Source organism: Durio zibethinus, chromosome 13 (genome assembly GCF_047325235.1).
Source record: "Durio zibethinus cultivar Kanyao isolate XHJ-2024 chromosome 13, ASM4732523v1, whole genome shotgun sequence".
NCBI lineage: Eukaryota > Viridiplantae > Streptophyta > Magnoliopsida > Malvales > Malvaceae > Durio > Durio zibethinus.
This window is the reverse complement of record NC_143174.1, coordinates 18,962,501-19,034,589: the sequence shown is the minus strand read 5'-3', so window position 1 is coordinate 19,034,589 and position 72,089 is coordinate 18,962,501. Positions and strand designations below refer to the sequence as shown.

General features: G+C 28.4%; 1 protein-coding gene, 1 long non-coding RNA gene and 1 pseudogene across 3 annotated transcripts; all 3 read right to left on the bottom strand.

The window, feature by feature from the left end:
• Window positions 1–7,850: 7,850 nt before the first annotated feature.
• On the bottom strand, window positions 7,851–11,719 carry LOC149515383 (uncharacterized). Its single transcript, XR_016326874.1, has 4 exons — window positions 11,419–11,719; window positions 10,599–10,729; window positions 8,469–10,453; window positions 7,851–8,157 (listed from the first exon to the last, which is right to left on the bottom strand). It is a non-coding gene; the product is annotated as an uncharacterized LOC149515383 (long non-coding RNA).
• Window positions 11,720–36,272: 24,553 nt separating this feature from the next.
• Window positions 36,273–40,273, bottom strand: LOC111302906 (uncharacterized). Its single transcript, XM_022898791.2, has 7 exons — window positions 39,013–40,273; window positions 38,503–38,631; window positions 38,215–38,390; window positions 37,595–37,805; window positions 37,212–37,449; window positions 36,978–37,128; window positions 36,273–36,740 (listed from the first exon to the last, which is right to left on the bottom strand). Exons 1-7 carry the CDS (start codon window positions 40,127–40,129, stop codon window positions 36,432–36,434), a joined length of 2,331 nt encoding a protein of 776 aa, XP_022754526.1. The 5' UTR covers window positions 40,130–40,273; the 3' UTR covers window positions 36,273–36,431.
• A 5,270-nt stretch (window positions 40,274–45,543) lies between these two features.
• LOC111302905 (ubiquitin carboxyl-terminal hydrolase 10-like) lies at window positions 45,544–48,785 on the bottom strand (annotated as a pseudogene). Its single transcript, XR_016326828.1, has 8 exons — window positions 48,758–48,785; window positions 48,291–48,358; window positions 48,016–48,057; window positions 47,857–47,934; window positions 47,107–47,205; window positions 46,877–47,008; window positions 45,832–46,351; window positions 45,544–45,719 (listed from the first exon to the last, which is right to left on the bottom strand). The product of XR_016326828.1 is annotated as a ubiquitin carboxyl-terminal hydrolase 10-like (transcript).
• Window positions 48,786–72,089: the final 23,304 nt, after the last annotated feature.

Sequence of the window (72,089 nt, the reverse complement as noted above, 5' to 3'; positions counted from 1 at the left end):
AGAACATACTAGTTAAGCATATTACCTAAAACTCACACTCAAGACCAAGCTCAGCACCTACGATCACATGCCAAGTTGACACTCACTAAAGCGGTCAAGACTACACTCAACAACCTAAAATCAATCATAAATCTCTCTTACGTGGCCCTCACCTCTGCCTTAAGAACATTCAACCTTGGTAATGTGAGGTTAAGCCCAAGGCATAAATTTTCAAAACCCACACTAAAAAAACTCAAGGTCAAACTAGCAAACAAGCACTTTATAAGGGCTTAATTAGACACCTACCAATTTGATACCAAAACTATTTGGTGGAGGGACAGAATATTAAGGGTATTTCAGGTCTAGACGGCAAATTGGTCTTTTCCCTCATTAAAGAATGTCAACTGATAGTTAGGGGTATTTTGACTTTTGAGTTGACCTGACATATATAGTGCCATGTCAACTTAGCTACGTTACTATCCTATCCTACAAACCCTTTATCTTTTTCCTATAATTAGAGTCATCCAGGTATTATCTATAAAGGCTAACTTTTCCTTACTTTCATATTTTCCTCTCTTTCTAATCTCTCTTGTTCTAACCTCTAGCTTGAGTATCAAAGTGCAAACTTAGCAAACTTCTACTGCTTTTGCTCTTAACCGTTCTCTTTCTCTCTTGTGATTTTAAAGCCCTAACCCTTAGCTCGAAGCTTGGCTCGAACAGAGTTGTTTCATTGTTTGAATGTTGTTGAAATTTTAGAATCTCTAGCAGGTAAGCAAAATGCACGTAGACTAGAAAATATGATTCTTCTAATGCAGTATCGAAGAATGCCGCAAATTCCCCAACCATGATTGAATCTGCCTGGCCATTACGATTTCATGTCTAGCTCATATTATATATTAGAGATGAAGATACTTTTCGAAAACTCATTTTCAGGTTATGTATAAGAAGTTAGCCTAATAGTATTACCTTGAAGAGAGGTCCATCTCCATCCTTCCCCCAGCTTATTCTCACTTGAAAATTTATTTATGGCTGCTTTAATATTAGTGAAACTGAAAACTTGGAGATTAGGAACACTATTGTTATGCTCTCTCTCAACTAATGTTTTGGTTCGTATCCAAGATACTGATATTTTCACAGTACCTAAAAGCCCTACAGCCAAAACCTTGTGGAATTAATGTATGATTATCATCTCTAATCATTGTAAATCCTCACTTGAATATTTTTGTTTGCAGGTAACAAATGATAGTCCCCATCAGCAGCAATTGTAAACAGAATCCATAAGCTGTGAACATTATTCATTATATTAATTGTAGTACAATGTTTTATGAGGATCTCCAAACTTTAGAAACTAAGTTCTGTTCTTTTTGAATCTTGAGCATGCTAACATGACATGATAAATTGATAATGACAAGACAGCCTTATTGTTTACTAGGAAAGTAAAGTGCCGCACCATGCTCAACTACCTGAAAAGCCCTAAAGTCAGTAGGTTTTTTCTGTGTGGAAATAAAAAATTGAAAGTTTACCACATGAGAAAGCCCCAAAAGTCAGAATATACCAATAGAGGCAAAAAATGATGTTGGTTGACAGATTTCTTCAAGTAAATGTTTGAAAATTCGGTATTGTCAAGGAATTGAATAAACAAGAAAGAAAAATAAAATAGGATGATGATAGATTTCCTCATCTTAATTTATTAATTTGGTGGTAGTTGTATGATTCTAACGTGGAATTATAGTTTCCTCAGTTGGAATTTGAGTAAAAGTAACCAGATTTGGTCCATATTTGTGAGCTCCAGCATTGCAGTTTAAACATAAGAAACACGAGGAGGAGGATGGATTTCGAAGCCATTGAAAAAAGCAATCTCTTGCCTGGATATTGCAAAGTACACGCGAAAGTTTTATCAAGATGTACACGTCTATAGACTACATGTAGATTACGTAAGAAAAATGGGTCATGTACTATTTATCTTTTATATAAAATGTAATCTTTTATCAATTTGGTACCTAAAAAATAAAGATCATAATAAATAATAAATAAATAGATATTCATTATTATTCGATCTTTTTATGTTAGATTCAAATAGTTATAAATAGATAATTAATGAAATCGAATAAGAAATTTTTTATCTATAACAGATTCGGATAGGATATAGATAATATTCTTAAATATCCAATATTCAAATTTGTTTAAATTTTAATGAATAATAATGAATATCCAAATCCAATACCCATGAATATATGTAAAATACATAAAATTTTATACTTGTAGAAGGTTTCAAACCTTAACAAATAACCTTTATTTGTTATTAATTAAGAATGAACTTGAATTTTAAATTAAAATTTTATTTATTTTATTTTTTATAAAAAATTTTAAATAAATGAATATTTGAATAGATTCAAATATTTAAACATATTTGGATTTAGATAATAATAATAAAATTAAATGAATATTTAAACGAATTTGAACAGGGGTGAAGTCAAATATTTTATTTTAGAGGGATCAATATAAAAATAAGGTGAATTGATAAACATTTAATAAAAAAATTAATGTTAAATAAAATAAAAAGAGTATAAATTTCTTTTTACGATTAAAAGAAATTTTTTGGATATTTAAAGAACAATTAAAATCTAACTAATAATTTTTTGAAAAAAAATAAAGAATAAGAGTAATACATTAAAAGGTTGAGTTTTAGAAATGAAAATTTTGATAAAAAAAATATTAATAATGTACAACTAAAATTGTAATTTTATGTGCACAATATATATAAGTAGTTGAGTTTTTTCAATAGTATTTTTTTTATATAAAAAAATATTTTGACATAATAATTAATGTCAACATGCTTGTTTAATTAATTGACTAAAAAATTTTCATTTTAAGAAACTAAAAAATTTAATGAAATAATAATGATTACATTAAAAATGAGAAAGTTTTTATTGGAAATGGAAAGAAAATCAAATTATTTATTGCATATACGAGTAAAATTTTTAGCAATTTATGAAATTTACCATATTAATACAATTGTTCCCAAACGAAAGGCCAAATTACTCATTTTGGGGGGGCTAAATATGATTTTACTCATTTTTGGATGAAAATATACTTATAAAGTGATTTTGAGGAAACAAGGGGGTCAAGGCCCTTGCTAGCCCCCTTTAGATTCGCCTTTGGATCGAATATTATGAATATTAAATGATTTTGGATAAAAATACCTCAAAAATAGTGGATATCTATTTTATTGCCATCCCTATTAAAGAAATAAAATTCTCATTTTGATATTTCAACTTTCATTTTATCAAGCATTTTAGTACCTTGTACTGTTATTGTCAATTAAGTGACTGATTTTACATGAATACCTAATAAAATCATATTATATATCATAAATGTTCAATTATCATCACAATCAGCTATTAACACATTAGCAAAAACTTTAAAATATATATAATATAATTTTTTAAAAAATAAAAATATGATGTGAAAAATAAATGATGTGGCAATAATTGGATATTTATATCACGTGTCATTTTTTTATTGTATATTAATATAACCTAAGCAACTTGATTAATGATATTAGTTTGAAATATCAAAATGTTTAACAAAATGAAAATTTAGATAGTAAAGTGAGAATTTTATTGTTTTAAATACCAAATTAATAAAAAAAAAAGGAACATGAGCTATTTTATATTTAACTCAAGAATCAAATTATTTTTTACTGTTCTTAGCTGATAATATATGTTTTGTTAAGGGGTATTTAGTTGTCAAAAGGGTATTGTGATCTTTTCCTCGTAATAGATGTTGCCAACAAATAACCAAAGGCATGTCGGATATTTAAACTGACCTAACATGTTCAGTACCACATCAATTCGGTCATGTTACTGTTGTCCCTACAAGGTCTCTCACTTCCTATTTATAAATATGAACATTTAGGTATTATTATTTTAACTTCCATCTTGTTATAATTCATTACTTTTTTTTCCTTCATATCTCTATTATCTTGATCTCTAACTTGCGCATCAGAATGTAAATGCATAAAATACTTTCTGCCTTTACATCTAATCATTTTCTTCATTTTCTTATTTTTCCAAAAAAACTCCCAAAATTGAAACTAGACACAAAAAAATTTTGTAAAAAAGTTACTTTATGGTAATTTCATGGAAGAACACATCTATTTAACATTGAAAAATGAAATTCTTTCGATGCTTTTCACTTTCAGATAGAGTTAAGCCAAAGGAGTATTGACAATTAGATTAGTGTATTTGTGATTGTATATTTTTCATGTAAAAAATAAAAATGATTATATATTAATTTATGTTTACACATTAAATATAAATATAATTTTTAATTTTTTAAAATTTATATATAATTTTGGTTAAAATTTTAAATTAAATTATTTTCATATTTTAATATTTTATATTATATTATATCGTTTTCAAAATTATTAGATAAAGAACTATATACGTACCCAAAAGAAATGTACTTACTAATAAGCCTCGGGTTGGCCGTAACGAAGTTGAATTTTAGGAAACAGAGAGCTTTTCACACAGAAAAAAAAAAAAAAAAAAACAAAAAAAAACAGACTTCAAATAGGGACAGCTATCTATTGCATTGGACAAGTGCCCTCTCCTCTAGCCCTTAAATCAGTTCTAAATCAAAACTAAAATTCATCACAAAAACCTTCGTTGAAATTTGTTGCTATGAAAAATTGTTCCTATTTTCTCTCTTCCATTCAATAACTGGTCCTTGCAGCATGTGGAAACTCAATCAAATTAAAAGGCTTGAAACCTCTGCAAAACCCTTTGATGGAGTAGCCATTTGCCCAACCCTTTTAATGCGACGTGAGAGAAAAAGAGAGAAGGGGTGATTTGAAGTTAAGACGAAAGCTCCATTTGCTATATATCCTTTCTCTTTCACGGACCAATGCCAATGGATGAAATGGAAAATATAGCTCCATTCCATTTTCAAGGCTTACCAATATTTCCGAATTGACTACTGGCTTATGAGGCTTTCCATTCCAAGTCAACACGGAGAATCATGACGTGGTTTTCGAGCCCAGACCCGCTATTTTCTGACCATTTGTTTTGCGAACAACGGTCAACAATGGTTGTGTAGATGGGATTTGTTCGCTTTTATGTTCTCATCAGACTTCAAATATTGGAAATGGCGATTTCTTACCCTGCTTTGTCTTTGAGGATGTTAATTTTATACATATTTGAAGAATTTAATTTTTTATTTTAATATAATAATGGGTCTTGATATCAAATTTCAAATATAAAAATGAAGATGGATATGATTTTAAAATATTCATTGTATATAACGATAAAAATAAATAATATAATACTTATTGAGAATATCAATTTTATTTATATTCAATAAAAAATTTGATTTTTTACTTAAAAAGGTATGACAATTGCTATTGCACTATGATGATGAAAATATATATAATTTTAAATTTTTATAAAATATGAGAATGAATACGAGTAATATAATATCTGTCTCGTATTTTTATTCATATTTTACATATATATTTATATATATTTAATAATTAAAATTTTTATTAAATAATATAAATTATTATTTTAGATTAATTAAAACTAATATATTTCTATTTAAAATATATATTAAAATATAATTATAAAAAATTATATAAATATACAAAATAAAAAATAAAAATAAAAAATAAATGATGGCTTTTATTTTTATTTTTTTTAAGTTAAGGGATTAATTATATTCATTAAATGTAAATTGGTATAAATTTAAAATATCTGTGAGTATTGGTGCAAGGATAAGTATAATATAAAAATACAAGAATGAAGATTGATAATATTCTACCAATCCCATTCCTTACAATTAACATCTCTAGCACCCGCTTTCTATCCATGCACAATATATAGTTAATATATATTTAATAAATAGATATAAATATAAAATTGTTATATTATGTTAATAAATATATAAGTTTTTATTTATTTTAAATTATCATTGTATAAACATATTTTAATGTGTGAATTATTTGTAAGTTTTTATTTATTTTAATAAATATTAAATGTTTTAATATTTATTTGAAATTTTTTTAAAGAAAACTGGTTACAATATTTTTGTGTCCCATTAAATCCCCATAATGATAGAATATATATATATATATATATATATATTTTATTCAAAAATACGTAAGTAAAACAAATGGAATTTGATACCTTTTTAAATTCTGATCAAACTTCAAAAATTGGAAATAATGAATTCTTACCTTGCTTTGTCTTTAAGAATGTTAATTTTATCTATATTCGAGGAATTCAACTTTTTATTCTAATATAAAAATAGATATGACCATCAAATTTTAAAGACGAGAACAATAATGAATATAATTTTAAAACATTCTTCATACATAGAAATGAAAATAGATAATACAGTATAATATATAATTATATATTTAATAAATATATATATATAAATATAAAATATATTAGTTATATATTATGTTAATAAATATATAAGGTTTTATTTATTTTAAATTATCATTGTATAAACATATTTTAATGTGTGAATTATTTGTAAGTTTTTATTTATTTTAATAAATATTAAATTGCGGTAATTCCTTGCCATCTTTTGTTTACTTTTGTTTTTTTCTTTTTAAAATTATAAAAATAATAATATCAAATAAAATATACAACATATCAAAATTATAGTATCTATTATAATTTTTTTAAGTAAATATATAATCTATTTAAACAAACATATAAGCATATAAATTTATCACATAAAAATAAAATAATTACTTTTTAGAAGAAAATAGAAATCTTTAGAATTAATTAACATTTACTTTATAATTAATTAACGGAGAGGGATCAATTTACATACTATAAACCTAAAAAGCTTTACACATTTTCCTAATTATTAATTTTAATAGATGCAAGAGATGAAAAAAAGGTAAAAATAAGAAAAAAATGTTATTTATTATCATGAAATTAATAGTTGATTGATATACTCTTTATTTAAGAATCTATATAGATTTTATCAAAAAATTAAGCTTCTCAAGTATATTATTTAATCATGCATTTATTTTATATAATTAGATGTATAATTTTATATCACGTCTATTTTATTTTTGTCATTTTCTTTTTTTTTCTAAAAAAAAGATTTTGGGAGGGTGTATAGTCGACAAATGGCAACCAATTAGGCCGCAGAGTGTCAATCAATGGTTCTCCTAAAATCTTACTTTTACTTTTGTTAGAACTAAATTTCAAGCCCGCGCTTCACTTGTAGGGGTAAATTACAATTATATATTAATTTAAATATTAAAAAATATATAATAAAAAAGAGTTGTTATCCTACAACTCCCAACGAAGCAATGAAATAATGTTTCTTTGAGTTAACTTTGTTTTTGCAACTCTTAATTACTACCTTTCAACCTTCCAGACAAAAAAAGTTGCACAAGCTCTTTGAGATGAATTATCAACTTAAAAAGTAACTAATATGACCTTTAAGCCAAAGAGATGAGTAGAAAAAGTAACTCAAAGAAACAGTGAAATCATGACAGTCCGTGTTTATCCTGTAGAAACAAAGTTAGGTTGAATATTTTTAATGTCAAATTAAAAAAAAGTAGAGGATATAATGAAAGTGGGAATGCATTGATGTTTAAGGCTGATGGATTATCTAAAGTCAAATGTGAAAAAGCTAGATATGGTGTTATGCTTAAATGGTGGTAGATTGAAACAATTGTTTGTTTCTTGAGTGAACTGTGGAGGTGTAGATACTTTTTAGATGCTCGAGTATTCTTTTGCATTCTTCTGGTGTTTATGTATGGTGTTGATGCTTCTTTTTGGATCCTAATCTATTAAATAGCATCTTTGACTAAGAAGAAAAAAGATATAATGAAACGCATATGATAGTATAAATCTATCAAGGACAATCATAACATATCTTATTCTACTACATGCTAAAAATCACCATTAGATTTCAACTTTAATAACCCTTCAGCTTTTGTCATAAGCTACCAAGGATTATCACAAATCAAAATCCTAACTATACGGTTTTGTTGAGTTGTAGCATACTGATATTTAACATATGATAAAAAATCAACATAATCTAAAAGGAAGACTGTAAAAGAAAAGCACCTCTTCATGTTTCCTTTACGAGAGAAGTTCATTCAATGCCTAAGGTTAAAAAAATTCTCCAATAGGATGTGAGCACCTAGAATCACATAGCAAAAAAAAAAAAAAAGAGAATAATAGAGTCAGTAAACCAAGATTTAACATACACTTCATAATTCAAACTGGATTATTTGGGTATGGTGGTGGAAAATATTAGTGCAATTTTAGCTAAACCAAATGATCCAAGTGTTGATATTGCTTTCTACCATTTGCTTTTATCATATAACAACTTCTTACAATGAAAATAGTAAATAGCAATCAAAATGGAGCTTTTTGATTTAGTTTTCATTGCAAATAGGGCAAAAACAACAAAAAGGTATTCAAAAATAGAGGAAAGAAAGCCAAAAATACCTAAACAAAAAGCAAAGAATAGGGACAATGAGGCCAACGAGCTTTTGCCAATTAGCAAGAGACTTGGAAGTAAGAAGACTGGTGAGCGACCGTTTTATAGCATCCTTCAAGAGGCAAGCTGGTTTGAGATCGATCTTAGTATCGATGACATGATCAAGGCTCCGGTTCTTCACCCATTTTTGCCTCACCTTTACTATGCCTCTCAATTGTTGATGCTCAATTTGGGGATGTGAAAGCAGCTTTTTTCTTAACAAAACAAAGTGTTTTGCTTCAAATATTATTTGTAGTTGGAAAAATCTCTAATTAAGGCAAAAATTATAAGCTTTGGCGATTTTTTCTTCCTCTGTTTTTATTTTTCCTATCGAGGGAAGAATTAAACCAAAGTAAATTGTTTTTAAGCCTAAACCCAAATAGTTTTGCTTTCTGTTTTCATGTTGGGTTCACTATTAGCCCAAACCCAAATTTTTTAAAGATATAAACTAATTATAACGAAAACAACAAAGCAATACCAAAAACACAAATTAATTTACAATTTAAGACGGTGAAGATAAACATTGCGAAGTTACATTAAACTCTATACAGTGTTCAAGGCTATAAGAGAAAGATAATTTAAGATAAGAACCAATGATTCATCACTATAATGTTAGTAAACAACCTTTGTTTGTGTATTTGTGGTGCTAGAGTGGTTTGCAAACAATCAGCAAATAGTTTTATCAAAAACGCGTAGAGTAAATTTAGACAAATCCATCGCAAACTCTCTTTTACATAAATCTTAACTTAAGTTTCACATATTCCCTCCCTTCCTTTGTCATTTCAACACCTTAATAGAAAACCCCAAAGAAATGAATAGGCAAAGAGAATGATTATGATTCAGAGTTTGTATCAGAAATTAAAGCATAGGTCATGCTATAGGATACATTTATTAGCAAGAGGAGAGACAAAAAGTTTAGAATAGTATGTTAAGAAACAAAAATACAAGCAACATTTGGGGTCTGATTCAAGTTATATTTGGGGCTTCTAGACCTTCTTACACAGGTCTGTGGTACCATGGTTATGTTCGTATAAAGATAAATGACAACAAATTGTAAACTTTGCATATGTATGGACAACCATAGAATGTGTAAGCCTCCCTAAAGTAAACTTTTTTTACTTTCATTCAGAAAAAAAAAAAAAAAAAAAAAAAAAACAATTTCCTTAAAGAGAAGATTAGATAGAAAAAGAGTAATTGTCAAATAACCTGGCATGTTTAAGACAAAGCCACCTCTGTTCTCAATGCTTCCTCGCTTTGTGTTGGGCTCATGATCAATACTCATCTGTATTGCTTACCCTTTTTTTGAGAGAACAACACATGAATCTCCAATATTGGCTACCCATAATTTCTGTAAATCTATCAAAATTGCAATGACAGCAGTGGATCCCTCTCATCCTAAGTCAGAATTGTGTGAAAGAATTGCTTGGTCTATCTTCTCATAAGCTTTTGAGATGGACTTAATGGGATCAATCCAAAACCCTTCCTGCAGTTTATTATAACACAAGGTAATATATATTCTAACAACCAACAAATGTAGCCCAAGAGTTGTAATCATAACGATCATTTCAAGGCCAATTTAAATTTCTTCCTTTGCCTTTGATTTTAGTTCATTATCATTGGAATTGGAAAAGGTAAGTTTTCTCTACCCAACATTCCCACTTTCCAATCACCTGAGCTAACCTTAAGCGACTATCACCATTGGATTGCTAGATCAACAAAGACACCCTTTTTAAGTGCAGTATCAAACAACTATAACTGTAAGGCCAAGAACTATGGTTGGAGCCAAGGAAGGTCCTTCATCTAGCATCAGACTCTTCACAATGTTTGAATTAGATTTGTTGCCGAAGACCCAATATCCAGAGATTGTAGTAGAATAGAATGTAAAGAAGGCTATAGTGTAACACATTAGCAGTCCTTTTACCGTCTTTCTTGTAAGAGGTGGAGCCAGAGTTACCTGTAAGAATGAGAATATTCAGATGAAAAAAAAAGAAAGGTTTGAAGCATCTTAGTAAAAAATCTCATAATCTTCCATCTCACAAAAGGTTTAGAACTACAAATCAAAAGATACTGTATGACTTCATATAAGAGCTGAACATTACTTGTATTTCAGGAAGTATCCCATTCCCAAAAATTGCGGCAATCATGGAGATAGAATTGAAGGCACTAAACGCCCTTGCTGAACTTGAAAATTCTAAGGAATAGTCCCTAGGAGGGCCATTTTTGGATAGACCTACAATAAAAATTAAGATTATTCAAATATGGGAATGAAGCTATGGTGATATGTCTATATTGATAATGAATGAAGAGAATTTTGCTCACAAAGAATGGTGGAAATTATTAAAATCTTTAACACAAAGGACAATAATTAACAATAACTCCGAATAGCAATTTGTCAGTTTAATTTTATAATCGTGTTAAATTCCACTAGTATCAATAATTTGATAATCGTGTAGCCAATAGCTAAAAAAATGAGATTCATAAATCAAAACTGTGAACTGATAGATCATATATTGGTAGGTTTCATGGATCAACCTATTTGCATGTTGAAACTAAAAGAACTCTATACAAAATGAATAATAATTTCCAAGCTGGAACCAACATCTAGAACAAGCTTGTTGTATTCTTTTGGATTAAGAATTCTGTAATACCAAACTTCTTAGCTGACAGTAGGAATGAGAAGAAACATGATCAATTAGTAATTTTACTCTATAACCATGGAATCTAACAACAAATCAACTAAACTGTTGCAATCTTCTTCGAATATTTTGAGGTTCAAATCAACAGCAATAATCCGAGAAGCCCTAGAAACCCTTCACCTTCAGCAGCCTAAATTTAAAAAATGCATGGAATGATAGAAGTCAATATAACACATTTTCAAGTTACTTAGAGACAACCATAACAGAAATAAGAATAACTCACAGCAAGACCACGAAGCACCCAGTGCAAAAATTGCAACAGTTTGGCCCTTTTGGGTTTAGTAACATTCACAGGACCCTAAAACCTAGAAAAGCAGAGCCTGATGAAGAAGAGTCAAGGAAATGCCAACATTGGCAAATGGTTGCCATGACAGTGGAAGAGGCGATTGCAACACCGCTCACAGAGGAAGAAAAGAATATGACAGTTATTGAGGAGAGGAAAGAAAAAAATATATAACTGAGCTGAAGGCCTTAAAACAAACAATTGCAGATCATAAATACAAACAACTGTAAAGCAATCTTTTATCCCCAAATGTAACCTTCAATTATTTTTTAAGACATTCAAGTAGTAAAATTGAGGTAATTGATTGTTTTAATGGTTAATATAGATATAACATGTGTTATGCTATGAGTAATTAAAAAATATATATTTTTAATGTGAATGTAGATGAAAATTGAAATGAGAGAAAGCTTACAAATCTAGAGAGAGTGAAGAGGTGTTTGCTGAAGAGAAAGAGTGAATGCAAATTAATAGATATGGAGAGAGTTACACAACAAAATCAAAATTAATAAAATATATTATGAAGTTACCATTTAAAGTTAGAATCAAAAACTAAAATGAGGACATTTTAACAATGAAAAGAGATAGTTTTAATTTATAGGCAATGACTAAGATAAATTTTTTGCTTTCACTTTGATATTTTAAGAAGTTAAACTCAAATTTTTAATTAAAAATTAAACAGCAATAGAGAACTACAACAAACAGCTAAACCAACTACATAGCAATATCACAATCTAATAAAGAACTTATTTAAAACAAATAACGTTACTACAATAAAAAATAAAAAATAAAAAACTAGAATTTCTTAAACAATCCATGCAACAAAAACAAAAAAAATTCTCAAAACCTATTTAACAACTCAAGCACAGAAAAAAAAAAAAGGATTTCTGCTTTAAAAGTCTAATGACTTTCTATGTATCATCCGAACATCCTATTTATTATAGCCAGGTTTGTTCTCTCCATGACTTAGTTACCAAATCAACCTAAGCCTTTAACTTTTAAAAGTGAAAGATCAATAAACAGTGAGTAAATGTACAAAATCCTTTCATAACTTCCCGTTACTCTTTTTTAAGGTAATGTAAAATAAGATAGTAAAATAATAAAAATTGATCTAATAGAAAATGAGATAGTTCATGTATTATGTGTTCTTATAAAGACCTATTAGAAGACGAACAACAATTATAGATTAATGTTTTTATTTTAAGGCACATGTAAAATGATTATAGCAATTAAATTTCATGAGAAACACACCAAATTGTAAAGAAAGAAACTTACCTTTATTTGACCTTTTTAGACTGGTTGATATTACTTTTAAATAGATCTTTAGCTAACAAATTCTTAACTAATTGCTCATCTTAAAAGCAGCAAAAAGAAATTTTAGCTCATTCTAAGAAGGAAAACCACAAATCAAACTGTTGATTCTAGTTTCAAGAACTATTACAACAATGTTGATGAACATGCAACTATTCTTATTTTTAAAAAATATAAGCAGAAGATTCAAAGGTTAATTAACAGTAACAACAACATAAAATACATATGATATGCAACTAACCAGATTAGAATATGATATGTAACCAACCAGATTAACTTAGATATAAACTGAAAAAAATAGTACAAGTTAAAATTAGAATAACATAGTGCAGGCAAACATCTTAGATATAAAAACTCGTACTCATGGCATTACTTAAATGGGCATTACTCAATCGAAAGTTTATTAAAAGAGCTTTGGATTTATTTAGTTTCACTATCATTCATTAGTTTAATTTTAAAGGTTTAAAATATGACCATTGGTTGTGTGTATTGGTTTTGTGTTAAGCATCAGCTTAAAGTCAAGAGTGAAAACTAAAATTTAAGACATAAATTTATTTGAGAAAGAAAAGAAAAAAGCAAAAAAATGAAAATTAAGAAAATATTAAAAGAATGAGCTTAACTTGATTTACACTTGAAATAAAGTGAAACAAAAATATTCTGCCAATGTTGAGAAATTGAAATTTTAGAATTGATTTGAAACAAAATCACATGGAAAAATTTTGAAATGAAAAAGAGTAAAAACTAAAATTTAAAAAAAAAAAAAAAAGAAAAATAATCATATCTTAAGCATGGTTTCTTATTGATTATCAGAGTTAATACAAAAGCCAAACCCAAAAAATCATAAAGCAAAATAGAATGATTGAATAACAAAAGAAATATTTCTAAGGTAAGAAAAATAAAGACCAGAAAAAAAAAAAAAAAAAAAGAGAAAGAATAGGAGTGTGCGAAAAGGTAAAAAAGAAATGGATTTGTCTATAGTAAGGTCACAATTTATTAACGTTATTCTAAGGTCATCAGATATAATTATATCTCATGAGAAAATGAAAATATTATGAAAATTTAAAAAAAAAAAAAAAAAAATGAAAATGGTAGAACAAGTTAACAAGTCAACTAAAAAAATATAAAAATAATTTTATTTGTTTTATTTATTTGACAAATAAAAAAATTACAAATTACATGCTTTATACTTGTTTTCATCTACTTTTACAAACAATAACATTAAAATAAAAATTCAACTATAATTATTTCATTTATATTATTTTAATAAATAATATTTTTTTATTTCTTCATTATTGACAAATAACAATATTGCAATAATAATTAATACAAATTTTAGTATTCATATTAATAATTTTTTATTTGTTTAGTTTTAAAATATCAATTATTTTGTGGTCTTTTTTAATCTTAAATTATTTTTTTAGTTATTTGTGTTATATATTTTACTATTTATTTGTATGATTTTTCTTTTTAGTCTTAGAAATTTATTAACATAAATCATAAAAATGAAAGCTACTACTATACCATTTTATTTGTATGATTTTTTTCATAAATACTTTGATTGTAAATTTTGGTGTCTTTTTATTAAAAAGAATTTAGCATATTTGAAACGCCCATTAATTAAACATTTTTTATAACTACATAAATATTTTTACTATACAGTAAAAATAAAATTACTGTACAATAATTTCACCATCTAGGAAGAAACTCATAATTAGTCTCTGGATAACTCTTTTATCATTCTCGGTTGTTTGGTCTAGGTATTGCTGATTCTTAATGTACTACAAGATATCATAATACCACGGTTTCTCATCTTTCTCCTTTTCTACATTTGAACAATGAACTGGCATATGCTTAATATCTAACTTGATGGGCTGAATGTCATTGTTATCATTAATTCAGGTCATTGCTACCATAATAGCCAAGACATCAGCAATTAGATTCTTCTCCTAAGGCAAATGATCAAACTAAATATCTTCAAATTGCTTGATCAATTCTAAAATATACTTATGATATGAAATGAGTTTTGAATCTTTCGTCTCTCATTCTCTTTTTAACTGATATATAATTAGAGATGAGATTACAAACACTTTTAATGCTTTAACTTTTCTATCTATAGTAGCTTGTAAACCCATAACACAGGCCTTATATTCAGTAATGTTATTTGTGCAATTAAAATTTAACCTCGCTATTATAGGATAATAGCATTCTTTTGGAGAAATCAAAATTGACCTAATTCTATATCCCAAGGCATTAGCAACTTCATCAAATTACATTATCCAACAATTCTCATCATGCTCTTTCTCTTCAAGTTGGGAAATAGTCATCAAATCTTCATTAGGAAATTCCAAACTCATTGGCTCATAATATTCAGCAGTACAATCTGCGAGAAATCGACTATAGCATTTCTTTTAATTGCCTTCTAACTCACATACATGATACCATATTTTGAAAGCATTAGTTGCCATCTAGTAATTCTTTCAGACAAAAAAAGCTTTTCAAAAATATATTTGATTAGATTCAGTTTTGCTATAAGTAGGTAGTAAGATAAAGCATATATTGTTTGAGTTTTTTGGCTATCTAAGCTAATGCAGAACATATTTTCTCTAAAAAGGAATACTTGAACTCATATTCTGTGAACTTCTTACTCAAGTAGTAAATAGCTCTCTCTTTTCTGCTAGACTCATCTTATTATCCCATCACACATCCTATTGAGTTCTCGCACACTGTCAGGTATAAGATCAAAGGTCTCTTTAGAACAAACAACCCCAATACTGGAGGATTGGACAAGTCCTACTTAATTTTATTAAAAGTTTTTTGGCATTTTTCATTCCATTCTTTAGGATTATTCTTGTGAAGAAGCTTAAAAACGAGATCACATTTGTAGGTAAGCTGAGAAATGAATCGAGAAATATAGTTCAATCTACCCAAAAAATATTAAACTTCCTTTGGTGTGCTTGGAGGCAACAAATTTTAAATAGCTTATATTTTGTCTGGATTGACTTCAATCCCTCTTTCACTAACCACGAAGCTGAGCAATTTTCCTAACTTAGCCCTAAAGGTGCACTTGGCTGGGTTTAGCTTGAGTTAGAATTTCTTCAACCTCTAAAATAATTTTCTAAGGTTTGTGACATGATTTTTTTTTTTTTTAAGATTTTGCAATCATATCATCTACATACACCTCAATCTCTTTATGCATCATATTATGAAAAAGCATCACCATAGCTTTTTGATAGGTTGCTCCAGCATTTTTTAAACTAAATGGCATAACTTTGTAGCAAAATATACCCCACATGGTTACGAAAGTAGTCTTTTTCATGTCATCTTATGTCATCTTTATCTGATTATACCTTGAGAACCCATCCATGAAGAAAAACATAAAATGCTTAGCCGTATTATCCACTAGTGTGTTAATATAAGGCAAAGAAAAGTTATCCTTTGGGCTAGCCCTATTCAAATCATGATAATCTATACATATTTATACCTTTTCATCTTTTTTAGGGATTAGTATTATGTTGGCTACCCATTTTTTATATTTAGCCACTTGTAGAAAACCTGTATCAAACTACTTTTCACCTCTGCTTTAATCTTTAACAGTATTTCGAGTTTCATTCATCTCAGTTTATATTAGACTAGTTTACATTCTGGCTTTAAGGGCAATTTATGTTCCACTATTTATGTGCTAAGCATAGGCATATCTTGATAAGACCAAGCAAATACATCTACGAATTCTTAGAGCAAATCTTTCAATCTTTGCTATCTATTGATAAAATTGAGGTGCCAACTTTAACCTCTTTCTTGTTCTCCTCATTTCCTAAGTTCACCAATTCAGTTGCCTCCTAATGAGGCTCAATTGATTTATTTTCTTACTCAATTAATCTTATTAAGTCTGGAGAAAGGGCATGTTTCTCAAAATCATCTTCGTTATTAAATTCATCAGTGTTAATTGAAATTTCAAAATTAACCTCTTGATTATTATCACGATTATCTTCATGTTCATTTAAAGACCTGAAATTGAATAAAATTGGATATGTTGGCAAGATGTGTTGGAAAAATGAAAAAATGAGAGCAATATGTCATAACGTCTAGATCTATGGACCTATTGCTAAACATTGACTTAAGGAGTCACCATCAATCTTTTTTACTTAGGTACAATTGGCCACCTAACTGAATCTATTCCATTTTAAAAAGAAATCCTAAGTTTGACTCAGGTATCTTTAAAAAGTAAATTCAATGCCTATGAAATCAGAACTAAGTCCGGGAGTACGATTATATGTGAAGAAGGTTATAACACCTTCACAACACCCATCAAAAGATGGTACCAGCTTGATTTTGTTTTGTCTATTGAGCCTTAAAAATCTTACTAGATAGTTAATTATTGAAAATTACTCTTAATTGACTTCAATACTTTTGACAAAAAATTAAAAAATTTTCTCATCTCAAGAATATACAACAAACTATTATTTCACTTGTAAGGGCTCTATCGTCGGATTATTTAACATTAAAAAAAATTCAAAGAAAGATTAATACTTTAACCTTTTTTAAGATTTCTTTTCTTATTGTTATTATTTTTTTAGAAAGATTAATCCCCTTTATTCAAGAAAAATTGATATTTCAACTTTTATTTAAAAAAATATATTTTTAAAAATTTTTATTTTTAAGGAAAATTGATACTCTCAACTTTTTCTCAAAAAAATATCTTTTGAAAATTTTATCTTCAAGGAAAATTAATACTTTCAACTTTTCCTTAAAAATATATATTTTTTAAAATTTTCATTTTTTAAAAAAAATTGATACTTTCAACTTTTCTTTAAAAAAATCTTTTGAGAACTTTATGTTCAAGGAAAATTGATACTTTTAACTTTTCTTCAAAAGCTTTTTTTTTTTAAATTTTCATTTTTCAGGGAAAATTGATTCTTTCAACTTTCCTAAAAAAAAATCTTTTGAAAACTTTATATTCAAGGAAAATTGATACTTTACTTTCAACTTTTTCTCGAAAAAAAAAACATTTTTTGAAGTTATCATTTTTAAGAAAAATTGATACTTTCAACTTTTCCATGAAGCATTTTTTCAAAATTTCTTGTGAAAAATATATTTTTGAAAAAAATTATTTTCTAAGCAAAATTTATACTTTCAATTTTTCCTAAAAAATATTTTGTTTTTATTTTTTTAAATTAGTTAAAATTTTAAAGAATACTCATTCACAAAATAAATAAAATAAATAATATCAATTTAACCAATAAATAGATAAATAAGCAAACAAAATAATAAAGGAATAAACCTTGATACGGCTCGACTAAAAGGGACTTGGCTTGGCTGAAGAGAGGAATATGGTTGGATCAGCGACTCGGGCTTAGGTTTCTTAGTGGCTCGATCGGTTTGATGATAAGAATGGGCTTTTGGATTAATGAAGCAGGTCGAGTCAGACCAAAGGGAAACACACGGATCCTGCTTCGTTTCTAGCTCAAAATGGTGTCATTTTCAGGTAGTATAAAAGGTGAAATTTTTTCTTTTTCCTCAAATGCTTTCTCATTTTCTTTCTCTTCTCTTTCTTATCGCTATGTCTCTCTCTAGGATACAAAGAACTTTAGTGGAATTCTCGTTGGTTTCTGGGTTTCGTCATCAAAAACTAGATTTATCATTGAAAAGTCATTGAAAATTTTAAGTCTTCACCAAAAAGTTCAATCGATTTCTAAAATTTCCATAAACATTCCAAAAAATGCAAAAAAAAATCCCAAAAAAAATCTTATCCTCCAATCAAAACAACAAATTCCCCATAAACCTTTTTCAAAAAATTGTAACTTCTTCAAATCTTTTTTCTCTTATTATTCTCTTTTTTTCTGTCTGTGTCCCCCTTTTGTAATTGTTGAAGGGTTTATATAGGGTTGGTTCACAAGATTAAATGAGGATTTAAAAATTAAAATCCTTTTTTGTTTAAAAAAAAAAAAAAAACTTATCCTCTAATCCGTTTTAATAAAGAAATCTCCATTTTTTTATCACAATTTCAAAATTCAACCTTCTAATCTTATAGTTTTATCAAGACTAAAACTCTATTTTTATTTTGTTATCCTTATCTAAAGCTTACTGAAAAAACCAATTCAAAAGGTGGGTGTCTACACAATGGAAAAAATGAATGAAAATGCATCCTTTCTAATCTTTATAAAATAATAATAGATAAATGGCCCATGCATAAAAGATCATCTTAAAACTTTTAAGCATATGCTATTGGGATGTACAATTACATTGAATCGATCTTAAGGATAGTAAGCATTTCAATAGCACTCCAATTATTCAGCTCATAATCTAGTTGATAAGGATGTACCCATATTTTTTGCTCATACCCATTTTCATTTCCAATCACATGAATGGATAACTCAACAAATACCTTTTCCATGCTCTAATCTAGATCCTTCTCTACATCTGGGTACATGAATCCTCTAAGCCTGAAGGTATCATAGAGGTGTGGGATGATCATTAGCCTTATATCCTTCTTACTTTTATGCTTGATTGTTTTTTTCTTATCTTCTATTCTTCTGCCTCATAGCCGAGGCCCATCCTTTCAATGTTGACAATTATTGCTGAAGGTTCTTTTATCCCTATAAATTTTTGCCCAATCCTACTCTAGGATACCAACTACTATTGATGATTTGACTCACCACTATCTCTAAAAATTAGTAGCTTTTAAGTCTTTCACCCACAAAATTAACTAATTCAAAGAATTGGTAAGAACACTCTAGCGCATTTTCAGTGGCTTCCACATACAAGGCATTCAATGGCTGAGTCACCAGCACATCTTGCTCTCTAAATACTACCACCTATTGACCTTCCATATTGAACTTAATCTTTTGGTGCAAGGTAGAGGGAACAGCACATACCATATGAATTCATGTCCTTTTTAATAAACAGTAATAAGATTGGAAGATATCCATCACTTGAAATTTTACATTAAATGTGCACGGCTCAATTTGTAAAAACATTTCTATATCTCTTATAATTTCATGCCAAGTCTCATCGAAAGCTTAAATAACCATATGGCTACTTTTCATGTATGAGTAATCAATAAGTAGCTTTGCCAAAGTTGATATAGGCATAACATTAATAGTAAAGCCATTGTTGATGAGGACCTTGACTATAATATGGCTTTTGCACTTGACAGTGATATGTAAAACTTTGGTGCTGCCCCTTCATTCTGAAGGAATCTCATTATCACTAAATGTTATATAATTTGGCATTACTAGGTTTTCAACTAAGTGATGCACATACTCAACAAATATATTTTGTGCCATATACACCTGGTTCAACACTTTCAGTAAGGCATTTTAGTACAGTTCAAAATTTAATAACAGTGATAGCAATGATATTTATGTTGGCATCTTATCAATTGTTCAACCACAGAGTATTCACTATTCTTTATCAACTTTAAGAATTCACAAGTCTTTTTTTTCTGACATTAACTTTTGATATTCTTCTTCAGGCACCACTTTAGGATTATTTTGTTCTTCCCTTACTTTGGCCTTTTCTTTCCTAGCCCTTTTCAGTATTTAGAGTATAGCATCTTCCACTTTGGGTAATTCCCTTTAGACTAGTTATATTAACAGTGTCAGACTTGGATACATTCTTTTCTTACCCCTAAACTACCATATCATAGCCATATTTCCAATGCATAACTTTATCATCCTAGTAAGGGAATGAAATAGGAACTTTAAAAGATACTGACTTAAGGATGAGCTTTTCTATAATTGGCTTTGGTTTCTCTTCATAGTAAATTGTTACTGGTCTTGGAAATAATTTTGGTGGCTTGTCAGTCATAGACACTTCAATATTTCTTGAAATCTTTCCTTCTTCATAAAGTTTAATTTAATAAAAATCCATGAGTTTTTATACCTCTTGGCAAAATTATTCACAAGTTTCAATAGAGTAGTTAGATGCCCCACTATGATATTTGCAGTTGCTATCTGATACATATCTTTTATGATAATTATGTAGACTCATTAGCCGTATCATATCAGCTTTGTACAAAATATCAAATAGCTGATTAAATAATGTCTTGATTTTTTCCATTTTTTTCACATAACATTCTCGATCCTCACTTAAAGCATTCACATTACGGTTAGGCAAAAGATTGCCATTAATATTAGGTGTTGCCATCCCTCATGTATCAAAGTTTATCATTTTATTTTTTATCAATCATTGCATCTTATGCTTTAGGGCAATACAATTTTTTGTCAAATGACCAGTTATTCCACAGTGGTAGTTATAATGAGCTGTAGGATCATACCACTTGGGATAGGGTAACTTGAGTGGCTTCAATCGGTTAAGAGTAATCAAGTGGTTATTAGAGGGCTCTCGGTATAATTTCATATAAGTCGTAAGGATTAGGTCAAATATGAGTTTTTCTTAGGTAGTTCGTAACTCTCGCGAACCACTTGCTGGGCTAACAGGATGAATATAAGGTATTGTAAGAGGTTTAGTATTTGGGTTATATATAGGAGCTTGGGTTTTGAAAGTGGGTTTATATGTTGGTGGGTACGATGGCTGTGGGGTTTACTGGTATGGGTAAGGTAAGGTATTATTCACAGTAGGGTAGTATGAGGAGTAAGTTTGTAACGGATAGGGTTGATAACCCTTGAACTATTATCTTTTAAAGATCATAGCTTAAGTTTCAGTCTCTTTTTTCTTTAATGCTTTCTTGGTAAAAATTTTTACTCCTTCCAATTTACCATTTTTAATGGCATTCTCAATGATTTCACCTGAAATCACCATGTCGATAAAATTTTTTATTGCATTTTCTAACATTTTTTCTTAATATAGAGATTTTAAAGTGTTGACAAACAATATTGTGATATCTTTTTTAGTTGAAAGAGGCTGCACTTGAGTAGCTATGTCCATCCACCTTTGGGCATACTCCTTGAATGATTCAATTATATTTTCTCCATATTTTGCAAACTAGATCTCTGATATGCTGATATTGACTAATAAAGTTACGAGCTATATCACTACAGAACTGAATGTGGGTTTTGTCCAGCTAGACATACCATCTAACAGCAAAGTTAGTAAGGTTATCTTGAAACACATCCATTAATAACTTTTCATTATTAGCATAGGTAACCATTTTTCGATAGTACATAGTAATGTGAATTTTTGAACACTTTGTACCATCATATTTCTTAAACTCTGATACCTTAAACTTTGGAGGAATAACAACTTTCAAGACTAAATAGAACCTAGCTACATCTACAGAATCATAAAAACTAATTTCTTCCACCACTTGTAACATTTATTCTAGCATACTCATCTTTTCATCAACTATTGAGTCCCCCAGTGACTTGATCCCTTTTGGTTTTAATTTTTTTTTCTTTTGGATCATCTAGATTAAGGACTTAAATTGGTTCCATTGTTTTCTCAGCAAAGACAGGATTTATATAGCTATGGTAACGCCTTAGATTTGAAGTAAATGGTATTTCGAGGTATGTATACCTTATAAGGTATGTATACCTTATAAGGTATGTGAATTACTGTAGTGGTGCCTCTTTTGTGGACTGGGCTTAATGTAGACCAAAACCAGAAGGGTATAGAAGGTCAACCACTTCTTGTGATGGATGGTCTTACTAGCTAGTATTTTTTTTCTACATTTTTCCCTATGTTTAATTTGTTCAAAGTATCTAAAATCTTATTCAACTCTCTTTCAAGTTTTTCTTGAGCTTTCTCTATCTTCTCAAGATAATTGGAATTTTTTGTTTCATTTGTCTGGCTTGTGCTCTTGTATTGTATCAATGAGTTGATTGTGTGGGGTTCTTACTTGGTGGAGCTATCTTTGAACCTTGAGTACCATAATTGTGTCATTATTAGAAATGCTATGCTTTATATTTGGTATTTTAATGCATGAATGGAATGTACATTTCCATGGATGAGATCTAATATGTGGTAAATATTTCTTATATGAAAATGATGTAAATGCACAATGTCAAATATGACAATGAAAATGATGCATGATATGATAATACAAGCACTAATTGAAATGATGCAAATGCACAAAGTCAAACAAACAAAATGGTTAAATAATCAATATATCACACAAATTGTTCCTTCTTGTGTCCTAACTTTAAGGTACATCTATCACAAGGTAAGAATGGCTTTATCTTAAGGTTAGCCTTTTAAGTGTAAATTATACGCAAGGTTAGGTGATTTTGACCACTAAAGGTTCCTAAATTATTCTTTACATCGTTATCTATCACAGACTAGTAAGGCATTTCAATCTTCACCCATCATAAGCTACCAATGGAAAAAATTCAATTTAAGTGAGAGTATTTCGCTAACTATTATAAAGATTATCATCTCATAATTGTGTAGGTACTTTACTCCCTCCTAAAAGGGATAGAACCCGGGAATAGAACTCATGTAATGCAAATACATGTGATAGTGTATGTGAAGGAACAAAATTTTCAACCTCATAAAACAAATGAAAGACAAAAACAGAAAAATATTAGTAAATAAATAACAAAATCATTACACATTAAAACCTTTAGATCAAAGGATAAGATGAATTTAAAATTGTTATGGCCTGAGTTCTAGCTTGTCTCTAGTGGAGTCACCAAACTATCATAACATGTAGATCTATAAATTTATAACTGCTCTTAACTTCAAGAGTCACCACCAATTTTTTTTAACTAGGTATGATTAGTCACCTAATGAATCTATCCTTTTAAAAAGCTCCTAAGCTTGATTGAGGGTCCTTAAAAGAATAGGTTGTAGTTTACTAATCAGAACAGGGTTCGAAAGTTCGGTTACATATGAAGAAAGTTATATCACCTCATTGCCCATCCAAAGGATAGTACCATTTTTTTTAAATTATCCTAAGGTTTGATTCTAATGGTCTTAAATTTTAATGTTGAATATTGGAAATAACTTTTAAGATTCTCCATTAATCTCGTAAAATTCTTAAATATATTTTCTTACCTCAAAGTATTCAAGAATCCCATTTGTTTTCTTGAAAAAGCTCCGTTGTCAAAAAATGATTTAATTATTTTTTATTTTAGTTTTTTTGTTGAAAATATATCTAATCATTCTACCATTTAGGTCAAATTAGAAATATCTTTTCACCTAAAATTTTTTTAGATAATTAACCATTTGTGATAACTAAGAATTTCATCATCAAATTTTATTTTTTATTTTATTTTTTTTATGTCTAAATTTTTCACCATTTGAGTTTATTTAGAAAAAAAAAACCTTTTTTTTTTGTTCTTTATCTTTTTTCAAGAAAATAATATAACCATTATTTTCTTGAAGTTTCATTTAAATTCTTCCATCACAAATTTAAAGAAATTTCTCACCTAGAGATTTCTTAGAAAATTTACTATTTGAAATTTCTAAAATTCTCTTCCTTAGATAATTGTCAAATATTTTCAGTCAAAATTTTTATATTATTTTATTTGAAAAAGAATATAATTACTTTTATTAAAATTTTATCTAAATTATTCTACCATTTGGGATAAATTTAGAGAAATTTCTCACACAGAGATTTCTTCATAAATTTGCCATTTGAAATTTCTAAGAATCTCATTATTAGATAATTAGTATTTAATTCCAAAATTAAAATTTTTATTATTTTTATGGTTTTTTTCTATTTTTTAATCTTTTTTAATTGAAAATAAATATTAATTATATTATTGAAACTTTCTCTAAATTATTCCACAATTTGGGACAAATTTAGAAAAAAATTTCTCACCTTGAAATTTTATCAAAATTTACTATTTGAAATTTCTAAAAAAAATTTAAAAAATTTAATCATACGAAAATATTTTAAAAATAAAATAAATAAATAAATAATACCCAAAAATTGGCTCGATTTGGTGGCTGGAACAGTTCGATTGAAGACATAGATGGTAGCCTCAAAGACACGACTCAGAAGCTCGGTGTGGCTCGACTGAAGAGCTTGGCTAGAACGCAGGTGAAATGAATAGGTTGACGTTTGGGTTGGGTCATCCGCTGGAAAAACACGTGCATCTTAAGGTTTCTTAAAGCTAAAATGACATTGTTTTCAGAATGTATAAAAGCTCAAATTTCTACTTTTCCCACATATCTCCATTTTCTTCTCTCTCTCTCTTCTTTTTTTTCTCTCCCTCTCTCTCTAGAATTGAAAAACTCCGGTTGCATCCTTTGCTTGGAACTAAAAAAATCCCACCAAAAACTAGAAAACTCCATTGAAAAAGATGAATTAGTTGAAAATTTGTGCCAGAATCAGGAAATTTTTAGAAAATTTTCCAAAAAAAATTGTAAAATTTTCTATTTAAAACAAAAATTTCCCTAAAAATTATGAGCTTTCTGGTTGTTTTGTGTGTTACTTTTTTCTCTGATCTCTTTGTATTTTTTATTTGCTTTTCTATGTGTGTTTTTTCCTTCTATGTGGGTATGTATTTATTGGGTTCTGATCAAAAGAATCCTAATCCAGAAAGGATTTCGATTCCCTTGAAATTTTAACTTCAGATTTTAAGTCCAACCTAAACCTTACAGTCCAATCAAACAATCTCATATAAATTCAACCACTTGTTTTTTCATTTTTTCATATTTCATTATTTATTTTTTAATTAACAACAAAATTAGAACTCAGATAGATTGGGGTGTCCACAACAATAATTAATTAAAAATTTACATTATCATTATAATTATTTATGTTACAATAATATATATTTACTATTGTTTTTACTTTTCATCATGTTTAGAATTATTGTAACTTTTTCTTGGTATGTTATGATACTTCTAATCCATTTTACTCCAAATGTTACTAATTTTAGGTTATTTCTCACTTGTTTACATTATCAATTTGGTTTTTAATTTTAGCTATTTTTATTATATATTTATAGGAATAATAAATAATTAAAAGTTTATGTTGTCAACATAATTATTACCTTTACAATACTCTCTTTTACGGTTTTTTACTTTTCATTATATTTACAATTGTCATAACTCTTTCTTAACATATTAGGGTACTTTTTACCAATTTTACACTAAATGGTACAATTTACGTTTATTCTAACTTGTTTATGTTATTAATTTATTTTTTTAATTTCTAACTATTGTTCCTTAGATATTTATAAAACAATAATTAATTATAATTTTACGTTACCAATATATTCATTTACATTACAATAATATATTATTATGGTTGTTCTTAATTTTTATTATGTTTAGAATTGTTATAACTTTTTTTAGCATATTATGAGAATTCATACCACTACAACAAAATATAAACTTAATGGTAATTTTTTAGCGGCGTTTCCCATAAAAATATTGCTAACTTTCATGCTTTTATAAAACTCGTAGATATTTTAATGAAACGCCACTAAATATTCGAATAACAACATTTTGTAGTTTTAAACACCATTAAATAATCAAATTAACAATGTTTAGCTACTAAAACGACACAAAATAAAATCTAAAAATTAAATAAATAAAAATATAAAATTTTTAATGGCATTTTTTATGAGAAATGCCGTTATATTGGATGCCATAGTAAAAAGCAAAGTTTAAAAAATATTTAGTGGCATTTCTCATAATAAATGCCACTATTATAAAGCAAATAATGGCCTTTTTTTTTAAGTAAACATCGCTATTGGGAAGAAATTAGTGACATTTTTTTATAGCAAACACCGCTAAAAGTTTTTCCCAAAATTGAAATCCCCATTTTTGCACTTTATGATATCATTTCCTTTCCCAAGGCAAACCTTTCCCAAAATTGGATTAGTCTTCCCCCACTTTCATATCCTTTTCCAATTTCTGGTTCATTTGCCATTCATCTACCGCCATTCAACTCCCTTTTCCTTTCATTTACATTTAAGGTCAATAACAGAATCAACAGTGAAATCCTTTTTCCTTTTTATATTGATTCTATCTGTTCCTTACTATTTGAATGCTTTTCGTAGGGTATTTATGGGTTCAAAATGTGTAGTTGTCTTTCATTTTGCACAATTTATGTTATATTGGGTTTTTAATTAGATGGTGGGTGCTATTCTTAACCTACTTTAATACTAGAGATCGTTATGTTTGCTTTGATGATTTGTATGTCAAAATAGGATAAAAAAATAGAAGGTTAAGATTTTGAAATCAAAGTAAATAATGAAAAGCCCATTAATAATAGCCTATCCTTTTTGTGTGAGTTTTTCTAACTTTGTTGCTTCCTCATGATAACTTTACCTTTGTGTGAAGCAATTAACTGGTTTTTGTTCTCCTTTGTGCATTATGTTCTCTTTTGTACCTTTTGAATTGTCCTGTAACTTTTACCAATTTACCTTTCTTTTTGGTTGATTGTAATGCATTTTAAATATTTAGAAGTTATTAGTTTTCATGTCTTATAATTTTGTAAACTTAGACATTAAGAGTTGGTCAATGTCCTATAATGGTTTAATTTTATAATCTACTAGCTTGAGTCATAAAGGCCTATTTTTCTCCCAAGCATTTACTTAAAATCCTATGGAGTCGTGTTCCATTTCTTGTGTCACGTTACTATGCTTTTATCTTAATTATAAAACTTAATCCATGCAATGTTGTGGCCCTTGCACATCTATTACCAAAAGCACACTATGAACTTGGTTATCTTTAGCCTCTTCACTCAATCACTAAGTCTTACAGTTGGCATGAACTATACTAATACTAATGGTTAGTATCTTAATTGATGCATGCTCTAAACAATCCTAGGTTTTCTTATAAATCTAGAATTATACTGATTATCCACATTTGTATGATTTCAAGATGAATTGTGCTTGAAGCACTAATTTTGATAGCAGCTATGGTTGCATCTCTTACTGGCTACATTTTTTGGGCATCTAAGAAAGGTAAAGACTTCAACTATCTTAAGCACATTTTGTTCACCAGCCTTATTATCCTCATCCTAATTGGTCTAATCCAAGTGAGATTGTCTCAATCATTTATCAATGCAGTTGAAAGTTCAATGCAATATTATTATCCTTGCTTGCTTTGTGCTTGTGCCTTTCATAGATTTCCATGCCCCTACACATTGATGTTCGGTTGGACTTTATAACTTCATATATTATAAAAAAACAAAGTAAAAAAATAATAAGGATAATAGTTTTAAAGAATGAGAAAAATCAATACTGAAAGTCAATGAAGCACAGCTTCCAAGGAAACAGTAAACATGAAGTAGTTTATAGAAAATAGAACCTTTTATAACTTTATATATTATAAAAAAATGTAAAAAAAGGGTAAGTAAATCTTTTGAAGCTGCAATGAAAACATTATAATGTGTCAAACGGATCAATAAATTATTGAATTTAGTAACGTTTGTATCATAAAACGCTGCTAAATTTAATAGCATTTTTAAACACAAATGTTGCTAAATTTAACGGCATTTTTAACTGCAAATGGTGCTAAGTTGGCGACGTTTTTTCTTAAAACACAACTATTTTTTCCAACGCAAGTATAGCTAATACTCTTAGCCAAAAACGCCCCAAATCTTTTAGAGGCACTTATAAATGTTGCTAAACATAAAAAATAAAATAAAAAAAACCACTAAAGACTTGTTCTCTTGTAATGTACCTATTTTACATCAAATGATACTAATTTTACATTTTTCTCAATTGTTTACAGCACCAATTTGTTTTTTAATTTTTATCTTTTTTTATATATATTTACAAAAAAATAAGTAATTAAAATTTTATGTTGACAAGTTAGTTATTTATGTTATAACAATTTCTATTTTATGATTGTTCTTACCTTTAATTATGTTTCTGAATGTCATTACTTTTTTTTAGTATGTTATGACACTTTTTGCTCATTTTATGTCAAATTATTCTACTTTTATGCTTTTTCTCACTTTTTTATGTTTTTCTATTTGTTTTTCAATTTTTAACTATTTTCCTTATATATTTAAAAATAATAATTAGTTAAAATTTTACATTGCCAACACAATTATTTATCTTACAATAATATATTTTTATGGTTGTTCTTATCTTCCATTACGTTTAAAATTATCATAACTCTTTTTTAATGTGTTATAACACTTCTTATCTATTTTACGCCAAATAATACTAATTTTATATTTCTTCTCTTTTGTTTACATTACCAATTTATTTTTTAATTTTTAGCTATTTTCTTTATATATATATACAAAAATAAAAATTAATTAAAATTTTACATTGCCATTATAATTATTTATAATATAATAATATATATATTTTTTTATGATTGTTTTTACTTTACATTACATTTAAAATTGTTGTAGCTCTTTCTTAGTATTTTGCAACACTTCTTACTTATTTTACACCAAATGATACTAATTTTATGTTTCTCACTTGTTTACATTATCAATTTATTTTTTAAATTTTTAACTATTTTTCATATATATATATTTATAGGAACAATAATTAATTAAAATTTTACATTATCAATATAATTATTTATTTTACAATAATATATTCTTACAATTGCTTTTATTTTCCATTACATTTGGAATTGTTATAATTGTTTCTTAATGTATTACAACACTTATTACCTATTTTACGTCAAACGATTTTAATTTTATGCTTGTTCCCACTTGTTTAGTTTATCAAATTTATTTTTAATTTATATCCATTTTTCTTAAATATTTACAAAACAATAATTAATTAAAATTTTATGTTGTCAATATTATTCCTTACATTACAATAATATTTTATTCTGGTTATTCTTACTTTTCATTATATTTAGAATTATCGCAACGCTTTTTAGTGTATTACAATAATTCATACTCATTTTACGGTAAATGATACTAATTTTACATTTCTTCTCACTTGTTTACATTATTAATATATATATTTTTTTAATTTTTAGCTAGTTTTCTTATATATTATAAAAAAAATTATTAAAATATTGTGTTAGCAACTTAATTATATACATTACAATAATTTGTTTTTATGATTGTTTTTATCTTTAATTACATTTAGAATTGTAATAACTCTTTTTTAGTGTGTAATGACACTTTTTTCGATTTTACAACAAATGATAGTCATTTTACATAACCTATTTGTTTTTCAGTTTTTAGCTATTTTCTTTATATATTTAAAAAATAATAATTAGTTAAAATTTTATGTTGCCAACACAATTATTTATGTTACAATAATTTTTTACAATTGTTCTTACTTTTTGTTATGCTTAGAATTACCATAACTCTTTCTTACTATGTTATGACATTTTTTACCAATTTTACACTAAATTATATTAATTTTACATTTTTCACATATGTTTACATTACCAATTTATTTTTTAATTTATAGCTCTTTCTTTATATATACAAAAATAACAATTAATTAAAATTTTGCATTACCATCATAATTATTTACGTTATAATAATATATTTTTATATTTGTTCTTATTTTTTGATATGTTTAAATTTTCATAATTTTTTTTAGTGTGTTATGACTCTTCGTACCCATTTTACATCAAATGATATGAATGTTCTGTTTTCTTTCATCTATTCATATTATCTATATTCTTTTATTTATTAGATTTTTTATGTATTTATAGAAATAATAATTAATTAAAATTTCATGTTGCTATCTTTGTTATTTATATTTCAATAAAAAAAATTTTTTTACGATTATTCTTACATTTCATTAAATTTAAAATTATTATAATTCTTTTTTAGGTATCAGGATACTTTTAACATATATTTATGCTAAATAATATAAATTTTATGATTTCTCTCACATGCTTAATGTTAATAAATTTTTTATTATTTTTTTTTCTAAAATATCATTTCGTTTATATTAATTTTTATCCTTGGATGTCTTTTTAACTATTTTCTTATTATATTTAAAGAAAACAATTAATTTAAAATTTATGTTGTTAACTTAATTATTTACATTAAAATAATTCTTCTAACACTTCTTCTTATATTCATTATATTTAAAATTTCATAATTCATTTTTTAGCATGTTAAGACACTTGTATCCCATTTTACATAAATTGATATAAATTTTATTATTTCTATCATTTGATTATGTTAATAATTTTTTTATTTTTATTTTAAAATATAAATTCTTTTAAGTTAATTTTTTTTTTGAAAGAATTTTTTTTGTTAATATTTTTTTAATTTCTCTAGAATTATTTTTTTTATAATATTTTTAGCTATTTTTGAAAATGCCAATTATATTTAAAAAATTTTAAAAGGAATATTTTTAATTATTTTATTTTTATTTTGAAGTAATTTCATCAACATGTAATAAAGTGGAAAATAAAAACTATTACATAAAGTGAAAATTATTTAAATTATGTATATGATTTTATAAATTTTGTTTTGCAATCTCATTTCTTGAGAAGCTTTAAAATTTAATCAATATTTTATATTTAATTATATAAATCTAATGATCATTATCTGCTAACCTTATTATAAAGCTAAAAAACTTAAACTTACTGTAAAAGTCCCCAAAATAGCTTTGAGCAAAAAAGAAATAGTTTTTTTTTTTTTTTTTTTTAACTCTCTAGAAAGCCCGCTCATTTCGCTCGTCTCGTCTTTTTCATCCACATCTAAAAACTTCTTCTCTCCTTGAATTTTTGGTTTTTTTTTTTTTTCTTAATTTATAACAATAATGTTAAAAGACGTAGGACAAGTGTCTAAAAGCTAAAAAGATGATTTTATCTTTCTTTTTTGTGCCAATGAAAAGATGACAAATGGCAAAACATTGATAGCCTTCAAAATAGTATTCGAACAGTATAAAATTGAGAGATGATTTTGTCATAATAAGGTTATAATTTATCAGCTTTATTATAAAGTTTGTGATATCATGATATCTAGTGAGAAATTGAAAATATTATAAAAATTTAAAAAAAGTGAAAATAGTAAAACAAGTTAACAGATCAACTAAAAATTATAAAAATAATTTTATTTATTTTATTTTTCTAACAAGTAAAAAAATATAAATTACAGATTTTATACTTGTTTTTATCTATAAACAATAACATTAAAATAAAAATACAACTATAGTTATGTCATATATTATTTTAATAAATAATATTTTGTTATTTCTTCATTATTAACAAATAACAATACTACAACAATAATTAATACCAATGTTAGTATTCATCTTAATAATATTTTTAATTTTAAAATATCAATTATTTTATGTTGTCTTTTTTAATTTTAAAATTTTTTTTCTTTGTTTTTCTTATATATTTTATGATTTTATTTTTATGATTTTTCTTTCTAGTCTTAAAAATTTTTTAACATAATTCATAAAAATGTAAGTTACCATTGTACCATTTTATTTGTATGAATTTTTTCATAGATACTTTAATTGCAAATTTTGGTATCTTTTTATAAAAAATTCAACATATTTAAAATGTCACTCGATCAAGATGTGGTACTTTTTACTATTATATAAATATTTTTACTATGCAGTGAAAAGAATTACTACGCAAATATTTATGTTAATAAATTTTTAAGATTAAAAATGGTATAATAATAGCTTTCAATTATGAGAGGAATTTTATTGTAACTCTCTTTTGTTTACTTTAAAATCTTTTTGATTATTTATTACCTATTTTTCTTATATATTTACAAAAATAATAATTAATTAAAATGTAATATTACGTTACTGATTTTATTATTTATGTTACAAAAATATTTTTAAAAATTATTTTTACATTCCGTTACGTTTAAAATTATCATAACTTTTTCTTTGTTAAATTAAAATATTTTTTACATATTTTATGTTAAATGATATGAATTTTACGCTTTTTTTCGCATGTTTAAGTTAGCAAAATTTATTATTATTATTTATTAGATGTTTTTCTTATATAGTTACATGAACAATAATTAATTAAAATTTTACATTGCTAACATAACTATTTATGTTACAATAATATTTTTTTATGGTTGCTCTTACATTCCAATAAGTTTAGAATTATTTTAACTCTTTTTTAGTATATTATAACATTTCTTATCCATTTTATACTAAATGATACAAATTTTACACTTTTTCTCACTTATTTATGTTACGTATTTGTTTTTTTTTTTTTTCTTAATTTTAGCCTTTTTTTATATATTTACAAAATAATAATTAACTAAAATTTTACATTGCTTACTTTTGAATTTACATTACAATAACATCTTCTTATAGTTGTTTTTACCTTCCATTATGGTTAAAATGGTTATAACTCTTTCTTAACGTATGTTACGACACTTTTTTATTCATTTTACGTTAAATGATATGAATTTTATGATTTTTCTCACTCATTTACATTACCCATTTATCTTTTAACTTTTAGTTATTTTGTTTATATATTTACAAAAACAATTCAAGGCTGTTAAGAGTGTCTTAGTGTCACCAATTCAAGGTCAACATGCAATTGATGATGTTCCAAAGCTAATAAATGTAAGTTTTAATAAATTTTATGAATCTTTATCCTCTTTATGTGGAGAATGATTTATTAACACTCTAACTACTTGACTATAAGGTTCTATGGTGTTAACTCTTTTATTTTCCTCTATTCCAATGTTTTATTGTTTTGTTAGAGCTATTGTATTATAATATTGCTTGCATTTTTGTTTCTTAACATACTATTTTGAACTTTTTATCTCTCTTTTTGCTAATAACTGTATTTTATAGCAAGACCTACACTTTAATTTGTGACACAAACTTTGGATCATAATCATTATCTTTGCTTGTACTTTTCTCTTGGGGGTTTTCTATTAAGGTGCTAAAATGTTAAAGGAAGTGAGGGAATATGTAAATCTTAAGTTAAGATTTATATAGAAGAGAGTTTATGATGGAGTTGTCTAATCCTACTCTATGTGTGTTTGGTAAAACTATTTGTTGATTGGTTTCAAATCATTTAGCACTGCAAACACACAAACAAAGGTTGTTTGTTAACATTGTTGTGTTGAATCATTGGTTGTTATTTTAAACTATCTTTCTCTTATAGCCTTGAACTCTATGCAGAGTTTAATGTAACTTTGCCATATTTATTTTCATTGTCTTAAATTGTAAAATTAATTTTTGTTTATATATTGCTTTGTTGTTTTCATTATAATCAATTTATATTTTTATAGAAAATTATTGAAGCAATTTTTGTTTGTTTATTTATTGGCTTTTTATTTTATTATTATTAGTTGCCATATACATTAACAATTATTTATCATAATTATATTATTATTATTTTCTCTTTAAGTAAAAGAATTAACAATAATTTTGATACTAAAACTTTAAAAAATATATAAATTAATATCTAATACGAATTAGAATATGAATTTTCTAATTGTATAGTATTTGGTTAATTGAGTTTGCAAATTTTAGTAGAAGTTAAATTCACTTGATACATTAGGTGATTTTTTGAAGGTTACTTTTCCATTCATCTTTATAGTATGTCATTCTTTGTATTTATTTTGTGTTGGTGCCGAGCTATGAGTTGAGGATCAAATTCCTAAAATCACAATAAAGAAAGAGAACAGTTAAGGGCAAAAGTAATGAGTGTTTCTTGCATTTGCACTCTGACACTCAAGTCAGAAGTCAACTATTGGAGGTTGGAAGGAGTGTGAAAAATGGGAAAATTAGAAGAAATGTAAGATGGATGGATAGTAATTATATGACTTTATTTATAGACGAGAGGTGAAGGGTTTGTGAGGTGGAATGGTGACATAGTCGAGTTGATGTAGTGTTGTACATATTAGGTCGGCCTAAAAGTAAAAAATGCTCCTAGTCATTTGCTTAGAGTCTCTAATGAGAAAAAAGATCAATTTACCTTTTGGACCCAAAAATACCCCTAACATTTTGCTTTGCAAGTTTCTAGGCTAGCATTTAGTTGTGCTTTTTGCAAAATGATTTAAGTTTGAGTTAATTCGATGCATAACAATTTTAGACAAAATAGATTTATAAGATTAGCAAGATCCCAATACACTAATTTAAATTTTATGAAGTCCTTGCATTTGTCTATCCTAGAGTCTTTTTGCAACAATTGAAAATTTAAATTAATTTATCTTTCTTTTTTTTCTTAAGTTATTAGGTATATTTATCTATATTGATTGCTAAGTTGCAAATAGGTTTACTTATTCTTTTTTGATTCAATGATCATGACAATCAAACAAATCTTTAATGAATAAGATTAATATCTCATTATCATTGACTTCAATTAATGTAAATATTCATAATATAAATAGTTACACAACTCTTTTTCTCTTATATATTTTTCAATATTTAAATTATTAATACATAATTTTATTTTACTTCTACAACTAAATTACAAATATATAACTTTATTTTATTCTGACAATAAAGTGCGGGTTTGAAACCTAATATAATTTGATTTAAATATATTTTATTATTTAGTTAATCAAAAAATTATCAAAAATAATCGGTTGGTTAATTTTTGAATTTAATAAATTTGATTCAATTGACGAAAATAAAATAACATTATTTGATTAATTCAATTCAAAATTAATCATATAGATTGAATGAACACTTATTAGGTATAATATAAAAATTTATAAACATTTCTATTTTTTTTACCATAACCAAATATAAATATATATTATATATAAACACTAGGTTTATAATAATGTTAATTATTTTGTTTAATAGTAAAAAGAAGATAATGGGTTTATAATATTGTTAATTGTTGTTTTGTTCCAGTGTTGCTTGATAAAATGATACGCTTCATTTAATTGATACTTTTATTTTTGTTTTTATATTTTTCAATAGAAACTGAAAATCAATTCTTTAATGGAAAATGAAAAACAAAATACAAAAAATAAATTGAAAACAAAAGACAAATAGTAAAAATCAAAAAGTAAAAGCGCCAAAAAGTATAGCCTTATTTAATGAAAACATAAAAATGTTTTTGAATTAAACAAGCAACAGCAAATTAAACTGATTCGAAATGTAGTAGACTAAAGACAGAATTGAAGGCCCTGAACAAGGGAGCTTAAACTGGAAACATAACTGGGGAACAGTAAGTACCAAGCAGAAAACCATTTATTTGTAATTATCTTGACAATGGAGATTAATATTGAGACAAGAAGTTCCATAACTTTCATCGGTCAACGAATCCATTCTGACGAAGCTGCAAATTCTATAGAAAGAGCACACCAAAATTTTTGCTAAAATTGCTATTTGGGTCGTAACTGCTGCGTTGGCCCCTGTTTTTGAAGTTTCCCATGATGCATGATAATCATAATACATCACATTGATCCAATCCAAATTTTGTGTGATTGAAACCAAAGGAAATCTTGGCTAATTTACTAAAATACTAAAAAAAGTTAAATCATTATATTTTTATTTATTTAAATAAATTTATATTATTATTTTAAAAAATCTTTATTGTCTGATTTGTATCCAAATAATTTTTTTACCCGAACATGAGTGATGGTCATTACCTGAAGCTTCTTTGATATTTAAGAAGAAAATTTTAGAAAAAGGTATAGCGACTTGAGATAATTGCAAGTACTTTTATTGTGACTTTCAAGTATTGGACTAACGCATCCAACCAAACCAGAGCAAAGGTGCTAGAAACTTAGAAAATTAACTATGAAATTGTAGACAAAAGAACTTTACAATTAATTAAGAAATCAACAATTTTTTGCCAGAAAATACGTTTCAGGAGAAAAAAAAAAGCCTTTAACTGTTATATATCCAAGCTAAGCTATCTTCGAAAAACCTGCATTCTTATCGGGGCTCCAATTCGGAAATTTCTGGATCATTGAATGAGCATATTCCTTGTTGCGATGCGGAAGTACTTCCTGTATTTTTATCTTCTTTCACAGAGAAAGCTGGCCTTTTAGGAGTAATAGCCGCCATTGAACCATTTTTGAGCATTGTGAACACTTCTAACATGGATGGCCTATCCTTTGGATTTTCTTGGACACAGAGCAATGCGATATGCATACATCTCATGATTTTACAAGGTGAGGATGAATCATCAAGTGATGGATCGATAACCTCTGTGCCTCTATCATCAATCCACAACTCGTATGCCTGCATCAAACCAGGGTCATTATTTGTTGTAACTCTAACAATAGATGAAAATGAATTCATGGCCAAAATGGATGGTTTTGCATCTGCAAACATTTTGGTAGATCATCCTATAGTGGGCCAGGAGGCAGGAGGGGGTTTGCGAATGTAATCGTTTAACCTTTAAGCCCTAAAACAAAATCTCAAAACCTTAGTTTGATAAAGTCAAAGTGAATAATGAAATCAGGGTGATTAGCTTACATATTCAAGAAGGTTTAAGTTCTCATGTGGTCCGTGATAACATGTATTCCTCTTGCCACTTATAATTTGCAGAAGCAGAACTCCAAAGCTGTAAACATCATACTTCATGGAGTATATTCCTTTTGTAACATATTCGGGAGGAACATAGCCGCTGCATTGATATGTTGATTAAACTGCTAAGCAAGTAAGCATACATCAAAGGGAGCAAATTCTATATTGAAGAAGTGCGCTTACTACGTTCCAACAATTCTTCCAGTGTTTGCTTCACAAAAATCCTTGTTGAAAAGTCTAGCCATCCCAAAATCTGATATCTTGGGGTTCATCTCATCATCCAGTAAAATGTTACTAGCTTTTAAATCCCGATGAATCACTGTAATATTTGAATATTCTTGGAGATACAAAAGCCCTTGAGTGACCCCTTCAATGATATGCACACGCTTTACCCAGTCTAACATATACCGCTTGATTGGGTCTGCAAAAAACTATAGTAGCTCAGTTGAAAAGTTTAGAACCCAAAAGACAAGAAAGAGGAAAAACAAAACTACTTTGGATCATATTATCAAGTATAGAATTCTGTCCTGTACATGCTTTAAACTTTGGTAAAAGACATAGCATACCAAAGAGGTAGAGATCTAAGCTTTTATTTGGCATGTACTCGTATATCAGCATGTTTTCCTCCTTCTCAGTGCAATATCCCAACAGTCTGACTAGATTTACATGTTGAAGTCTCGCTGTCAAGGTAACCTCATTTTGGAACTCCTCAAGTCCTTGAGTAGAAGATCTGGAAAGTCTCTTTACTGCTATTTCTTCACCTCTTGGTAGTTTACCCTATCATAATTCGAAAGGGATACTTATCATTAGCCTTTTCTGCAAAAAATTATTAAAAATGCAGTTTATAATACAAATTTGATCTAAAAATTATGTCAAAATTTTCACTAAAAATACCTATCTAAAATGTATATCAAAATTTATTAAACTTTTTTTTTTTAAATTTTGTAACACTTAATCAATGTAATAAGATTTTCGATGTTTTTATTTTTTATTTTGGTTTTTATTTGATCATTAATAAAGAACTTCATCAACTTCATCTAAAAGCTTCATCTAAGTCATTTCCATTGTTTGGACGCCATGTCATGGTCTTTCTTTTTCATTAATACGTGTTATATGTCCCAATGCCTTCAGAAGTAGTTCACACAAGTAAATAAGCACTTTCATTGACCATATACAGGTTATATACCTTGTACACGGGACCAAAACCACCTTCTCCAAGTTTATTTGCACTTGAAAAGTTATTTGTAGCCGCTTTCATGTTGGCAAACCTGAATACTAGCAAATGAGAAGCATCACTGCCAAAATTTTCAGCAGCCGATGTATTAATTCTTGGGCTAGGAACGCTTCTTAAAACCATTTCCCCTGTTGAAAAAAAAAATGCACAAGGATCACCAAAAAGTGTTTCCTTTTATGGCTTGTTAACAACTTAAATATTTGCTTCAATTCCTATTCTCATGGTTGAAGGTAGAGTTACCTTTTGATTTGACCTTTCTCCTTCGCAAGTAATACAGCATAGCAGCTGCCGGTATAACAACTACAGAAACTGGAAGGATGATTTTAAGCAACAGCCACTTGTTGTTTTCTTGATTTTCTTCCTCTTGAGCTGGCAATGTAGTTGAGCATGTTAATTAGAATCTGTCCTCAAAATTGTTAGAGTTTTCAGTATCTATATTGTTTTGTTTGAGTTCTGTAAGATTGATTTGAGAAAGTTATGAAAGATTTTAAGCTGCAAAAATTCTAGTTCTCTGATGCAGAGTTCTTAATATACCAAGTGAAATACAAAATCTTCTGAGATGCCAGAGAAAAGAAATTCCTTCCCGTCTAATTTTGTTGATACAAAAGATTTGCTCTTCCTAGATGTTTTATACTTCTTAGACCAAAATCTTATCGCATTTGAATCAGCCTCATGCTTTAAGGGATTAGAGAGGGTTGCCCAATTGAAATAATCACATGCCTGAAAGCATTAAAGAAATTTAGAACCTACCTGCCCGCGATAGAGCCCAATTCTCATCATTTGAAAGATGAAACGCTTTAAAACCAATAAGCCTTTTCTCCTTTGCATAGGAAATTTTTGCTTTGACCGCCTCTACACCATCAAAATTGATCCAAAGTGTTGGAGACGTGAACAAGTTCACTACATAAGTTGCATTGTATACAGGAGCAGCTCCATAACCGTAATCCCGAATGTATGATTTGATGGTTTTGTAGCCCATAGAACCATCAATGGTGATAGCTGGACCTGACGCCGGTGCACCAATAGCATTATCTTTGCTGCTCACCAATTTCCATGCCCATCCATGGTAAGGCAATCCCAAAACCAGCTTGGTTGGTGGAAATCCTTTATTCAACCATTCCCTGACGCCAAAATCTGTGTTAACATGACTAGAGGGATTATACAAAGCAGCATGGACGCCTGTAAAATTCTCCCTGGTAGGCAAATGGTAGTCATATGCCACAACATGCGCCCAATCAACATTCCTACTTATGGAGGAGATTGGATAACTTACCATTTCAATTGTTGGCAAGTAACGAACCCCTATTGTCAAGATCAATTGTGACTGACTTGGTTTTATTGGTTCTGAATTTATGGCTGTTCGCCACTCATCCAATAAAACCCCAACATTGAACAAGTCTGTGCTGTTAGGCCAAACCCAGAACAAGTCTATTCCATCAAAACCATAAAGCCTAGCTGTTTTTATTGAAGAATCAATGAAAGACTTCCTTCTAGAAGACTCTGAGATCATTGAAGATAAAATTGAGTCATTAACTTTTTCACCAGTTATAGATTTTCCTGTTGCAGAGATTCCATTCCAGACAGACAGCAGTGTTTTAACAGACGGGTTTCTTCGCTTGACGATGCTTGTAAAGGTTGAGAAGTATCGTTCAGAGACAGAGGGGACAAAGAACTGATAAGTTGAAGTGTTCACTTGGGCAAAAGCGCATGAAAGATGAGTGAACAAGGCAGAATTTATGTCTTGTATGGGAAATTCACCGTTAGCATACCAGTAACCAGCTTTAACCCAAGTTTGTGCTTCTGGGAATTGCAATTGAGAAGAAAGGAATAAAATGAAAAGAAAGGCGAAGATAATTTTGGATGTCATGGAAACTGGATGGCTGATATTTGGATCCTTTTACCAGCTGGGAATGACGCCTTCCTAATACTATTATTCTTCAAAGTCCGTACATCATCACCCCTTGGCAATAAATCTTCAATTACACAGAGTGTTCCCCGTGTGGGAACTGGCAAGCACTTCTCTGTAGATAATGGACAGTCGGACACCTACCTTTTACTGGAATGAAGAGATTACGCGTAGCTCTTTTATTGTTAACTTAGTCTCCTCGTGACTTCAATGTTTACAATATTGGTATTAAAAAACTGTTCTAAGTTAATTGATCGTATTTATGCCGTCGTATTTTAATACCTATAATAAATTTCACCAAAAGTTATCAAATTTATACCTAAATCTCATGTGGATGATTAAATTTTAATTTATGTCAATCAAATCATTAAAATTATTTAAATATACTAAAATTGATAACCTATAAACCTATATCTATATATATATATATACACACACATTCATGATTACTAAGATTATTAAAATTTATTAAATGTATCAGTTTTAATTACTTTAATAAATTTTGATCAAAATAAAAATTAGATAAAATTTAAATATTAAATTCAACCAAATATATCTAAAATTTTTATTTAACGAAAAATCTTCTCATATCTCACAGGAAATTAAAAAAATTAAATATATCCAGAGCAAAAACTTTTAATGAATATTTAGTTTTAAAAAAATATTATTATTTTTATTTAAATTAAAGAGTATAAATATTTAATAAATAAGAACAACATTAAAAGGAGTAGGGAGAAGGAGCCATACCAAAGTTGATGCACTACCAAATATGAAAAGAATTTTTTAGGTGGTCACTCACAATAAAAATTTTTAATTATTAATTTCATAAATTTTTTACGCATAGGATTTGTTATTGTGGAAACGGTCAAGAAGACTACTTATGATGTTGTTGTAATCATAAAATAATAAATCAATCAATTACTTGGAAGAAAATAGCCTAAAAATATTGGATGTGGTTAATATTCAGAAAAAAAAAATCTGCTTCTTCTGTAGCTGACAGTATTTTTGGGTTTTTGTGGTTGTCAACGTATGCTCAAGTCTTGACTAATAAATTCTTAAACTATGAGTGAGGAAAGGGCGACAAAGACTTTACCAGACAGCCACTGTTTTGGCTGAAATAGAAATCAGAGTTGACAGGTGGTTCTAGACCTTCAGCATTTGATATTGATATTATTGCTTGATTACGAAAACATAAAATGACTTTTTAAATTAGTATCATTTAATATTAATTTTGTCTTTCATCTTTTGATTTAGTGATCAAAAGTCTTTGAAGAAGATATATTGGTGTGAGTTCTAATCCGATCATCTCCTATTTCCTCTTATGAAAAAAAAATCTGATATTAATTTTACATGGTCTAAGCACTGTTTTGATGGTTTAACCTTTGAATGCTTCAAGTTTCTCCCAACTGCTGCAATGAACATTGACTTCTGCTTGAAAAGTGGCAGAATTTTTTTCCCCAGAGTTTCTGCTAGGTGTTGACGGCTTTTTTAACGGCCCTTTCACACGGGTTGAAACAAATATCAGGCGTTACATTTTTTATTTGACACGATCACGTTAAAAGTGGACTAATGAGGCTAAGCGGCAGCCTTCTTTCTGCAGCCAGAGATGATTTACCTTATTTTAACTTTTTAGCTTCAAATTGATTATCATAACATACCTATCGTATACGTAAAATGCATCTTTGGGTGCAAAGTCCTTTGAAGTTTCAACTTCAGGACACCAATGGCTTATTGCATGTGTCGTAATTCATTAGACGACCGTTCTAGTTAATTTATTCATTTTGGTTACATGGCAGGACATATTCAACAATAATTAGTCTTCGTGCACCCTCGCTCTCTCTCTCTCTCCTTCCCTTCTTTCCTTTTTTTCTCTTTATGATCTTTTTCTTTTTTTTTTAAATTAAAATTTTCTTTTTAATTTTTTAAAATTTTTTTTGGTATTCATACCATATTAATCATTGAAGTAACATATAAAGCATCAAAATATTTGATGAAATAAAAATAAAAATACCTAAGTGAAAATTTTATTTTTTTAAATATCCAAGAGAAAAAAAATATGTAGTAAATGAACCATTTTAGATGTTAATCAAATGGAAAATATAGGTCCATTCTATTTTCAAGGCTTACCAATTTCCAAATTGACTATTTACTAATGAAGCTTTCTATTCCAAGTTAACACGAAGCATCATGACTTGGCTTTCGAGTGACTAAATATTTAATTTAAAATTAAATGTTTAATTGATTACTCAATTCAAAACTAAATGCTTGTAATAATATTATCAATTCAAAATATTTAGTTTTGAATTCAAAGTCTGACATTGTCAATTCAAAATGTTGTAAATTAAACGTTTACTTCAGAACTAAATGCTCGTTGCATTTCAACAGTAAACTCAATTTAGAGCATTGTCACAATTTAAAACAATGTTAGACTTTTTTAAACGAGAATAATGAGGTAAAATACACGCATCGTTAAAATTAAGAAACTTAACAAATGGATATGACATGTAATTTTTCTAATTTTAAAAATAATCTTTAAATAGTATTATTATTATTATTATTATTTTGCTAAATTATTCTCTATTCTCATTTTTTCTCTTTCTTTTCAAAACCTAAGTTCTGTTTACTCCTTTCTCCTTCCTTTGTTCATCCTAAAATTTTAGAAAAATTATTCTCAAAGTAAAAGACCTAATGCAATTTCTAATTCACATAGGATTTCATCTAGATGTGAAAATTTTAAGGTTAGTAAAAATTTTGCATTTTTTCAAAATTTTCATGCTTTGTTTTTTAACATATAATTTTTGTAAATTTATCTGATTTTGTTCTTCAAAATATTAAATTTGTAGGGTTCTAGAGGTGAATCTTATGATATAATCACATGTAAGCTAATTTTTGCTAGTTGTGAACTGATAGAAGGCAGAGTTCAAAACTGTGTTTTTCAAATCCTTTGATTTTTTTAAGTCAGTACAAGTTTATATTCTTCTTATGGTTTTTTTTTTTGGTTTGGATTCTTCTTTCTAACTTGAATGTTCTTATTTATGATTTTTTTATCAATCCAAATCATTTTCCACTGTTTTTCCATACTAACAATTGCTTAAAAATGTCTCACCTTTAAACAATAGAATTATCTCGAACCCTTGCTTGATTTGATTCTCTTATTAATCTCTTACTCCAATTCTTCTAGCCCTCTCACTTTCTTCAGTTCCTTAGGTCTTAGAAACAGCTCATATAGGACACCATTAATTTTTTTTGAATGATGGAGCTGGTTAATGTCTTTTGATTCTAGTTGCTTTTTTCTAATTTTAATAAGATTTTTTTTATCACTCTCCCTTTCTGTATATTTGTTAACTTGGAATTAGAGAACAATCTTCATGTTTTCTTTTTTTCCTTGGGTGGAGGTTGGTATTGAAGAGTCTGCAAGTTAAAGATTTCAAGCTTAAAATTTACGAGCTAGGGTTCTCTTTTCAAGGGTTAGTGCTAAAATTAGAGTTTTATTGAGAGAGCTCTGATTGCTTTGAAATCAAGAGCTTTGAAATTAAAGGCAGTGTATGAGTTTTGATGTTTATTTTCAATTGATTAATTAAAGCTTTTCTGTTATGAGTTAAAAAAATATGCCAAATCTAAACAAACTCATGTCAACATGAATTTAATTCAAATCAGCATAAAAAAAAGGTCAGGTTAGCCTGATTTCAATTCTTTTATGTTATAATATGACACGTGTATTTCATCTCATCACTTTCATATGAAAAATTTGACATTGTCATAAATTCAAAATATTTAATTTTTATTTGAATAAAATAAAACAATTTAATCTTAAATTTAACAACAACTCAAACAGTTTTACTAAATTAGACATTCAACCTTTTTGAGCCTGTACACTCTAATGTTTGACCATTTGTTTTGTGTAAAATGGTCAACAATGGAAGTGTAGATGTAGAGAAATCAATGGATAAGATATTGGGAGGGTATCTTATTTCTCATTTTCATCCTTAAATTTTTATATTATATACATTCCGTACATATACCATACGAATATTTTAAATATATCTTTATTGTTATTATAACAAATATTTAATGAGTATAGATAATCTTCAATACTCATAACTTTTTAAAAAAATAAAAAAATATATTTTTAGTCAATTGATCATTTTTATAATTCATTATTTTTCAAAATAATTTTATAAATTTAATTCATGCATAAAAATTAAACATTAAATAATTAAAATAAAAAATACAAAGAATGAGTAAGTATCTTAGCTACAATTGGATTTAATCAATTTAATGATCCTAGTCCAACCCGCCTCTCTTTTTCTTTTATTTTTTTTTTCTAGTGTCTTAGCCAACTAATTAAAACACTACTGTTTAGAAACCTACACTATATACATGAAAAAACCCTAACTGTACCCACCCCCTTTTTTTTTTTTTTGGGTGCTAGCGCTGCTCCTCATTATCTCTGTAAAAACACTCTAACCTTCTTTCTTTGATTTCTTCATTGTCATCATTCTAGCCGTTAGATCCTATTGAGGAAGCCATCATTTTCTTGTTTTCTCCATCCTTAAATCTTTCACCTATTATTTTTCCTTAAACCTTTCTATTTTTTTTTACTATGTCTAAACAAAACCAACTTTTTGTTTCCACGAAAATCTAAAGTCGAAAACGCTCAATTACCACTTTTTCACCATCCTAGCAGTACAAATTTCTTACTTATTTTATTTGTGCAGTGATTTATGATGGGTTGGGAAGCATTTTTTCTTTTTAAATTGGAATATAAAAAAATTCCAGCTTTTCTTTTTTCTTAATGGTGGTCTTATTTTTTTTATTGTGTTTTTAAGACATGGTCGAATTGAAAAATATTTCAAATTTGATTTTTTTTGTTGAACTTTTTTCTCCTCTCTATTGTAGGTATTTTGAACAAAAATTCCCAATTTTTTTAATCTTTGGTTTTTTAATTTTCTTCTTTTTAGCCCTCTGAATCTATTTGTACTTTAAGAATTATAAAAATATTTTTTTTGGGACCTCCTTTTTTGTGTTCGGTTGAGTGTTGAAGTGCTAGAGGGTACGATGGTAGTTAGGCTTTAGTAATAGCTTGTGGTAAATCCTGTTAGGGTGGTTTACGGGTTCTATTGTAGCGGTGTTTTATGCTGTTACCCGTGGTTGTGGTAGCTAAGTTCAGTGGTTGGTGTCCAGAAGCTTTTGTGTGTGTGCGTGTGTTTTTGTTAATTTTATTCAATTTTTATTTTTGTTAAGGGATAAATTAGTTATTTATATAATAGTGGATAGTGTCAATGAGATAATTTTTAAAGAATAGTTTTAATAAAATACTAGTTGACGGACCCGTGCTATGCTGTGGATTTATTTAAAGTATGAATAGTTAAAATGATAAGAGTTAAAATTAGAATTTACATTTAATTACATTTAAGAATTATAATGTGTGATTTTCTTTAGGTATCTGCCATAAATGAAAAGTTTAAACTGAAAAACAATAATCTCCGATAGCATCCACAAATCTAGCTTCTTTATAGCTTACCTATGTTCCTTGCATCGAGGTAAATACCTGCATTGATAATTTAAGACATAACATTAAGGCATCAATAATTGCTTACAGCAAAGTGAGAATATGCAACTTTATCATCTGAAATCCATTTAAACGTGTTTTAAGCACTTACTACATATCATCAGGCCCTAGAGGCTCTTTCATCAAGAAAGCATCCAAACATGAAGATAGAGAGATGGCTTCCTGCCGGGTCTTTCTTGCTGCAAACGCTCTTTATGAATCTCTGGGATGTCCTTCGAGAAGCTGGCATCATATAGCTCCTGTTCTTTGTCAGTCCAATCTAGCACAACCCATAGGATTTTCCCGAACTCAAAGGGGTATCCTTCTTAAAAGCCTTGAAGTTCATAAAGCTATCATCAGTCTGAAGAAGCTGAAGAGATAAGTCTGTGCTTGACGTACCTGATCAAGTTCTGCATTTTCAACTGCTGCATTGTTCATCAAGACCAATCGAGAGAGAGCCATTTTCCTTGCCAATATGTGCCTTAGCTGAAGAATACATTCTTTTGAAAGGTGACGGTACTTTAGAAACAGCGGTTTCAATATTAGCTCCACTTGGTTGGTCTTCTCCCAAATAAGTAACCAGTGGAGTTCCAAAAAGCTCTGTGCCACTCTTAAGATAATCTGTTGTGCATCTGGAAAGCACAGTATGTTGGTTCAAAATCTTAACCAAAGAAAAAGAAGTGAAGAAGGAGACAGCTTATTCAACAAATTCATATGTGACTCTCCGGCCTAAAAAACTCGAACCAAAATATAAGAAAAAATATCCATCGCCTCTCTCTTTCTCTCTCTCAGCTAATTAACAGAATATGAGACAATTTTCTCACTCCTCCAAAAACTTAAGCCAAAAATAAGAAGCCAAAAAAGTCCATTCCTCATTTCCTAGTAAACTGCAAACGTCATTAACCCTTCTGCAGATTTTATTAGCCAAATTCATGCCAAATGGTGAGCACAGTCAACGGATGAACCGTGTGGACACAAATGATTGCTATTTAGATAAACAATAATAATCACAAGACAATTGCAATGATAGATGAAATTATGAACCCTTAGTTTTCCAAAATATCAAAGTGTCTGTAGATAACAAATCCAATTAGAACAATATAATTTGATTGTGCAAAATTCCAATAGCTAGAGAGAGACAAAGGAAGTAAACTTACTTTTCCTGCCATCGATGAAAAATTACTAGCTTAGTTTTACCCGTCCCTTTTTTAAAATCGGAAGGCCACAATACGTTCATCGTCCTTTATCGAAATCAATGGCTCCAAAGGCATCTCCAAATATTGGTAAATCTTACCTGATATAGAAAATCTACTACTTCAGCCAATTAAGGTAATCTATAACTTAAACAGCTAAAAATAAATTAAGAATCAATTCAAGATAAGTTTACCTCTGCAAGTACAAGACTCTCATCACTCTTCAAGCAAAATGCAGTACCTAATGCCAAAAGGAGATCTTTGCAAAAACCATTTTTCAGCACAGAGACGGTCTATGGCATTCAGAGACCACTTCCATCACCATAAAACACTGTCACTGTCATTGTCCTTGTGATAGTTGAAGGCAGTGGCAATGATAGATACATGAAGGGATCAAAAGTAATTGAAATTTTGTTGCAAACTAGGCAAACCAGTGTTGACTTATATTTAACCTAAGTGGCAAAAGCATTATCAACAATATTCCAATTGTTAGTAACATGGGGGAAAATCAGCCTAATTTCCGTGCTCAGAAACTTGAAGTTGTGTATTATTGACATGCAAGATGAATGAAAACAGTTACATAACTGTAGGACATATCAAACATGAAACCGCAAAAGCATTAGACAACTATATTCTGATAAATGCCCAAATCTTAAAGGATGAAAAAAGCTACATAATGACAAAAATGCAAAAAAGAACTTCTAATTATGCTCAGAAAAATGTAATTTGGTCATGAAACCATTTAGAGTGACATTGACAACAAATCTTAGATGAGTAATAGTATTTGCCATGTAATAAAATCTTGATACCACTCTTAACTGTCCAACATAATGTTAAGGATGACTATCATATGTAGCTCTAAAACAAAGGCAAAATAAGAAAATTTCTCACTTGGCAAACATCCACAATCACTAAGTCATTCCTGGCCTTGTGATTTTTCCAACACTCAATGCAATGACATCATTATTGATAATCTTGCTAATAGCAACTTCAGCTGCAATCTTGCTAGCCAAGAGTGTATCCTGCCATTATAGTAAGAAAGAAAAACTGACTTAACATTTCACGTTAAGACAACAAACAAATATTGTGAAGTGTGAACTTACCACAACTCCATAGAATTCCATGAAATCCACTGCAAGTGTTTCCTGATAATAACAGACAGTAATGTTAAACATGCTTTGCTCTTTGCTTTTGTTTAAGGCTCAGTCCTGTTTACTTCCCTGTACAATCTATAACCAAAGACTATATTTCCATCATACCTAGAAAGAAAAAATACAATTTATTAGCACCAATCACACAACAAATTTTATAAAATCCAGAACAATGTAAACACTTGCCAATATGAAACATTTCCATACTAACAAACCATTCTAAATACCGTATGGAAGAACATGATGACAGAAAGAGACATAAAATCAATAATTTCAGTTAAAGCTATATTAGCAACTACAGTACACAAAATCAAAGTTTAAAACAATGCATAAAAACATTGAATGTTGTAGCATCAGATCTAGGTGAATTCCCTTAACTGTTTGATAACCCCCATCATTGAATTTATGCACCTAAAACAGGCTTTGTTTGATTAAAGATAAAATGCAAGAAAAGAAACAAAAATGAAAACAGAGCTTCTATTAGCTGTCAACAAATTGCAGATTAGGTTAAAAACACATAGATTCATTTCATTTCATATATTTTATTCTATTTTCCTATCATTTGTCAGCAACCAAACAAAATTTAAAATCTAAAAGAGAAAAAAAAACTCATCTAGAACATTTCCTAATATGCTTGAAAACCTCAAGGAACAAATCCCCGAAAACCCTTGACCTTATCTTTTCCAAGTCTAACTCTTCAAATTCCTCTTCTCCTCAACCATCTCTTTTGTCACCGCCTAACATCTTCCTTCGTCTCTTTCACCAACTCCTTTCAAATTCCTCTTCGTCTCTTTCTAGATTTTTCATCAAAGAAACCCTACACTCTACGTTTCACAACATATTTTTAAAGAAAAAAATCATCTCTTTTATTATAAAAACAATAAATTATAAAAAAAAATTATTTTTTTGAGGTTGAAATAGAAAAATTTTACCCTATGATGATAGAAGAGAAGAGAAGGGGATGTAGAGTAGGTTTCAAAAGGGAAACCAAAATGAAAAACTGATCAGATGGGAAAATCCCTAGCATAGTTGAGATAGTTCGCTTCATCGATTCCTTGGCAGAATTAGAAACCCTCTTGGAAATGCCTTTAGAGAAGATAATGAATTGGGTTGTAGCTCCATGCCATTAGAGATAGTTTAGACCTTCAAGAGCTTTTTTTTGTTTTTCTTAAACACCTGTAAAGCAATCTGGAGGAACCTAAACACCCGTAAAGTAAAGAGCAACAAAGCAAGGCAGAGCAAGCCACATGGGCGAAACATGTCAAGCAAACTAAGCCCTGATACCAACATTTTCTTTTCCAAAATTTAACCATCCAATCAATTTTATTACATTGCCGATGTGTACCCATAATAAATATTACAAGATAATTTTTATATATCTTATAGATTATAGATATAATAATTAAGCATCTAAAATATATTATTTAATCATGCATTTATTTTATATAATTAGATGTATAATTCTATATCACCTGTCTCTTTTATTTTATTTCGATATCATTTTAAAAAAAAAAAAGATTTTGGAAGGGTGAAACCAATTGAGCTGTCAAGTGTTAATCATTGACCTTCCTAAATCTTATTTTTATATAAAAATATAATATAATATAATATAATTCCCCTCCCAAAATCTTTATTTTATATGATGTAATAGATAATACATGTTTGTTGCAAGACTAAAATAGAAGAGTTGGAGTCTATTTCCACAAGGCACTGAGCCAAGATTGTTTCAATGAAATTGAGTCCAAGTATGATTTAGAGCCGTAAATCCCACCATTTCCATAATCTATAATCTACAAGCATATATAAAAGCTGTCCCCAGGAAAGGTTGAGGGGACAGCAATACAATGTAAAAACCAAGAGATTAAGCTTTATTAAGGGTAAATTTGGGTAATTTTTTACTTCAATATCCAAAAGTTTTCGTAATAGTTGAGATCAGAGATCGAAAAAAGACTATAGTTTGGCTAAGGATCTTTGAATCAGCCGTAAAAGCAGCTTGAGTCTACGATGCAACTGTGAGTTCCCTCTGTGGATACCAAACGAAAAAAAAAAAATTCCTATGCATTCCTCAAAAATCCCAGCTTTTCCTTTCGAAATGCATCATCATCATAACAATGAAGGCTTCATTGACCACATATCGGATATGCAATTTTCAAGATATTTTTTAATATATTTTTTATTCTTTTAGCAAAAGTAAGAAAAATATCTGTTTGTAATTTTTTTTATGCATGCATGAGTCTTTTATATTGTTTAGAAGGATTTTGTGGGCTTTTTTATGATGTTTGGATGGATTTTGTGGGCTTTGAATTTTTTTGTACCATTTGACAACATAACAACATTGTTAGGGTTTATACAACAAAGAAGCAGTAAGCAGCAGCAAGCAGCAGCCATGGTTCTCAAGTACAACATATATATATTTTTTTGCAAAAATTTATATTTTCATTGGTTATTTTTCTGTTTTACTTAAATTTTTTTGACTATTTGTTCATATCAGCATTGATTTTGTTTTATTAATCCTTAAAATTCAAGAGATAATAATTCCCTTCCCTGGGCCATATTTATTTTTAAGTATGCCTTTTTAAAAAAAGGTTATGTCAAAAAGGTAACAAACATCCAGTCCTTTCTTTCCACTTATTGTTGTATTATTTGATCCATATTTTTTAGTTAGACAGCAATTTTGGGGCTTTTTTTTTTTAATTTGTATTCCTCTTTTGATCATGTCTTAAAAGCAGAAGCTTTTGAATTCTAATGAAAATGATAATTTCCTAAAAAAACAAAGGAAGAATCTTGATGATTATCGATTTGATATTATTTTAAAAGTCAGTTTGAATGAGCTTGAACATCAAATTCTATCATATTTTCAGTTTTGCTTAAAAGGTTGTCTTTTTTATATGTTTAGGTTCCCAAAGAAATATTTGATAACCGGCTTAATGATATTATTCTAATACTTTTATCTAATAATCAATAAAATTGAAAGAACCAACAATATTAAAAATATAATTGCCAAATTCAAAGAAATTGAAATACAAAAACTATATTTAATAATGATTCATAATACAATAACAAAATTCACATTTAAAAGCTAATGGATAAATTATCAGAACCATGACTTTTATTATTAAACCCATGACTTTATATATATATTGTCACCAATACTTTCACATTTGATGATGTTTTGTAAACTTTATATTGGAATATGTTGTCAATAGTTATACATTTAGTTACGTATAAATATGCTTGTATTCTCTCATGATATAAATATACATGCCATAACTCTAAATGAGATAAGGTAAAACATTTGTTCTTTACAAATTCGTTTCATGGTATCAAAGTGGCGGACTTTCCTCTTTCCTTAGCTTCAATTATGATCAAAATATTTGTCTTTTTTTCATATCTAAAAACAATTACTTTCTATTATTCTACTCTAACAACTTTCTTTATAATATATTATTTCTTAAATCTTTTAATGGCTTCTAACAACCAATCCTCTTTCATACCATCTTTTTTTAAAAAATATTTTTAACCATATCTTTATTAAGTTGAACTCAGAAAAATTATTTACTTTGGTGTGATTAAATAGCACCTTTTTTATGCAGTGATTTAATAAGGCAAGTTGATGGCACCATTGTACTTCCTCCTAAAACAATAACTAAAGATAATGAAACCACATCCAATCCTGCATATATAGAGTGGGTGAAGAAGGATTAATTTGTTCTCCCATGTTTGAAGGTAACATTGTCACCAAGTGCACAAGCACAGGTCTTGGGTTTGTCATCTTTTTACCAAGTTTGGATAACTTTAAAAACTATTTTTTATCAACAATGTCAAGCAAAGTTATATCTGTTGTGTGATAAGTTACAGAGTTTGAGTAAATAAACTATGTTTATTGAAGAATATCTTGCCAAGATCAAATCTATTTATGATAATTCAGCAATCATAAATCATGTTATCTCTAATTCTGAATTGGTCACTCGTACTTTGAATGGATTGTCAAATATCATTGAATATCAACCAGTTGTCTTTGTTATTGAAAATAGAGAGAATCCCATTTCCTTTAATGATTTGAAAGCACATTTATTATTTCATGAACAACTTTTGAAAAGAATATAGGTATTGTCATCACAACCTATGAATGCCATTATTAGTTCCCATGAGACAACCATGGTAACTCACCCAAATAGTCAAGGTCAACACTTCAGTAATCCTTGCCGTGATTTTAGGCATATTGGATAAATTAATTAAAGATCTGATCATCATGATTCTTGATCTTTTCCTTGCACAAATCATATGCCTCAACAAGACTTTTAATCAAATAACCAAGATAACAAAAACTTTTCATGTTCTCAACATGCAAAGCATGCCATAAAGTGTAGATTTATCACCAATTCAATATACTGCTGTAACATGTCAATATTGTTACAATAAATTCGATCATAGTCTAAGTAATTCTTTTACTGGTCTTCATCTTTCTATTGTTACTTCAAATGATACTTCACTTAATGCTCCAATGGACAATGACAATGATGTTTACTGCTAACAAATTCAAGTGCTACTAGCCACATGACTTTCATTCCATCGTTGATACATCAGTCCACTCCTTATGCTGGCAATGAAGGTGTTTTTATTGGTGATGGTAATTCTCTAAACATCACTCGTATTGATGATTCTACTATATGTCTTGGTTCTACAAAATTAGCATTGAAAAATATTCTATTTGTTTAAAGCATTAAAGGAAAATTTATTGTCTATTGCTAAGCTAACCAAAGATAATAACTGTGGTTTATATCTTTTTCCTTGTGGTTTTGTTATTAAGAATTTTCACATAGGAAAGGTATTTCTAGATGGACCAGTTAAAGGCAACCTTTATGTGATTCTTGCAAGAGACGTGTAACGATTCATTGGTGTGAGGCAATGCGACTAACAAGCTTTGTTCAATGGTAATTCTTCTTTTGTTTTTAGAATAATTTGGCATCGACGAATTGGACATCCAACTTGCAAGATTATAGCATAATTAAAATTAATAAGTTTATTTGTCCTAAGGATTCTTCCTTTTATAACTTAACTTGTGTAGCTTGTTAAGTAGGAAAAAGTAAACATTTGCCTTTTGGTTTATCTACTAGGATAACTTCTAACGTTCTTGAATTAATTCATTATGATCTTTAGAGGTTATTGCTCACTGTTATTGTTATTGGTTTTTTCGATTATATTATTTTTATGGATAATTTCAATTGTTATACTTGGTTTTATTCATTGAAGTGTCATTTTAATAGTGTTACTTGCTTTGAAAATTTTAAGATTATGACTGAAAATCAATTTGGCAACAAGATCAAATTGTTTCAGTGCAATGGAGTTAATAAGCTTGTTAAGGGTGATTTTAAAAATCTTCTTAATCACCATGGTATTTCTTTTCAAATTTCTTATCCACATATCCATGAATAGAATGGTTTAGCAAAATAAAAACATAGACATATTGAGGAAGTGGGCCTACCTCTATTGCTTCAAGCTTTTTTACCATGATCTTTTTGGCTTGAGGCATTTTTTACAGTTATTTATCTTACCAATCAGCTTGGTATATTAGTTTTGGGTAATCGTTCTCCTTTTTAGGTGTTATTTAACTCTATGTCAAACTACAATTATTTAAGAGTTTTTGAATGTGCTTGTTATCCTCATTTAGTTCCTTATAAAAAAGATAAGGTTTCCCTAAAATTAACTCATTGTGTTTTCTTGGGTTATAGTTAAGTTTACAAAAGATATCATTGTTTAGACACTTCTAATGGTCGGGTTTATATCTCATGACATGTTATCTTTGATAAAAATTACTTTTTTTTTTGCAAAATGTTTTGGTTCTACAGCTCTTAGGATTCTTTCTTATCTCATTTACTTTTTTACATCTCTTAAGGTTAGTTCTAAGGTATCTTTGCCTATACCTTCTACTACAATTGTGTCAAAACCATTACCAATTGCTTCAATCCTAAATACAATTGTTTTTGAACTTGATACAATTGTGTTGGCACCTTTTGCTCAACCATCATCTAAGCCTTCCACTTTTTTTGGGTTCTAGAACCATATATCCTATGGCTATACAAAGTCAAGATGGTACTTAAAGGCCCAAAGTACTATACTCTTTGCATGCTACAAATTATCCATCTTTTGAGTTAAGATATTTCAAAAAAGCATGTCAAGATGAAAAATGGATTTTAGCTAGAATGATGAATATTCTACTTTGATGCAAAATAATACTTGGTCTTTAGCGCCTTGTAGTTCATCCATGAATGTTGTTGGTTGTCGTTGGTTCTATAAAATCAAAGAGTGAGCTGATGGTACCATTAAGCGGTATAAAGCAAGATTAGTGGCCAAAGGCTTCACATAACTAGAAGGTATTGATTTTAACTCCATTTTTAGCCTTGTTGTCAAGGCCATCACTATTTTAATTGTTCTCTTTATTATTGTTAATAGAGGATGATCCATCAGGCAATTAAATATCAAAAATGCATTTTTACATGGTAAGTTGCATTAAGAAGTTTATATGGTACAACCATTAAGTTTTATGGACCTTAATCATCTTCATCATGTTTGTAAATTAAATCACTTTCTTTATGGTCTTCGCCAAGCTCCACGAGCTTAGCTTTAAAGATTTAGTTTTGCTTTTCATGCCTTTGGCTTCAAAAGTAGTCAAATAGATCATTTTATGTTCATATGGCATTCTTCATCTGACATGATGCTACTTTTACTTTATGTGGATGATACTGTTCTCACTAGCTCTTCATTAAGTGTTATTTATTCATTCATTTCATAGCTTTTTTCACAATTTTGAATGAAAAATCTCAATGATTTTCATTATTTTCTTGGAATAGAGGCACATTGTACATCTAAACATTTGTTCTTGACACAAACAAAATATACGTTGTCTCTACTTTCACGTTTAGGTATGAAAAACTGCAAACATACTTCTACTTCAATAACTACTAGTAAGAAGTTTTCTCTATATGATGGAACTTTACTTTTACCCATCACAATATCGTACCATTGTTAGAGCTTTGCAATATCTTACCTTTACTTGACTTGACATTACCTATGGCATGCAACAAGTCTGTCAATTTATGTATGAGCCTTGTGATATTCACTTTTATGCTGTAAAATGAATTTTGAGATATCTTAAAAGAACTATCAATTGTGGTATTCGATTACTTCCTTGCTTTACACCCAATCTAATATGTTATGTTGATGTTGATTAGGTTGGTTATCCGACACTAAACATTTTACAATGGGTTATTGTGTTTTCTTAGGTTCCAATCCTGTTTCTTGGTGTACTAAAAAACGAGTTTGTATTGCTAAATCTAGTACTCAAGTAAAGTATATGGCTCTTTCTATAGCTTTTCGAGATATATTTTAGATTTTTTATATATTGAATAAGGTTGGATTTCCTCTTGCATTACCTTTGTTCTGTATATTCTGACAATATGGATGCTACTCAATTTGTTGCCAATCCAATCTTTCATGCTAGCACAAAACATATAGAGACCTCTTATCACTTTATTTGAGACCTTGTTTGTAAGCATTTTCTTCAAGTTTTTTTTATTCGTTCTCAATTACAACTAGCTAATATATTTACTAATGGACTTTTTTCTTTAGTTTTTCATTCATTTAAGAACATGCACTTGTGGAGTTCTCCCTAATTGCTTAAGGACCGTATTAGAATATGTTGTTAATAGTTGTACATTTGGTTATATGTAAATATGCTTATACTTTCTTATGATATAAATATACATGCCATAACTCTAAATGAGATAGGATAGAACATTTATGCTTTATAGATTCATTTCACTCTAGATAATGAATATGCTAAATTGTTCCAATTCTAGCACAATAATATGTATCTATAACCACATGACTAGAACTTAAATTTTTACCAATTTTGACTTTTTTATGTAGTAATAAAAAATAGAATTTGTAAGTGATGAAAATTAAATTTTAATTTTATTTGATTTATTTAGTAATAAAAAATAGATTTTTTTATTTGAGACATTGTAGTAATAAAAATATATGAACAATTTAAACTAAATTTATAAAATTATTATTATTATAACACACAAATGGTTTTACGGTATCATGTGTGTGTATTATTGCTTTAACATTACTCTGTTTCTCTCTCACAAAAGAAAATTTTTAGATATTTATCATAACGTATAGATTTGTGGACCTACTGCTAGACATTGATTAGAGAAGTCGTCACTAATCTTTTTTGTTTAGGTGTGATTGGCCACCTAAAACATATTCTGATATGCGAAAATAATTTTAGGTTCGAGAGTTAATTATGCATGAGAAATGTTATATCACCCCCACAATGCCCATTTAAAGGATGGTACCAGTTAAATTTTGAATTATCCAAGCCGTGATCATATTTGTGATTTACCAAATAATTTAATATTGAAAATGTATTTAAATTATCTTAATAGTTTGGTAGCAATTTAAGATAATTTTTTTACCATAGGAGTATTCATAAAGACTAATGTCCCATTCTGAAGAGGTTTCGTCGTTGGATTTATTAACATATTTTTATCAGTAAAGTCTCTTAATAGTTTGGTAAGACTTAAAAATAATCCACCAATAGTTTAGAGGATAAAAATTATTTTTTATTATTTTTATTTTTTTACCTTTTAATAAAAATGATTTATGAAACTTCCCAATAGTTTGGTGGATTTCATTTTAAAAATAAAAAAATTAAACCCATGAAAACTCTCCAATAATTTGGTAGAATTAATGAATTTATTTTGTAAAGATTTTTATTTGAAAAAAAGATTTTTTTTTATTATTGAAAGGATTTTATAAATATTTTAGAAAACTTTATTAGAAAAGATTTTTTATTATTTTTTTATTTGAAAAAGATCTCTATTTTTTTATTGAATCATTTTTCCTTTTTTACTTTAAAAAATAAAATGGAAAAAATAATATATATTTTAATAAAACTAAAAAAATAATATAAAAATAAAAGAATAAAAAGGGTTAAAAATAACATAAAATCAAATCAAAAAATAAAAATAAAATGAAAAAAAGGAAAACTTACGATCGGGTCGGGTTAAAGTGTAGGTCAGCGTGCAAGTCAACGGATCAGAGCGCGGATCCTAGGTTGCTAAAACACTGTCGTTTTGGTAGTATATAAAAGGCAATTTCCAACTTTTCTCTTTAGAAAACAAGCCTTTTCTCTCTCTAGATAGAGAAGTTCTGACTTCTCTCTAGGAAATCCCTAAGAATACTATTGGAGATTGAATCAAAAACTGGAAATCCTTACCGGTTTATAGAAAATTCCATCGAAAAATTCATATTTCACCAAAAAACTCATCAAAAAATTCATATCCCACCAAAAAATTCATCAAATAATTCAAACATTCAACTTTAAACCCAATTTTCCAGAAAAAAACCCAGAAATTTCTCATTTTTTCCAAACCCTCTCCAAAATCTTCTAAAACTTAATCTCAACCCCTAGCAACCTAAACTTAAACCCAAAATCTTCAAATCTCACCCACAAACCTCAAATTGATCCTAGAATCCCAGCACCCAAAATCCCAGAAACCTAGCACTACCCAGAACACCCAATTCATTCAAATTGACTGTGTCCACTCTAAAATCCCTCATGCTCTATTTTGTAATGTTATTTCGATTTATAGGCATCATTAGAGCAAATTCAGGAAACGGACAGAATCAATCCAGGCTTAAACCTGAGATTTGATTATGTCGGAACCTCAGCATATGTATAGGTTCATTGCTAATTGACAAATTTCTTGATTTGTACTCTGATTAACCCTTGATCGAGTTCAATTCCCAATTTCAGTTATTCAATCAATAATTAGGAAAAAAATAAAAAAGAATAAATAATAATAATAATAATAATAGTAAAAATAATAAAAAAATGTGATATAATACCATATATTATACTAATAACAATACTAGTAAAAATAATTATATAAAACTATAATATAACCAAAATAATAAAAATGATCCAATTGACCTTGGATATGGTCCGATTGACCTTAGACACAAACGTGTGCCTATAGCTGCCTTTATTTGCACGTTTCTGTCAGATAGAGATGGTGAAAAGACATAGACGCTTGTTCTATTTCAACCCAAGAATCAAATCAATGAGCAAAAATGATCGAGATGAAACCACGAGTCATAAGAAATGATCTGGACTGAGCCAAGATCAAGTGATTAAGACAAAACCACAAGTCAAAAATAAAGTGACCAGGACTGAGTCGAGGTTGAGAATAAATGATCGAGATGAAACCATATGTCATAAGAAATGATCTGGATTGAGCCAAGATTGGGTGATCGAAACAAAACCATGAGTCAAGGGTGAAATAACCAAGACTGAGTCGATGTTAAAAATAAATGATCGGGATGAAATCACAAGTCATAAAAAATGATTTGGACTGAACCAAGATCGAATGACCGAGATGAAACTATGAGTTAAAGATGAAACGACTAGGATTGAGTCGAGATCAAAATAAATGACTAGAATGAAATCACGAGTCATAAGAAATGATCTGGATTGAACCAAGATCAAAATGAGTGATCGAGATTGAACTACAAGTCGAAAAAATAAAGTTCAAATTTTCACTTTAGATCCAAAGATTCATAATTTGGACATTCAAAAATTTGTGAGGTTCCATAACAAAAGTTGAAAGATTCCAATATCTCAAGTTTAACAAAATCACAAAGATTCAAGCTTTACAAAGGTTTTCAGATTTGTAAGAATGAAAGATTTGCAAGATTCTAAACTTCGTAGAGGTTTTAGATTCATAAAGATTTTAGATTTGTAAGGACTTTCAGATTCGCAAGAAAGAAAGATTTGTAAGATTCCAAGTTTTGCAAAGGTTTTAGATTTGCAAAGATGCAAGGTTCGCAAGAACTTTCAAATTTGCAAGAAAGAAAGATTAACAAGATTTCAAGTTTCGTAAATGTGTAAGGTTCATAAAGACTTTCAGATTCATAAGAAAGAAAGATTTGTAAGATTTTAAGTTTCGTAAAGGTTCTAGATTCGCAAAGATTGTAGGTTCACAAGGACTTTCAGATTTGTAAGAAAAAAAATTTGCAAGAAAAAAAGATTTGCAAGACTCTGAACTTCTCAAAGGTTCTAGATTTACAAAGATGCTAGATTCACAAAAAAAATTTTGTTCACAAGAAACATAGGTTCGTAAGACTCTGAGTTTCACAAAGGTTCTAGATTCATAAAGATGCAAGATTTGTAAGACTCCAAGTTTTACAAAAGTTCTATATTCACAAAGATACAAGATTCATAAAGATTTTCAGGTTCACAAGAAATAAAAGTTCACAAGACTTTGAGTTTTGCAAAGGTTCTATATTCGCAAAGATGCAAGGATTTTTAGGTTCGTAAGAAAGAAAGATTTGTAGGATTTCAAGTTTCACAAAGGTTGTAGATTCACAATGATTTCATAACAAAATTGAAAGATTCAAAAAAATAAAGTGACCAAGATTAAGTCAAGGTAAAAAATGAATGGCTCGGACAATGTCGTAGGTAAAAAATGATTTGACTTGTGTCGAGATCGAATGGCTGGGATAAAACCAAAAGTTATGAAAGATGATATTGATTGAGCCAAGATCATGTGAGTGATAGCAGCGTATTGTAAGTGCATGCCATATCTGAGATGTAAATGTAAACACAATGTATATAGTACAAATTTCATGATATTTTAATTATGGTGACAAGATTCTCAACTCCACCAGTCTTTCTTAGCTTCTTGGTATTCAAGCAAACTTTGTTAATCAATTCATGTCATTCTTCTCATCTAGTCACAATTCATAAGTCATGTCAATCAATTTATCACTGGGTTCATCACAGGATCACTTTGCTTACCCCAATGTAAATAATTTTTTCATGCTCCTTTCATTTATCTTATCTTGTGTTTCATTCAAAAATGGAAAGCTCTTTATGAAAAATGTCATTCATTTACTTGCCATCATCTAAATCAGTGTCAAACATGATATATTTCTTTAATTCATTCGAAGAATTTTCATTTAGTAAAGGATAAAAGGAATGGGTTTCTATTGTTGAAAGAACAAAAAGTAGGGTCAAGAATAACTCAAGGGTGAACAAAGGTAAAATACCGAGAAACATCTAAAATAATGATTGTCCAGACAATTTTAAACTCCAACTCAGGGTCATCATTCAAAAATATCTTCCATTAATATCCTCAATCTTTAAGCTAATCATCATCCTCTTTCTAAAGACATGAAGTTATTTTTACAAGTTTTCATCTTCACTTAAATCGACCTTTCAGGTTTTCAGTTTATGTCTTCTTCTTTTTTTCTTGCTTTTTTTTTTTTTGCTTTTCTGTTTGTTTTTTTTTTTGCATTTGTTTTTCATTTTTTGCCCCTTTTTTACTTTTTTTTTCTTTTTTTTCATATTTTTTTCATATTTTTTATTTTTCCCCCATTATTCATCAATGACACTTTGATCAAAGCTTCACATAATCTAATGGCAAATTTACTCCAATTCAATTCATGATTCTTTAAATCAAGTATTCATATTTAATCAAAATGAACTTTTTAAATGATGTAACGTAGGCTAAGGTAAAAAGTGCTAAAGAAAGGGATAAAATAGGCTTAAATTATATTTAAAGGGTGATCAAACCAATGATCATTTCTTCATGTGGAACACTTTGACATTTTATCCCATCAATTTTTTTTCTTCTTTTGCTTTTTTTTTATGGAGCACATTGACATTTTGCCCCATCAATTTCTCTTTTTTTTTTTCTTTTTTTTGTTGTGTTGGCATTTTGCCCCTATTAATTTCTCCTTCATTTTTTTCATTTATAAAAAAAACTTGAGCATACAAGGGCTTTGCCCCTAAGAATGAACAAATCTCTCAAACTTTACCTCATAGTGTAGGGTGATCCTTAGTTAAGGTTTTTTAAGAGAAATTTTTAATAGGCTCAAATAGGATAGCAAAGGATAATTTTATATTTTTGAAAGATAGAGGAAAAATTATCATTTCTCATTTCAAACATAAATACTCTCAATGAAAAACATTCTTCAACTAAAAGCAAGCTTGTGAGTGAATAATCACAAAGATCATATGTCACATCACTTCTAAAATTCTTCACCATATTTATCTTCTTTTTATTTAGCAATCCCAATGAATTAATAATTTTTATCTATCAATTAAATCATCATGAATGATGTTTTCAAAATCGAACCTTGAATTATCATCTTGACTATCTGAACATTCATTATTTAGAATTAAAGAATGGATATGAGAAAATATATGAGAAGGTAAAAGTAAATAATGGTGATTCATAAAAAAAAAGAAATGTCATGAAAATGCATCATATCTGTCACTTTTATTAAAATGATAAAAAATAAACCAAAATTCAAGGACATAAAAGAGATCTATATTCTCAAGAAATCTTAAGATAATAATCAATTTCAATCAGTCTTCCCAAAGTTATGCCCCTGGATAATTGGGCAAAGAGTTTTTGTGGATATTCAGCTCTCCCGATTCATTGAAGCTTATTGAGCCTGCTTGAATCAAACTTTGCACCTTATGCTTGAAAGCAGGGTAAATTTTTATAAAGTGACCCATATTCCCATTATGATAGTCACATGTGGCATTAACATTGTACCATTTGGGATAGGGTGGCTTTAATGGTTCTAAAAAAACTAGGAATATTAGTTCTTTCTTGACTAATTTTGGAAATAGCTCAGTATAGGTTATGAAAATAGGATCAATGTGAGCTCTCTCTTGATTACCCCTGGATCTTCTCAAAGCACTCGCTTGATTGTTAGGCTTTGAAAATGGTGTAGTAACTGGATTAAGCCCATATACAGGCGCTTGAAAAGTTGATTAAAGAGGACTTGAAGTAATATTGTTCATAGTTGGGAGATAAGGTTGGTATGAAACTTACGTAATAGTATTGACTGTTGGATAGTAAGCAGGATGAACATATGGTGGATATAGAGCATAACTTTTGGATTATTGTTTTTCAAAACTCACCGCTTAGGCTTTATCTTCTTCTCTTTTAGGCATCTTACATTTTTTGGCACTGTTGATCTTTCCTTCTTTAAGCTTGCCACTCTTGATGACATTTTCAATAATCTCTTTTGAGATCACCATATCAGTAAAGTTTTTTATCGCATTCTTTATCATTTTTTCATAATAAGGTGAATTAGTACTTACAAATAAAACCATCATTTTCTTTTTAGTTAATGGTGGTTGAACCTGAGCAGCTATATCTTGTCACCTTTGGGCATATTCCTTGAAAGACTCAGATGCTTTTTTTTTCATATCTTATAATGAAAGGTGATCAAGGGTCATATCTATGATGTGATGATATTGGTTGATGAAAGATCGTGTTAGATCTTTCCATGACTTAATACAAGTCCTATCCCATTGGACATACCATTTTACAGCATATTCGATCAAACTATCCTAGAATACATGCATTAATAGTTTCTCATTGCTAACATGTACTCTCATTTTACGATAATACATTGTGATATACGTAATGAGGCACTTGGTACCGTCATACTTCTCAAATTTTGGTACCTTGAATTTTAGAGAAATTACAACATCTGAAACTAGACAAAGGTTGGTAACATCCATGGATCCATAGAAATCAATGCCTTTTACAACCTATAACCTTTCCTCAATCATGCTCATAGCTTGATTGGTCTTAAAGTCTTTTAGAGACACAGCCGTATGTAGCTTCACTTTCTTTTTAGTCTTATCCATTTTGGGAATTTGGATTGGCTCATCTGCTTTTTCAGTAAAGATAGAATTGGTATAGCTCTAAACATTTCCTTGATTGAAATTTGAGAACGTGGTTTATTGTTAATGAAAGCTTGGAGTGGCTCAAGTCTAATGTGGAACGAAAACCTAGAGGATACAATGGATTAGTATCTTTATGTGAGATGTCTTCTTCTATTATCTTTTCTCTATTTCCCTTTTCCAGAGCTTTTAGGATTCTGCTCAATTTTTTTTCAAGTATCTCCTGAGGCTTTTCTTGCTCCATTTTCCTGGCTTTAGCCCAAGTATAGTACTAGTGTTAAGCTATTCTTAAACCTTGATTTCCCATAATTATGTTATAAATTTAAAGTGATTTTTATGGATCTATCAGATTATGCATGAGAATGAATGCAGTGATGCATGAATGCATACATGCATAATAAAAAAAGGGTATGTAAGCATAATATGTAATCTGCATGTATGTTTATGAATATGCATAAAAAAATAAAAAAAATTGGTTAGTCATCTCAAAATAAAGAATAAATACTACAAAGCAAGTAAAATAACAACATGACCCTAGATTTAGGTTGACTATAAAGAGTGGAAGGACATGGCTTTATCTATGGTTAGGCTTTTAAAGTTAACAATATGTGGTTTGGACAGCCTCTAAAAGGTTTCCAAACTATTCCTTACATCATGGTCCATCACAGACTAGTATGGCATCCTAATCCTCACCCATCATAGGCTATAAGCAGAAAGAGTTCAATTTGAGTGATAATGTTTTATAGGTTCATACGAAGACATGAAATCTCACAAAGGCATGGTACTTCATTCCTTTCTAAAGGTAGAGCTCGGACGGGGGGCTTATGTTATGCACATGCAAATGAATGACAAATATATATATATAGTAAATAAATGAATAACTAAAACAAATATAAGTAATGAAAAGAAATAAAATAAGGAAGAAAATAAATTTCAAGTTTATTAAGCAAGGCTTGGATAATAATGAATCATTTTACTGGCTTGACTCTTGATTTCCCCAATGGAGTCACCAAATTGTCATAATGTATAGATCCATAGACCTACCGCTAGATATTGATTAGAGGAGTCACCACTAATCTTTTTATTTAGGTGTGATTAGTCACATGGAACATATTTTGATCTGTAAAAATATGTTAGGTTTGAGAGTTGGTTACATATGGGGAATGTTATAGCACTCTTACAACGCCCATCTAAAGGATGGTACCTGTTAGATTTCAAATTATCTAAGCTTTGATCATATTTGTGATTTACAAAAAATTTAATATTGAAAATGTATCTTAAAATTGTCCCAATAATTTGATAGCAATTTAAGATAATTTTCTCACCTTAGGAGTATTGATAGAGACTAGTGTCTCATTCTAAAGATGCTCCGTCATCGAATTAATTAACATAATTTTATCAATAAAGTCTCCTAATAGTTTGATAAGACTTAAAAATAATCCTTCAATAGTTTAGAGGATAAAAATTATTTTTTATTATTTTTATTATTTTATCTTTTTTTAAAAAACGATTTATAAAACTTTCAAATAGTTTGGTGGATTCCATTTTAAAAATAAAAAAATTAAACCCATAAACACTCTCCAATAGTTTGGAAGAATTCATGAATTTATTTTGTAAGGATTTTTATTTGAAAAAAAGATTTTACAAATATTTTAGAAAACTTTATTTGAAAAGATTTTTTAATTTTTTTTAATTTGAAAAAGATCTCTATTTTTTTATTGAATGATTTTTCCTTTTTTACTTTCAAAAATAAAATGGTAAAAATAAAATTTTTTTAATAAAACCAAAAAAATAATATAAAAAATAAAAAAATAAAATGGGTTAAAAATAAAATTAAATCAAAAAAAAAAAAAAAAAACCTATGATTGGGGCGGGTCAGAGCACAGGTTAGCCCGTGGGTCAGTGAATCAGTGTATGGATCCTAGTTGCTAAAACGTTGCCATTTTGGCCCCATATAAAAGGCAATTCCCAGCTTTTCTCTTCAGAAAGCCAGCCTTCTCTCTCTCTAGATAGAGAAGCTCTGACTTTTCTCTAAGAAATCTCCAAGAACATTGCTGGAGATTCAATCGAAAACTGAAAATCCTTGTCGATTTTTGAAAAATCCCACAAAAAATTCATATTCCACTATAAAACTCTCGAAAAATTCATATCCTAATAAAAAATTCAAACATTCAAACTTCAAACCCAGTTTCCCAGAAATTTCCCATTTTTTCCAGATCTTCTCCAAAATCTTTCATCACTTAATCTCAACCCATAGCAACCTAAAATTAAACCCACAATCTTCAAATCTTACCCACAAATCTCAAATTGATCCTAGAATCCTAGAACCCAGAATCCCAAAAACCTAGGATTACCCAGAACACCCAGTTTATTCAAATTGATCGTGTTCACTCTAAAATCCCTCATGCTCTATTTTGTAATGTTATTATGATTTATAGGCATCTTTAGAGCAAATTTAGGAAATGATCAAAATCAATCTAGGCTTGAATCCTGATATTTGATACTGTCCAAACCTTAGCATATGTCTAAGTTCATTACTGACTGAAAAATTTCTTGATTTGAGCTCTGATTAACCTTTTGACCAAATTCAATTATCAATTTTAGTTATTTAATCGGTAGTTACGAAGAAAAATAAAAAATAAAAAATAATAATAATGATAATAATAACAGTAATAATAATAATAAATGTAATATAATACCATATATTATACTAATAACAATAATAGTAAAAATAATAATATGATACTATAATATAACCAAAATAATAAAACGGTCCAATTGACCTTGAACATGGTCCAATCAACCTCGAACACAAACGGGTGTCTATAATATTTATTGGGATGATGAACATGTTAATTAAATTATAGGCGTATACAATACCATTATGATGAACATATGCTTGGCCTAATTGCAAACATTCTCAGTGCACCAATGGTACTCCAAGAATCCATGTGTTTTTGGTAATATTAAAATAAATGGGTTTTTCTTTGTATTTAGATATTATTGGTTTTATTTAGTAATAAGTTTTATTAAGACAACCCAATTCATTGTTTGTATTTTATGGTTTTCTATTTTAGAACTATTAGATATGTAGAATTTATTTCCTTATTGGTTTTGGTTTTGATATAATTTTGACTAGAGATGGGTGAAGTAGTTAAGGTTGTGATTCTTGAGTTACTCTTGAAGAAACAGAAGAGGATTGGAAAATGGGTGCTTGCTAAAAAGCATGAGCTTGAAGTTGAAAGGAAGAAGAAAGTCGATAACCAAGTGAGTAGCTTCATAATTTGTACAATTCTCATTCATTTTGGTGTTTTATTGAATCCAAAAGTTTTAATGTGAATGATTCTTATCTTGTTTTTTTTTTTTTTTTTTGCCTTGAGTTGTGTTATATGGAAGCACACATGTTTCGGTGGCTTTATAAAAGTCCTTACAAAGTTAAACAGCCTTTTAAGCAATGGCTAATAATGTTATGGATATATATTGGATATATGGCCATTATGTTTTCTTCATCAATCTAGCATTGCTTGAAACGTGGGACAAATATTGTTTAAAATTTCTATTAGATGTTTCATTTTGAAAAGTTGAGGTTCAAGAGTGTGAGAAACCTTATGGTAGTTTCTTTTGCTAGTTTCTAGTAAATGTTTTTGCTTTTTAAATTTTTTGGGGTGCATTATCAAAATTGGTAACATTTTATATACAAAGCTTTGGGTCATGGCCACCATAGTCCTAAATGTCCTCTCATGCACGATATCCAATAGGGTAGGATCATTATTTTAGAACCAGGTGCCTATAAATGCCAAGGTTTTGTTTTTTTTTTTTTTTTTTTGCACTTCAAACTTATGCATTAACAGAATTTATTAAGACATCCATGTGCTTTCCTTAATGAATATCGAAAATTATCATCTAAAGAAGCCTATTTCTTTGGATACAAAAATTTTTTGGCAATTAATAAAGGGAAAGTACCATCAAAGAATCCTATGACATAAAAGGCTTTATGGGTTTCAATGTACAACCCAAAGTGTGAAACCTCTTCTTATTTTTTATGGCCAATCCCAAAGTTAAACCTTTTTGCCTGCCTATCATTAAAAGTATATTCAAGATGCAAAAGCCTTAAAGGTGAGTTCACTTAGATGCCAAGCCCATATTCATATCCACTTCCAGGCTTAGACCTTTACTCGATAAGATTACAGGCCACATTAAGGCCTGACCATAAATCACGTCCTACCAAACATGATAAGAAATCTTTGGAAATGAGTATAAGGAAATTGAAAAAGAATAGTATAGCTCTTCATATATATATATATATATTATAGGTATTATCATTAAAATGAAATTGTTATTTGTGTTCTTTGCAACTTACTACTAAGTTTTTATTCTATGTAGATGTAATAAATTTAACAATTGATGCTTAACATACATCATCCTTGGGAATGTTATGCGATCATCAGCCTTTGCAATTGAATGCTAATGATTATAAACATGTTTGCTACATTCCAAAAAAAAAAAGTATATGCACTTTACTTATCTATAGTTCTTGGGATCGACATACTTTCATTTCTCAATAGCTAAGATTTGATTTTTCTAAAGTGCAAATTTCAAAAACCTACTTGGTGTAGTAGTTAATGAAAATAATAAGGTAGAGTGGGACATAGCAATGGATAGAATAATGCTTAAGTCTGAAAAATCATTGGTATTATATTGTGCATAATTATTTTTATTATTATTATTATTATGGTTGTTGTTGTTGTTAAATTCACTTCAACACAATTTTGTCTTTATTTATTTTAATAGGTGCTAGATTATACTATGAAGTTTGTTAAAGGGAGGTTAACCAAGTAAGTGTTGCATAACTATTGCTATTGAGTTTTATCATTTGCTACAAGCTTATATTTTGAACAATCTTACATGATAATTACTATTTTGGCCATTTAGTCGTTTTGTGGATGGATGAAATTGTTAACACAGTGGTAAGAAGAGTTGAACCTCATAAACATGTTTGTTTTCTTGTTTTTATGTCTTGGGGCTCACATACATAGTATTTGCTGTGTTATTCAAATATATTATAATACTTACATTAAATCAAACTTTTTTGGTAGAACGTCATTCATCCTTCCCAAGACTTGGTACTAACAATCTATGAGAATGCCAAATTACAATTGTTCTCGAACTATTACAAATGATAGAAAAGCTAGAAGCGTTTATTGCTACCGCTAACAATATTGATACCAATCATATTGTTCATGTTCCAACTAGTCCTAATGCTCTTCCTAATGTACTTATAAGGTTAGTTATTTAGGTTTTTTTTTTTTGTATGTTAATATCTTGGTAAATTGTGATTTTATTATTGAAGTTACCGTTTTTTTTTTTTGTATATGGCAATACTCTATTTTCACTAGGGATGGGGAAGGTGGAAATGGTTTTACAACTACAATAGTAGCAGCTTTAGTTGGTGGTATCTCCAGATTTGAGTTTGGTATGGATCCCAACTTTGCTCTTAAATTGCCTGTGGTATGTTGTGGGAGTAAAAGTTCAAATTATTGCCCGAATGCACCATCTCAACTTCGTCAGATTGTGGAGATTTTGTGCTGAAAAAGGTCAAAGAATTTTGGTCTATGATTATGTTCCTAATGGTTTTCTCGATAACTACCTTTTATTATTAAGTTAAAGGGAAGTAATACTAAAATAAAATTTTGAATTTTATTAAAAAATGGCCATTGGTAATCAAAGTTCTAAGGTTCTAAGTCTAGATACTAACCTTACTAACTATTTTCTTCTATTTGCATGTATAGATATATGACATGGACTGGTCAAGGCCAACTAAAATTGTAGTTAGGATTGAAAATAGGTAACTTGCATTAGAAAATTTTTAATCATTTTTCTATCCTAGATTTTTAGTTTCTGAAATGTAGTGTTCTTATAAGGTATAAGATTAGCATTAGAATTTAGTTATCTTCTGACTTAAATTTCAATAGTTAATAGATAGAATAAGTCAATATAGATCGTGTAAATAAGCATATCAAGTGTAGAAAATGACATAAGAATACAACAAAAAGCAAAAATTGGGTCAAACAGAAGGTCCAAAGAGAGTGATATCTTTGGTTGATAATTAAAGCATAACTTATCTTTGAAAATGGGTTGCCATGCTTTGCTAAAGATAAAGACATCATACAACTTTGTAACATCTATGTATGACCTCTTAGGCCTATTATATTAAACTGCAAGTCTCTGAAAGAACTTATCTTAACAACATAAAAAATGTTTCTTTTTATTGCTATTTCAATATTTTATAGTGCATTTTATGAGGTTTCTATCTTGTTGTGATGTCATCTTTTGGGAATTAAACATTGATTTTTAGTGCTTTCTATTCTTGCAACCCTCTTTTAAAAGTGGAAACAGGGAAAAAGTTTAGCAAAAGATTGTTTAGGAAAGGATAAAGCTACTGCCTTCCTTTTTTCTCTATTGAAAAAGGTAAACATTCAAAGCTTTAATTTATGTTTCTCATTTCCTCTTTCGGCTTTTGAGTTCAACCTGTTATTATATCTTTATGGTTGATTTCAGGATGGTCAGGATGTTGGAATGTCTTTCCATCCTAAATTCACATCATGAATGAATATATATACTCCATTCTAGAACTATGTCTTTTTTGTTTGATGATTGACCTGGTTGCCTTTGCTTGGAACAAAACTTGAATGAGTGATCCTACTAACAATTTTTTGATATGGTTGTGGGAACAAGGAGATTTTTTTTTCTTTTTTTAAGGAACTGATTATTGATAATTGGTTTTTTATTGTTTTAGCTGCTACATAAAGATGCCAGCAAGCGCCTTAGAAGGAGACCAATAGGAAGTGAGAAAATTAAGTGACATAAGTGGTTCAAACCATTGCCATAGAAAAAGAGTCTATTACAAAAATTTAAAGGTATGTGTAATATGCCAAATTTTCTCTATATATTTTTTATACAACTAGAGAACTTGCTTTTGGATAGTTGTTGAATATAAACTTTTCACAAAGATTTGAATGTCATATGATCTGGATTTATTTGATCTTTTTTAAGGAGAGGCAAGTCTTTTAAATCAAAACCAAAATTTACATCAGATGAGCATCCTTAGTTCATTCCTAAATTAAGTAAAAAAATTTTCTTCTTACGTAAAATGACAAAAGGCAAAGGACAAAATTGGATCCAACCATACAATTAATGAAACATTAAAGACAATAGAAGCTGCTATTATGGATGTGAATCTGTCAATGGAAAAGATGAATAATTTCAAGCTATATTATGCTAATGTTCCTAATTCTTCGACAAGTGACTAATTTTATATCTAACTTTTTATTGTTTTTCATCTTTTCAAACGAAAATTCATCCAAAGTATAAGATGACTCGATGTTGTAGATCATTTTATGACCTATCAGTTTAGGTAATTAATTGTAAAATGCTCTTTTTAGAAGACAAAATATCAAAAAGTCTCACCATTTTATATATTAATGTCTGGTATTTTGAGGTTACTTCTACAAATTATGTTGTAGAAATATCAAAATCTACACGAGAACTAACAATTTACAAAAAGGTATAATAATTAGTTCTTTAAGTAGTTATCTTTATTGAATAATGATTGTCTTCTATACATTCAATCCCTAATTATCTTTGCTGAATAATGGTTATCTTCTATTATAAAGAGATATAATAACATATGATTTCTCTTACACATTGTTCAATATTTAAAATATTAATATATGATTTTATTTTACTTTTACAACTAAATTACAAGTATATAACTTTATTTTACTTTCGTGACGAAATGCAGGCTTGAAACCTAGTATAAATAATATTCTTGGCTGAACCAACTCTATGGTTTCCAAAGTAATAATTTATTCCTTTCAACTGAGCTTGTCAAGTAATGAGTTAATACATATAATTTAAAGATGCCTTTGGTATACAAGATTATGATAGGATAAGATAAGATGATATTATAAATAATATTAGATTAAATAATATTATCCTATCTTGTATTTGATGTGTGCAAGTATTATGATAGGATAATTTATTTATTGATCAAAATTATTCTTCAAAATTTATACAATTTAAATTTTTGATGTAATTTTTAAGGGTATAATAGAAAATGTTAGTTTAATACCATGGATTAAAAATAATCTTCTCCATTTTGGGAGGATTGAATCATCCTATATCGAGAAAATGATTCATCTTTTTTGTAATCATGTCCCTTCATTTAGATACAAATCAAACATAATATAAAATAATTAATTAATTATCATTCTATTATATCTATCATCCAATCTACCAAACATGACCTAAGTGTTTCGTTTGACAAATAAATCTATCACGTTAGATGCTATTTTTGTTTCAAATAACAATGTGGTAATAAGTTGTTGTTTTCATTCTCTAGCTTATGTGTTACTTGTATTTTCTTACATTAAAATTACAAATTTCAATAATGAATTAACAAATGTTAGCATTTTTCATTATCTTTTATAAATAAACTAGCTCATAACCTATGCAATGTACGGATTAATTTTATCTATTTATTTAATATTCTTTAATTTATATGTTTAAAATATATTAATACATATAATAATTAATTTACAACATATGTTGAATTGATTTGTTAAAATTGATATAATTATGAACTAATAACAATGTTAATTAAAAAATCAACTATTAAAAAAAGATTGTAATAGAAATAGTAATAAAAAAAAGGCTATATATTTCTTTCATTTTCATTATCCAATTTTTATTTAATATGAAGATAATAAAAATATGATAAATAAATATTTTAAAAAAATTATTTGTCCAAAAAATAAAAAATTGTTGATTCATGACTTACCTATTTAGGATCAACATAGAGTAGAAAACAATAAACATTAAATATGATATTCAATATAATTAAATGGAATATTAAAGAGATGTTATCAATTATAACTTAATTAAAAAGCATATTAAAGAAGACATTTGACAATAGTAGATTGATATACTTATTTTTAATAGTTTATTTGTTCCAACATCAAAATAGATTTAGTTTTGTTTATTTTCTTAATTTAATAGATATCTTTATTTGTTTTCATTATTTTCATTTATAATGCTTTATTAATTGATTCTATTCACTTTTTTTTTTGGTTTTAAAGAAATAAAACTTTTTCAAATGACATTGAAAGTCATGCAATTTAAGCAGAAATGATAATTAATTTATGCACTAAAACTCAAATAAAGGATCGAACTGTACACCTTAAAA

Coding starts and splice junctions, on each gene's coding strand:
- LOC111302906 (XM_022898791.2), bottom strand. CDS start 40,129: ATGACATCCAAAATTATCTTCGCCTTTCTTTTCATTTTATTCCTTTCT. Junction 38,391..38,502: donor GAGAAAGGTCAAATCAAAAG/GTAACTCTACCT, acceptor TTTTTTCAACAG/GGGAAATGGTTTTAAGAAGC. Junction 37,806..38,214: donor GTTTTGGTCCCGTGTACAAG/GTATATAACCTG, acceptor GAATTATGATAG/GGTAAACTACCAAGAGGTGA.